The sequence below is a fragment of the Lathyrus oleraceus genome, chromosome 3 (genome assembly GCF_024323335.1).
Source record: "Lathyrus oleraceus cultivar Zhongwan6 chromosome 3, CAAS_Psat_ZW6_1.0, whole genome shotgun sequence".
Taxonomy (NCBI): Eukaryota; Viridiplantae; Streptophyta; class Magnoliopsida; order Fabales; family Fabaceae; genus Lathyrus; species Lathyrus oleraceus.
The window spans coordinates 335013553-335085641 of NC_066581.1; the positions used below are offsets into that span (position 1 = coordinate 335013553).

Here is a 72089-nt window from a genome sequence, read left to right on the forward strand (position 1 = left end):
ATCTAAATAAATAAATAAATAAAGCAATGAAAAAAAGAAAAGAAAGAAAAAAAGGATCGAGGACGCAGACGAACTCATTCGTCTTCCTCTCTGGTTCTCGCGTGCAAACTCTCTCTCGTCCTCTCCATCTCTCTCAATCGTTAAAACCCTCTCACTCAAGCTCTCATACCCAATCAAACATTCCCTATCAAATGCTCAAAGGAACCCAGACGAAAGAAAAACTCACCCTCGGTGGCGGTAACGACGAGCTCAGGTAAAGCTGGAATCTCCCCTTCACTTCTCCGAATACTGGTGCTCTCACAAGGAAATGGTTTTGTTTTTGATTGATTTTTTGATTCAGGGTTTTCTTCAGTTTGCCGTTAACTCCTCTCAATTTTTCTTTTCGTCTCTTCAAAAAATTGATTTCGCTTTGATTTTTGGGATTAGGTTTCTTTGGTACTTTGGCCGCCTCTGAGTATTAGGGTTTCCTTTTCCAAAAATCCTCTTTCTGATTAGGGTTTTTCCTCTTTTTATACTCACAGCTAGGGCTTTGATTTGATACTCAGAAGCTCAATGGGGAAAATTTTCAGAAATGCTTTTGGATGCTCAGAATTGGAGTGCCTTCTTTGATCATTGGACTTGGAAAGGTAATCTGAACCACACTTTCTCCAATTCTTTTGTCTGGATGCCAAATTGGGAATTTCCTGAGATTTACTGTTGCCAATGCCATGTTTTTTTTTTACCGCAGTGAAAATGACGAAGACATGAGGAGCTTTGGTTTTCATGTGGCTTTGGTTTCACGGTGCCGGCTAGTGAATAAACTGTTTTACAAGGCTAGCATTGGTCTAAGTTTTGACTTGCTTCAATTGCGTGAGTCCCTAATTTCCACTGGAAGAATTTCCGCCTTCATCTTGATGCATTGCTTAATGACACGATGAACTGTTTCAGGAAAATACTCAAGTACCAAATTACGGTATAGTTCATTCTTCTAACATCCTTTAGATGCTCAATATTTTGTTCAAGTTCCTTGTTTACTTCACTCATCCCTGTAATTTACACTGATTTTTTTGCTACAGTTCCAACAATAAGTTCTACTAACTCAGTTTTTATCAATCCTCCAGAAAAAACTTGGCTCGGGGGTCGGTGTCTTCTACTTGATACTTTTCAGCAGTTTGCACCTTGGAGCACGAGAATCTCCGCGGTTATTCCCTCCCAAATCAATGTTGTTTTTATTCAAACCTGCAACATCTTCCGGTAGTACCACATGATTTTGATCTCTTCTCTAAAACTTATTAGTGTACAAAGCCTGTTTAGTCATGGCTTGGTTGATGTTGCTGTGACTCTGTTATGGATTTGTTGCAGGGTCCTTGCGTATCAACTGAAAGCTTTCATGAAGCAGGTAATAGAAAATAGTTACCTATCATTTTGTAATAATGAACATCGTATTGTGCAGCCGTGCAAAGAAACTGGTGCAGAATTGCAGGATATTGATGTAGCCCTTAGAGTTGTTGGAGCTGCAGCGGTTAAATTACTGACATCACTAGGCGGTCTCGCATTTGACGGCAAAATTAACAACAGCAGCAAGGTATTCTTTCTCAATTCTCAATGCTTCAACGGTTGTCCACAAGAGGTCACCGGCAGTGCAAGCTTCGAAGACTTTCTACTGCGAAAGCTAAAGGTTCTTCAAGGCTAAATTCAAACGGCTCATCACTTAAAACAAAAGGTAATCCTCCTCTTCTTGTAACAAAACCCGAGTGCCAATTTCTTTGTATATACGGTATGCTTGGGACGAACTCATGACTTGCTTTCCACTGTTGTTGGCAGGAACATACATCCTAGGATAATTATGACACAACAAGAAAAATGCGGGAACATTCTTAAGATCACCAAATTGAAGCTCCTCTCCATGCTAACGGCGAAGAACAAGTGAATGAATCCGGAAAAAGAATTTTCATTTCAAAGAATTCATGAATTTTGTATACGTTGTATTGTGTAATTGAACAAAAAGCACTTAAATTACATGTCTAACATAAACTCAAAAGAGTGAATGAGAAACTGAATAATGGATATTGTAAATGTTCAAGAAGAAAAAGCTTCATGCGCCAATCACTTTCTTTGATATGCTCTAGGTTCAATTCCTGTTTATTTTCCAGTTGGGATGTTTTAGCAGCCACATCAATGACTGGATTGAAGTAATTATAGCAGCCACATCATAAATTGGACTCCACTGATTTTTTATAAAATATCCCAGCATATACTTTCATGAAACATCCGAGAAACAAAGCGCACAGTAGGTGGTTTGATCACATTCACGTGGAAACCAGCTTGTAGTAAATGCCGGCTTGCTTGCAGTGCTTTGTCTTTACTGCCAACTATTAGGGAAATAATGTGACTTGTAACAGGGATTCCCAATGTGACTTGTAACAGGATTCCCGTAAGCAAATGAAAATCTTTCATGGCAGCCGGCGGCTTTACTTAGGGCACCAATGCATATGTCCACATCATTCTCACAGTTGAACTCCTCATCAATACCACCGCCATGTGCCACAAACAAACGTTCCGTGAGCATCATCGATGACTAGTAAAAAGCCATACTTCTTGCGAAGTTTTGCAAATTCAACCATTGGTGCAAAGTCTCCATCCATGCTAAACAAGCTGTCAGTTACCACAATTTTCCTCTTCATATCGCAATGGGATAGGAGCATATTGAGGTGGTACATATCACAATGTCTATATATGTATACTCTTACACCTTTTTACCGACCCGCAAGACGAATACCATCAATTATTGATGCATGGTTTAATGCATCAGAAAATATGACAATCTTTTCATCTTCTGAAAGTATGCTATTCCCAACTAAGAGAGAACCAATACTTCTTATTGTTGTCATCAAGGCCATATTGGAATGGGGATGGTTTATGGTTTGGAAATGTAGCTGCCTTGAACGGTCTCATATGAACATGATTTGAATGGGAATGAATTGATGAATTTAAACATGAATCTTGAAGCTAGATAATGACCAATGTCTATCAGTAAACAAAATGGATTTGGGAATGAATGTATGCAAATGAATTTTAGGCCAAGTGCCAAATAAAAATAAAAAATTCAGGGTCAAAATCGGGGTATGACAGTTGCCCCTATTTAAGCGTCTTCAACTAGAGAATATGAAGCAAGACACTCTTCATATGATCATAGTGGGAGATGATTAAATACTGAGAAGACCCGGATTTTGATCCTGAATCCCTTTGACATGGTGTGATATGATATGATATGCCATGATATGCATGGATGCATGATTCTTTTTTTGTAATTTTTCATCTGCTAGGGATATGATGGACCCTTGACAGGAGATGCTACTTAGACAGACCAAACTGTGGGGAATGTTGATGATCCACAGGGAGACAGACAAATGGTAAGAAACAATCTTGTTGGGGAAACAGTCCTGCTGGAGAATCAGACACACACTGGGGAGTATTCAAAGTGAGATTTGATAAACGGCACTTAGAATACAACCGAACAAAGAAAAAGATGCTATGACAGGTTCATATAAGACCTGACAACGCTGGGGAATAATCAAGGAGAAAACTCTTCAGAACAGGTTCATGTATGACCTGACACCGGAATAAGGGTTCAATGACAGGTTCGTACATGACCTGAATAGGATTGAACAAAGAATCTTCAGAGTAGGTTCAAGCATGACCGGACCCCGGAATAAAAAGGTTCAATGACAGGTTCATATAAGACCTGAATAGGATTGAACAAAGAATCTTCAGAGTAGGTTCAAGGATGACCTGACCCCGGAATAAAAAGGTTCAATGACAGGTTCATATAAGACCTGAATAGGATTGAACAAAGAATCTTCAGAGCAGGTTCAAGGATGACCCGACCCCGGAATAAAAAGGTTCAATGACAGGTTCGTATAAGACCTGAATAGGTTTGAACAAAGAATCTTCAGAGCAGGTTCAAGGATGACCTGACCCCGGAATAAAAAGGTTCAATGACAGGTTCGTATAAGACCTGAATAGGATTGAACAAAGAATCTTCAGAGTAGGTTCAAGCATGACCGGACCCCGGAATAAAAGGTTCAATGACAGGTTCATATAAGACCTGAATAGGATTGAACAAAGAATCTTCAGAGTAGGTTCAAGCATGACCGGACCCCAGAATAAAAAGGTTCAATGACAGGTTCGTATAAGACCTGAATAGGATTGAACAAAGAATCTTCAGAGTAGGTTCAAGCATGACCGGACCCCGGAATAAAAACGGATGGACTCTGACCGTAAGCAATGGACTACAACCAGCTTTTAACGGATTTTGCCAACAACAATTGGATTTGAAAATGACCATGAAAACCAGATATTGGTTTAAGGATACCAAAGACAAATTGGAATTAGAGGTCAAAGGATATAGGATCGACAACAAGACCTGGGTCAATGCAAAATGAGCACGAAGTACATTTCGGCTATGCATGATTTGAATTTCCTTTTATGCATGATATATGAATGATCATGATTATGAGAATGCTGACACTTGGCAGACTGGGTGTTTGTAGAGATAGAGGTTCTGATTCATCAACACCAGTAACTCATACTCGTGCAATTAACAGGCACATCCAGGGGAGAAACTATCATGATTGACAGTTATAAATAACCAAAGGTCCATCCTCCTAGAGGATTCACAAGTTGTATTCCATGGGGACTTTTGTTGGTGACCCAGGAATATTTATGCAAACCTTGAGCCTTCCGGGGAAACAGATGATTTTCCTTCGATTTTCACATGTATCAAAGTAATTTTGTTCTAAGTTTTAAAATTCTTTTTCCAAGTTTCAAAACTTCATTATTAACAAATAAATGACATTTTGCATAACAAAGGAAGCATAGATGAACACAAATTAACAATGATTGGGAAAACTTGTATTTTATTCAAGAATGGTAGCACACAAATGGCGTAGCTCCATAGAGTGTTACACTTTTTGAAAATGGCAATAAGGAAAGGTTTACATTGAATTCAATGACCACTAACATCCTTAATAGATACGATTCCCCCAAAACCTTGCTTCTAAGGGGAGTCGCTGGATTAATCTTCCACCTTCAATTCTTCGGTGTTAATCAGTAACAACTGATGCAGTTTATGCCTTTATGCCCCTAACTTTTGCCTGGATCGCCCTTTCGGGTTTTCAATCCACCGGGACGCTCTTTTTTGCCTAAGTCGCCTTTTCAGGTTTTCAACTTAGCGAGCTACCAATTTTTATTCATCCCTAACTTTTGCCTGGACCGCCCTTTCGGGTTTTCAATCCACCGGGATACCCCTTTTTTGCCTAAATCGCCCTTTCAGGTTTTCGATTTAGCGGGTTTTTGTTAGGCATAGTATTTTTTAACTGCATCAGAGTTCACGGGGTGTGAGAGTTCTTCATCATCCATAGTTGTGAGAATCAAGGCTCCTCCGGAGAAAACTTTCTTTACAACATATGGGCCTTCATAATTGGGAGTCCACTTCCCACGTGAGTCTTTGTGTATTGGCAGGATCTTCTTAAGCACGAGGTCTCCTTCTCTGAATTCCCGAACACGTACTTTCTTGTCAAAAGCCCTTTTAAGCCGTTTCTGGTATAATTGTCCATGGCACAAAGAAGTCAATCGCTTCTCATCTATGAGGTTCAACTGATCAAATCTATTTTGAATCCACTCAGCCTCTTCTAGCTTGGTCTCCATCAAGATTCTCATTGAAGGTATCTCTACTTCAATTGGGAGAACTGCTTCCATCCCATATACCAAAGAGAATGGGGTTGCCCCTGTTGAAGTGCGGACGGAAGTCCGGTATCCATGCAGTGCGAAAGGTAGCATTTCGTGCCAATCCTTATAGGTTTTCACCATTTTCTGCAGGATCTTCTTGATGTTTTTGTTAGCGGCTTCAACAGCGCCATTCATCTTTGGACGATATGGTGAAGAGTTATGGTGCTCAATCTTGAAACTCTCGCATAATTCTTTCATGGTCTTATTGTTCAGATTCGTCCCATTATCTGTGATGATCCGGCTTGGAATTCCATAACGGCAAATGATCTCTTTCTTGAGAAACCGTGCAACCACTTGTTTTGTCACATTAGCATAAGAGGCGGCTTCTACCCATTTGGTAAAGTAATCAATTGCAACCAGGATGAAGCGGTGACCATTGGAAGCTTTAGGCTCGATGGCGCCAATCATGTCGATGCCCCACATTGAGAAAGGCCAAGGTGACGTCAAAACATTTAGTAGGGTCGGAGGCACGTGTACCTTGTCGGCATAGATTTGGCATTTATGACATTTTCTAGCATAATTGAAGCAGTCGGATTCCATGGTCAACCAGTAATAACCAACTCTCAAAATCTTCTTGGCCATGGCATGCCCATTGGCATGAGTTCCAAAGGATCCTTCATGAATCTCCTTGATCAACATGTCCGCTTCACGTCCATCCACGCATCTGAGCAGAATCATGTCGTGATTTCTCTTGTACAACACACCATTGCTTAAGAAGAATTTGGATGCTAACTTCCTCAATGTTTTCTTGTCCAGGGTTGTGGCATCTGTTGGATATTCTTGATTTTGCAAAAAGCATTTGATGTCGTGAAACCAGGGTTTACCATCGGCTTCCTCTTCAACTGACTGGCAGTAGGCAGGCTCAACTTTCCGCTCGATTTGAATGAGGGGTGCTTCATTATGGAATCTGACTTGGTACATTGAAGCCAACATAGCCAAAGCATCAGCAATTTGATTCTCAGTTCTCGGGATATGACGGAAAGTGATTTCGTCAAAGTATTTTATTAATTCCATGACATGGGCACGATATGGGATCAACTTGGTATCACGGGTTTCCCATTCGCCCTTGACTTGGTATATCACCAAGGCTGAATCTCCACATACTTCAAGGATTTTGATTCGGAGATCAATTGCTGCTTCAATGCCTAGGATGCACGCCTCATATTCTGCTATATTGTTCGTGCAATCAAAACACAACCTTGCCGTGAAAGGAGTGTATCCACCATTTGGATTTAACAGGACAGCTCCTACGCCATGCCCCATGTAGTTGGAGGAACCATCAAACATGAGCTTCCACCGAGATCCTGGTTCAGGTCCTTCATCAGGTCCTGGGATTTCACAGTCTTTCACTACCATGATGTCTTCATCCGGGAAGTCAAACTTCAACGACTGGTAATCTTCAACGGGCTGGTTTGCCAGGTAATCAGACAACACACTCCCTTTTATGGCTTTCTGAGACACATATTGGATGTCATACTCAGATAGTAACATCTGCCAACGGGCGAGTCTTCCAGTCAAAGCAGGCTTTTCAAAGATGTACTTTATTGGATCCATTTTGGAGATCAACAAAGTAGTGTGGCAAATCATGTATTGTCTTAGACGACGAGAGGCCCATGCTAAGGCACAACAAGTTTTCTCCAAGAGTGAGTATCGGGTTTCACAATCGGTAAATCTCTTACTTAGATAGTAGATAGCATGTTCCTTTCGACCGGTTTCGTCATGTTGTCCCAACACACATCCCATTGACTTTTCAAGCACCGTTAAGTACATAAAGAGTGGCCTCCCCTGAACAGGTGGAATTAGAATAGGGGGCTCTTGCAGGTACTGTCCGATTCTCTCAAAAGCCATTTGGCAATCAGAATTCCATTCTACTGCTTGATCTTTTCTGAGCAACTTGAATATAGGCTCGCATGTGGCCGTCATATGTGAGATAAACCTCGAGATATAATTCAAACGTCCCAGGAAGCCTCTGACCTCTCGCTCGGTGCGTGGAGCAGGCATCTCTTGTATAGCTCGGACTTTGTCAGGGTCCACCTCAATTCCTCGTTGGCTAACAATGAAACCAAGCAACTTTCCGGATCGGACACCGAAGGTGCATTTAGCAGGATTTAGTCGTAGTCGAAATTTCCGAAGACGCTCAAATAGCTTTTGCAAGTGGTCTATGTGATCCTCTTCACTTTGAGATTTTGCAATCATATCATCCACATAAACCTCAATTTCCTTATGCATCATATCATGGAAAAGGGTGACCATTGCTCTTTGGTAAGTTGCCCCAGCATTTTTGAGACCGAATGGCATTACCTTGTAGCAAAATGTTCCCCAAGGGGTGATGAATGTGGTCTTTTCCATGTCTTCTGGATCCATCTTGATTTGATTATAACCCGAGAATCCGTCCATAAAGGAGAAGACTGCGAACTTAGCAGTGTTGTCTACCAGAGTGTCAATATGTGGCAAGGGGAAATCGTCCTTTGGACTAGCTTTGTTTAGATCCCTATAATCAACACACATCCTGACCTTGCCATCCTTTTTGGGTACTGGCACAATGTTGGCTACCCATTGAGGGTACTTGGCAACTGCTAGAAAACCGGCATCAAATTGACGTTTCACCTCGTCACAAATCTTTAGAGCCATGTCAGGTCTTGCTCTTCGGAGCTTCTGCTTTATTGGCGGACAATCTGGCTGTAGTGGTAGCTTGTGGACAACAATGTCAGTATCTAAACCTGGCATATCCTGATACGACCAAGCAAATACATCTACATATTCATGTAGCAACTTGATCAATCTTTCCTTGATGCTTGCCTCAAGTGTAGTCCCGACTTTGACCTCTTTCTTGTCTTCCTCGGTGCCAAGGTTGATTGTTTCCACTGGTTCTTGATGTGGCTGAAGGGCCTTTGACTCGTGCTCGAGCATCCTTTCCAGTTCTTCTGGGAAATCACAATCTTCATCACTCTCCTCTTCCGCTTGGTAGATGGGGAGTTCAAAATTATAGGACGTAGCGGGGTCATCGAATTCAACTGGTTTATTGATTATTCTGCATGTTTTTTAATGATGGTTTTTTTAGAAAAATGGAAATAAAAATGCAAAAAGAAGTAAAAAATATTTTTGTAGTTTTTGAAAGGATTGCCATTTTAAGAAACACAACAGATAAATGAACGACAAGAATTTGAACAAAATGCTCTTTATTTGTCATAATGATTTTTTTGAAATTCAAAAGGGGCCCTACAAATGATCCATTAGCCTTGGGCAGAGCTAAGGATTTTCAAAAAACACACAAAGGAAAACAACAATTACTTTGACACAGGAAAAACTTCCGGAATCTCAACCGCTTCCCAGTTTGTCAAGGCTGCTTCACACCGGTATATCAGATTCGATGTTTCCTCATCTTCAGTGTCATCTTCCACTGCACCAACTTGTTCTCCATGGATAAATCCTTTGCTCAGGAAAACTTCTTGAATGCTCCGCACACGGTCCTTTGCAGGGACCAGGGCTCCTCCATTAGCAGAAGGCTTGTACCCCAAACCAAAACGGTCATTCTTCTCGTTGACGTTGATAACTTGCCCCCAACCTGCAGGGCCTCCACTTTCAACTGCTGATTTTGCACTCTTCAAAGAAGCGAATGACAAACTAGCTTTCTCAACAGGATCCTTAACCTCTTCAAGTGTAGCATTGGATATTTCAAGGGCTTGAAAAGAGGTTTCTAAGGCATCCTCATCAGCCTCAATATAACGGAAAGAGGAGAGTTGACTGATGATAAAGTCCTCTTCACCTGAGACAATAACAAGCTTGTTATCGACAACGAACTTCATCTTTTGATGTAGAGTAGAAGTTACTGCCCCAGCGGCATGTATCCATGGGCGTCCCAAAAGGCAGCTATAAGCTGGATTTATGTCCATGACTTGGAAATTGATGGGGAATACATGTGGTCCAATCTGTATTGGTAACTCTACCTCCCCAACTACTGTCCTTCGAGAGCCATCAAAGGCTTTCACCACAAGCGCACTAGGTTTCAACTCCGAACCTTGATAAGACAATTTAGCGAGTGCCCTCTTTGGTAGAACATTGAGGGATGATCCAGTGTCAACTAAAACTCTGGCAAGAGCATCTTCTTGGCACTTTATGGATACATGCAAAGCACGGTTGTGATTCTTCCCCTCTTTGGGCAGCTCTTCATTGCTGAAACTTAAAGTGTTGCAGGCTGTGATATTGGCGACCACTCCATCGAATTGGCCAACCGTTATATCCTGGGTAACATGAGCCTGAGCAAGCACCTTTAGTAGAGCATCCCTATGAGCTTCGGAATTCAGAAGCAAGGACAAGATAGATATCTTTGATGGTGTTTGATGTAATTGATCAACTATCTTGTAGTCAGATTTCTTTATTATCCTTAGGAACTCACTTGCTTCATCTGTTTGCACAGCCGGCTGTGCCCCTCCCTGTTCTGGGGTAGGATTTACATTTGCAGCTCCCCTTGCTGGCTCTTGAGGGTTCACATCAAAATTGGGAGTATAAATCCGACCACTACGGGTCATTCTGCTTGTTCCTGCGATATTGGTGATGTCGGCGTCAACATTCTCCACACCTTTCTTACTTTCAGTGGCCTCAGGTTTTCCATCCACCACTCCATCTACCACTGTTATGCCGTACTTCCAGGGTACTGCCTTGGTACTTTCAAAAGGAAATGGTGTAGGCATGCATACCACCACGGGTGACGGATGAACAACGTCTCTCCTGTGATAAGTCACCTCAAACGGTTCTGGTATGTTAAAAACAGGCTCAATGACCGAAATTTCCTCATTTATTGCTGGACCAGAGATTTGTAAAACACCTTGATTCATCAAACTCTGAATGTCATTTCGTACCACTTTACATCCTTTCGGCTGAATGGCACATTCCTCGCAGCTATCGTGACAAGTATCAATCAATCTAGCCCTCACCAATCCTGCATGAAGCGCTATCAACGGAGTTTTAACATCCTCCACATTCTTGATTATACATACATCAGAAGCATCTTCGACGGCATTGACATCACCATGTGCTGGCAACGGGTTGTTCTTGACATTGGGTCCGGCGTCTCGAAAAGACAGAATCTTCTTTTCAACCAGGTCTCGCACAATATGCTTTAAAGCATAACATCCTTCTAAATCATGTCCAGGGGCACCCCCATGGAAAGGACAATGAGCATCTGGATTGTACCATGGAGGTAAAGGATTTGGTGGAGGACCCAGAGATCTGGGCGTCACTAACCCTTTCTGTAGCAATGACGGGTACAATTCGGTGTATGTCATAGGGATTGCAGCAAACGGAACTCTACTTCTTGGCACCCTATTTTGATTTGGAGGATTTTGTGGTCGAGGAGCCTGTGCCCTCGGCTGTTGATAAGCAGGTGGCGCGGGCGCTTGCTGGTATATCGGCGCTTGTTGAGCAGGAACAGGTTGATAAACTGAAGCTTGTGGTTGGTTAAAATTCGGTGTGACAGCTGCCACATACGGTTGTTGAACGTATTGTACTGGATAAATTGGTTGTTGTTGAGAAAATTGGTGTGGTTTCTTCCATGACTGACTCCTTCTTTGGCTGGTTGACACTGCATTCGTATCCCCCTCCTTCTTTCTTTGAAATCCTCCAGGAAACTTTTTGGCATTACCACCAGATGTTTCAGAGGTAGTCGTCATCTTTCCATTCTTTAATCCAAGTTCGACCTTTATGCCTACAGCGACCAGGTCAGAGAAACTTGCAGATACGCTACTTACCATTCTTTCATAGAACACAGGTTTAACTGTATCCATGAACCAATCCGCTAATTCCTTCTCAGCCAGAGGTGGTTCGACTTGCGAGGCCACTTCCCTCCATCTTTGCGCGTATTCCTTAAAAGACTCCTTGTCTTTCTGGGACATACTGAGTAGTTGTCTCCTATCCGGGGCCATATCCATGTTATACTTGTAGTGTTGGATGAAGGCATCAGATAAGTCCTGGAAACACCGAATCCTACTCTGATCCAGGCTTAGGTACCACTTGGAGGGAGCACCCCTCAGGCTATCCTGGAAGCAATGTATCATGAGCTTGTCATCCTCTACATGCGCAGCCATTTTTCGATAGTACATAATGAGGTGACTCTTAGGACACGAGTGGCCCTCATACTTATCGAAATCTGGGGTCCTGAACTTTGCTGGGATCACAAGACCGGACACCAGGCACATCTCCTTAGCTGTAGCACCAAAAACTTGGTCACCTTCCATAGCCCTCAATCTCTTCTCAAGCAGCTGGTAGTTCTCCTTCATCCCTCTTAGGTCCTCCTGCCTTTCCTCATCTTCATCTGAAAAGTCTGGGGCGTGTTGTTGGTCCTCAAAGTAGGGTTGCACGTGTGCACGAACGAGAGGAGGTGCGAACGTGTGAACCACCGGATGGTTTTCATTGATGGTCGGTAAAGGAGCTGTCTGCTGAGCAGATGGTGCAAAACCAGGGGCACCTTCAACTGCAGGAGTGAAACCAGGAGGTAAACCATAGGTGGGCCAGGTTGTTGGTACCGCCCGCGCAGGTTGGGGTTCAATCGTTGGACCTGCGATTTCAGAAACAACCGTGGTTTGGGTGTCTAGCTTTGCCCTGATGACCTGTAATATCTCCATGACCTGCCCCATGTTTCCACGCAGGTCTTCGAGCTCTGAGCTCACTCGCTCCAATTCATGCTCTTGATCTGCCATCCTTTGACGAGCTCGGGCACGAGTATTATATTGGTGTTGAAAATTCAGCGTGAAACTGGAGGAAGGAAGGACAGAATGAGACTCTGTTTTGAAAATGCATGAATGCATGTATGGATGCATTTGGTTTGCAAAACTCTTGGTTAGTTTCAATCATTCATTTCAAAAATGTCACAACACTTGTTTGCAAATATTCAAAATAATAAGGAAATGAAGCACAATAGAATGAATCTCAAAAGCAAATTTTCATTAATCTCATATTCAAGTTCAAATACAAACAACGTGCTCATGGTTTATGGGCTTTCCGAACCGTAGCAAGGTCGGTAGTTAACCCTTCTAACATTGCCTTACAAAACTTAATGAAATTATAGACTTGATGCGGTGTGTTCTCTGGACACATGCACCAATCAGCTTCTTGCAGCTTCTCAGGTAGCTCACGCATGATGGAACTCGCAAATCCGGACAGCTTCAAAAATTTGCCCTTCCACTCAGTGTACAGCCCTTGGAGATCTTGGATAATGCGCACGTCTTCAGCCTTGGTCACCTCTATGTCCCTATAGAGGTTCCTCCAATATCTGCATTCATTCAGTAACACCATATAGGCAGCATCTTGATCCCCACCTTCAAGTGCCTGGATTCTAGCATCGGCTCGATCCAAATGATGTTTCAATCGTGTGCACACTCTCTCTGACTCTTCGGTCTTCAGCTTCTCACGTTCCAGAGCATCCTTGTACTTCTGAATTGTATTCTCCAATTCATGAGTACGAATCTCAGAAATCAACCGTGCTTCCCTTTTCATCTCAAGGGTCAGCTCCAAAGTCTTGTTGAGCTTTTGAATCCGGAGTAAAGCTCTATCCAACTCCTCTTCCTTTGATTTGAACACAGATTTAGTGCTAAAGAGCGCTTGTCCAAACTTTTCTCTCCTGGCTTCAGACTCTCTAGCTCTTTTGTTGGAGACTTCAAGCTCTTTGTCCTTCTTTTGTTGATCGTCTTTCAAGTTCCCATTCTCCACCGAGACTCGGCCAAGCCTGATTCTCAAATCAGCATTTTCCAATTCCAACTCCTTGATACGATTGTTGAGCTTCTCCACATCTTCAGGTAATATGGGCTCTGGCTCAGGAATCACTGGATAGATAGAAGGATCAAATGGATACGGGAGTTTAATCATCTGAACCCTCTCTCTAACCCAACAAGTGTAAGGCTCTTGGGCAATGACATTTCTCCTACCCAACTCCTTACCTTTTCTGATAACTGCTTGCCAAGACCTCTTGATCTTCTTCACCATGGGATGATCCATTTCAACACCATGTAGGATGAAAGGCTCTAGAGCTTCAACTTTTGGAGGGCCATTCATAGGGTACCCATGCTGCCTCAGAGATAACATGGGGTTATAGTTAATGCAACCCTTGGTTCCTATTAACGGCACGTTAGGGAAGTCTCCAATGCTGACAATCACATTCTCGGTTTCCCAATCTCGGATATACCACTTAACGTGACTGGAGGTGAGGGAAGCCAACTTCTGGAAAGGCTTAAGTTCTTTGGAGACAAAAGGACCTTCTTCAGGCATGTGGGATCTGAACCAAGCATGTAACAACTGTGCACAACACAAGATGATTCCTCCCTTCCTCTCATGACGATCATGGAGAGTGTAGTAGAGATCTGCCAAGAGGAACGGTACAGGGTTACCAGAGAAGAAAATTCTCACCGCCAGGTGGTCCACAAAATGGTCAATATTTGGGAAGAGGACTATCCCATATACCAACACGGCTAACACAGCATAAAAGGCTTCCCAATTCCCTTCTTTTTCCATCTTCTTGGCCTGATCTTCCAAGAACTTCCTAGAGAAACCACTGAAAGGTCCTTTCACATCCCAATTATCCACTACTTCGGAAACTTTCAGACCCAACGCTGAAGCTATTCTCTCGGGAGGGATATCTTCATCGAGCTTAGGAAATGGGTTATGGTCCTTCAAGTTCCGGCCTATGATCCTCTCAACTTCCTCCAAGGTAGGAGCCAACTGGAAGTCAGAAAATGTGAAACAACGGAGAGGTGGATCATAGAACTGAGCGATAGTCACTGCGGTCATCATGTCCATCTTCTCATTTAGGATGTCAAGAATTCTTCCATAGTTTTGTACGAAGCTGTTGAGTTTGAGGGGTGTTACTTTAGCACTCAACTTCTGTAGGCTGGTAAGGTCCACGTTCTTGTATTTGAACTGAAAAGTAACCCTTCTCTCAGGATTCATCTTGCTAACAAGTCTTGGATTCCTGAAATAATGCGAAACAACTAAGAGTTTTGCTTTTTATGCATATGCAATGAATGAATGGATGCAATGCCCTTTTTTATTTTTTTATTTTTTTGGATAGGTTCAACGGTTCGAGGTATGGATAAATTTGATTGCTTTCCAAAACGGGGTTCTCACCGGGTATGATCTAGGGCTTTGTTACAAAGGATCCCCAGAGTCATTGATTCACAAGACTGTTTAACGCTTACGGGAAATACTTCCCGGTCGTCAACTCCATCAAGGGAATCTATTCTGGGTGAGGTTCTCGTACCGACCCTTACGAAGTATACACCTCGCGAGTCCGTACTACGCAACCATCGACTGGGTTCTAGACAGGGTACTCAGAGTCATGGATTCAAAAGACTGTTTGACGCTTACGGAAAATACTTTCCGGTCATCAACTCCATCTAGGGAATCTATTCTGAGCGAGGTTCTCGTATCGATCCTTACGAAGTATACACCTCGGGAATCCATACTACGCAACCATCATTTCTAGTCGGCCAAAGGTTTAATGTTCTAAAAGGTCCTTAGAGTCATGGACCCCTTTGAAACATCGGCGCTTACGAGGTATACACCTCGGGCGACAATGTTTGCAAAAGGATCTACTCTAAGTGAGGTTCTCGTACCGACTCTTACGAAGTATACACCTCGGGAGTCCGTACTACTCAACCATCGTCCTATCTTATGTTTTTTCACTCTAGACTCGGGTGTAGAGTCTTTCCCACATGGTTTGCAATCAAATACCCAAGTACCAACAATCACAATAGAACCAATATACAACAGATATCAATATAACAATAAAGATATTAAAAAGCAACAAATAAGGGAAAAGCCAAAAAAATTAAACAAACAAAGGCACACAAACGTCCTAACTAGGCTTGACTCACTTAGGGATTTTATCGATTCCCCAGCAGAGTCGCCATCTGTCGCACCTCGAAAAAATGTGGATACGACTTCAAAGCGAAGCGCGACCGCACGCTCGCAATGATGGACTGAACAGAGTCGCCACCGAACTTTATTTATTCCTAAAAAGGAAAGGGGAAATATCGATAAAACCCAAGACAAATGAAAGGATAAGATATGGTCATCGCAACCAATATCAGGGTTCGGGAGTCGATTACGCAAGGGGAAGGTATTAGCACCCCTCACGTCCGTTGTACTCAACGGGAACCATTAGGCCAATTGTGTGCGTTAGGGTTAGTTAAAATGTTAGGCTTTTCAGTTATTAGGTGGGAAAGAAAGAAAGGATGAGAAGATAAATGTTTTTGGATTTTTTAACGAAAGACTAAACCTAAGTTTTTTATTAGTGGGCCTGACAAGATTTACAAATCCTGCTCCTACGTATCTCAAAAGAGAAATCAAGGCTTACGTAGTTCTGGGTAGAAAAATGTTTGTTTGTTGGTCGATTTTAGCGAAAGCTATATTGTATTAATCGACAAAAACATCGTTTTACCCAAAACAGATGAGGAGTGGACGCATACCACACATCGAACGGATTTATAAATCTACATTCGGAAAAGCGTCATTTATCTCTACTCAACAATCGTGGCCGAAACATTGTTTTGAATCATCTAAGACAATATATCTTTCATTTATGAAAAAGGTTTTTGATTAATCGCACGGCGGCGAGAAAAAGAGTTTGATTGGTTTGATGTATTTTGAGTGATGGCGAGAACTTGGATGAGCGAGATATACATCTCGAATCCTAGCCTCAGGAGTGCATGGTATACACCATGTTCCATTTCCATCTTATTTGCAAAGATGTTTAATAAAGATTAGGTATTTTAGAATTTGATTGAGAAAGGGTTTGACGAAACCGCATTAATAATTTTTAGACGATGGCGAGAGTTGAGATTGGCGAGGCATACGTCTCGAATCTTAACCTCAGGAGTGCATGGTATACACCATGTTCCATTTCCACCTTTATTGAAAGAGTCTTAAATAAGATTTAAGTATCTTAGATTTGATTGAGAAAAAGGTTTGACGAAACCACATTGACGATTTTTAGATGATGGCGAGAGTTAAGATTGGCGAGGCATACGTCTCGAATCTTAACCTCAGGAGTGCATGGTATACACCATGTTCCATTTCCACCTTTATTGAAAAGTGTTTAGATAGGGATTAATATTTTTTGAGTTTTGTTGTGAAAATGACTTGACCTAGATCAAGTATTGATGGATGTTGGAGAAAAGATTTGATTGAGTGTTTGGGAGAACAAAGTGGGTAAATTGGATGATGGCGAGAACTAGGATTGGCGAGATATACATCTCGAATCCTAATCTCAGGAGTGCACGGCATACGCCATGTTCCATTTCCATCTTTATTGAAAAGGTCTTGAATATGAATTAATATTTTTGAGTTTTTATTATGAAAATGGCTTGACGTTGAATCAAGCGTTTGATGAAAATTCGAAAGAAATGGAATAGAATAGGAGGGAGAAATGGATTGATTTGTTTATTGAGAAAAATACTCGACGTTGGATCGAGTCATATTTTTTGTATTTTTGAAATTGTTGATTTTATTCTTGTGTTAGTAGCTAATTAAACAACCAAACAATAAAAGAAATAAAAAGTACAAAATTGTTACACATTGGGGGAGTGGGGTACATTTGTCAAATGGGGATTAAACAATCATGAAATAAATAAAATCGGAACCAAACGAATAATGCATGAGTGTAAGTGCAAGAGAACCGGCTCATTGTAAGAAAGCCCAAGAGTAAGCTATGTGAGGTTGGCGGCGATGCTTAAAAAAGCAATCGACTTACAAGGGTTTGAAAAAGGGGGCTCGATATTAAATCGAGAAAATATGATTTTTATAAGTTAAAAAAATGGTTTCGAATGCATGATGCAATTAAAAAAAAAACAAATCATATTATTAAACAATAAATAAAAAAAAGAAATATAAATAATAAAGCATAAAAAAAAATATTAAAAGAATGAAAAACTACGCCTACGAGTATTGAACCCACTACACTAAAGACCTAAACACCACTCCTCTCCACCAGGCCACTTAACAACTAATTGATATTTTAGTACTAATTTAAATATATAAACTAAGGTAAAGAATAAAAATAAAATAAAAAAAAACTAATAATAATAAAAAAAAAAACTAGTGGACTACCCTAATTAAACCTAACAAAATAAAAAAAACCTAATTAATTAGTATTTTACTCTAAACCTAAATCTAATTTAAAAATTCTAACTATATCCTACAAGATCTAAACTAATATTATTTTAAAAATCTAAACTAAAATTATTTTAAAAAATCTAAACTAAAATTATTTGAAAAAATCTAAACTAACATTATTTTAAAAAATCTAAACTAAAATTATTTTTTAAAAAAAGGTCTAAACTAAAATGAATTTAAAAAAAATCTAAACTAACATTATTTTAAAAATCTAAACTAAAATTATTTAAAAAAAAATCTAAACTAAAATTATTTTAAAAAATCTAAACTAAAATTATTTTAAAAAAATCTAAACTAAAATTATTTTTAAATCTCTAATCTAAATAAATATCCTACAAAATCTAAACTAATATTATTTTAAAAAATCTAAACTAATATTATTTTAAATTTCTAAATCTAAACTAGTATTAAATCTAAATAAATAAATAAATAAAGCAATGAAAAAAAGAAAAGAAAGAAAAAAAAGGATCGAGGACGCAGACGAACTCATTCGTCTTCCTCTCTGGTTCTCGCGTGCAAACTCTCTCTCGTCCTCTCCATCTCTCTCAATCGTTAAAACCCTCTCACTCAAGCTCTCATACCCAATCAAACATTCCCTATCAAATGCTCAAAGGAACCCAGACGAAAGAAAAACTCACCCTCGGTGGCGGTAACGACGAGCTCAGGTAAAGCTGGAATCTCCCCTTCACTTCTCCGAATACTGGTGCTCTCACAAGGAAATGGTTTTGTTTTTGATTGATTTTTTGATTCAGGGTTTTCTTCAGTTTGCCGTTAACTCCTCTCAATTTTTCTTTTCGTCTCTTCAAAAAATTGATTTCGCTTTGATTTTTGGGATTAGGTTTCTTTGGTACTTTGGCCGCCTCTGAGTATTAGGGTTTCCTTTTCCAAAAATCCTCTTTCTGATTAGGGTTTTTCCTCTTTTTATACTCACAGCTAGGGCTTTGATTTGATACTCAGAAGCTCAATGGGGAAAATTTTCAGAAATGCTTTTGGATGCTCAGAATTGGAGTGCCTTCTTTGATCATTGGACTTGGAAAGGTAATCTGAACCACACTTTCTCCAATTCTTTTGTCTGGATGCCAAATTGGGAATTTCCTGAGATTTACTGTTGCCAATGCCATGTTTTTTTTTTACCGCAGTGAAAATGACGAAGACATGAGGAGCTTTGGTTTTCATGTGGCTTTGGTTTCACGGTGCCGGCTAGTGAATAAACTGTTTTACAAGGCTAGCATTGGTCTAAGTTTTGACTTGCTTCAATTGCGTGAGTCCCTAATTTCCACTGGAAGAATTTCCGCCTTCATCTTGATGCATTGCTTAATGACACGATGAACTGTTTCAGGAAAATACTCAAGTACCAAATTACGGTATAGTTCATTCTTCTAACATCCTTTAGATGCTCAATATTTTGTTCAAGTTCCTTGTTTACTTCACTCATCCCTGTAATTTACACTGATTTTTTTGCTACAGTTCCAACAATAAGTTCTACTAACTCAGTTTTTATCAATCCTCCAGAAAAAACTTGGCTCGGGGGTCGGTGTCTTCTACTTGATACTTTTCAGCAGTTTGCACCTTGGAGCACGAGAATCTCCGCGGTTATTCCCTCCCAAATCAATGTTGTTTTTATTCAAACCTGCAACATCTTCCGGTAGTACCACATGATTTTGATCTCTTCTCTAAAACTTATTAGTGTACAAAGCCTGTTTAGTCATGGCTTGGTTGATGTTGCTGTGACTCTGTTATGGATTTGTTGCAGGGTCCTTGCGTATCAACTGAAAGCTTTCATGAAGCAGGTAATAGAAAATAGTTACCTATCATTTTGTAATAATGAACATCGTATTGTGCAGCCGTGCAAAGAAACTGGTGCAGAATTGCAGGATATTGATGTAGCCCTTAGAGTTGTTGGAGCTGCAGCGGTTAAATTACTGACATCACTAGGCGGTCTCGCATTTGACGGCAAAATTAACAACAGCAGCAAGGTATTCTTTCTCAATTCTCAATGCTTCAACGGTTGTCCACAAGAGGTCACCGGCAGTGCAAGCTTCGAAGACTTTCTACTGCGAAAGCTAAAGGTTCTTCAAGGCTAAATTCAAACGGCTCATCACTTAAAACAAAAGGTAATCCTCCTCTTCTTGTAACAAAACCCGAGTGCCAATTTCTTTGTATATACGGTATGCTTGGGACGAACTCATGACTTGCTTTCCACTGTTGTTGGCAGGAACATACATCCTAGGATAATTATGACACAACAAGAAAAATGCGGGAACATTCTTAAGATCACCAAATTGAAGCTCCTCTCCATGCTAACGGCGAAGAACAAGTGAATGAATCCGGAAAAAGAATTTTCATTTCAAAGAATTCATGAATTTTGTATACGTTGTATTGTGTAATTGAACAAAAAGCACTTAAATTACATGTCTAACATAAACTCAAAAGAGTGAATGAGAAACTGAATAATGGATATTGTAAATGTTCAAGAAGAAAAAGCTTCATGCGCCAATCACTTTCTTTGATATGCTCTAGGTTCAATTCCTGTTTATTTTCCAGTTGGGATGTTTTAGCAGCCACATCAATGACTGGATTGAAGTAATTATAGCAGCCACATCATAAATTGGACTCCACTGATTTTTTATAAAATATCCCAGCATATACTTTCATGAAACATCCGAGAAACAAAGCGCACAGTAGGTGGTTTGATCACATTCACGTGGAAACCAGCTTGTAGTAAATGCCGGCTTGCTTGCAGTGCTTTGTCTTTACTGCCAACTATTAGGGAAATAATGTGACTTGTAACAGGGATTCCCAATGTGACTTGTAACAGGATTCCCGTAAGCAAATGAAAATCTTTCATGGCAGCCGGCGGCTTTACTTAGGGCACCAATGCATATGTCCACATCATTCTCACAGTTGAACTCCTCATCAATACCACCGCCATGTGCCACAAACAAACGTTCCGTGAGCATCATCGATGACTAGTAAAAAGCCATACTTCTTGCGAAGTTTTGCAAATTCAACCATTGGTGCAAAGTCTCCATCCATGCTAAACAAGCTGTCAGTTACCACAATTTTCCTCTTCATATCGCAATGGGATAGGAGCATATTGAGGTGGTACATATCACAATGTCTATATATGTATACTCTTACACCTTTTTACCGACCCGCAAGACGAATACCATCAATTATTGATGCATGGTTTAATGCATCAGAAAATATGACAATCTTTTCATCTTCTGAAAGTATGCTATTCCCAACTAAGAGAGAACCAATACTTCTTATTGTTGTCATCAAGGCCATATTGGAATGGGGATGGTTTATGGTTTGGAAATGTAGCTGCCTTGAACGGTCTCATATGAACATGATTTGAATGGGAATGAATTGATGAATTTAAACATGAATCTTGAAGCTAGATAATGACCAATGTCTATCAGTAAACAAAATGGATTTGGGAATGAATGTATGCAAATGAATTTTAGGCCAAGTGCCAAATAAAAATAAAAAATTCAGGGTCAAAATCGGGGTATGACAAGGTGCAAACCATAATCCGCCAAAATGGATGGTTGATATTAAGGATGATTGAGCCGGTTCACGTACCGTTAATATCAATGGAACTTGGGTGTTGATATGGTGAAAACCTAAATCCACCAAAATGGATGATTGATATTAGGGATACAATGAGCTTTCCCATGACCTTTGTTTGGTGTGACTTGCTTGATCCTTGAGTGTGATTGTTTCATTCATGCATTCATGCATTCATCTACATTCATATCATCAGAAAATAAGAAAATTTTCAAGGAACTCAAAGGAGTTTATTTGCAAAAAATTTCAAACATGGAAAAAACCGGAAAAAAAATTTCACCTGATATATCTGATAAGATATTATCATATATGATCAAAATGTTAATATTTCAAAGTTTGCAAATAAAACCCCCGAGTTTCTTTGAAATAAAAACAAGCATATGCACAAACACTTCATGCATCATTTGCATAAGCGGGTGTTTTGTTCCGGTCTCCCGTCCCGTGGTCTGACCCTGCGATCTTCATTTATTTTGAAGACGCGCTTCGCCGGTACTACACTAGAGCCGATTCTGCCAGACTGATGGATCATTTTGAGTCGGATAGCTGTGAACTCGAGGAATTTGCCAGACTAAGTGCTTTTGATGGGTTTATTCCTGGTTAGCCACTTGTCTTCTTTCTCGTATATTGACGCTGAGGATGAAGTTGGAACTCCTTTCCAAGCTTTATCTATTGATGAACCAATTGAGAAGAAGTCTCCTTCATTTTCTTCCTACAAAGATGCGAAACTGGCCATTGAATGTGGTGCAGTTGCTGGTTTAGGGAAGGTGATTGAGCTTGAAGACAATAGATCCCGGGCTGGCATTGGCTATTCGTCTGGGGCGTATAATGAGCAAGGTTTGTTCAAGAGTGGAGGTTTCATCCATGCTGATCAACCTGAAGAGGCTGCTGCTATCTTGGAAGAGGATGCAGAGGACCTGAACAATTTCATCATTCCTGGTGGTGTCTGCCACAATTGGGTCGCTGTAGATGTTCCTACAGTCATCCATAGATCAGAGTAATTGTTCGCTTTGTTTAAAACCCTTCTCCTATGCCAAAAGGAGAAGTGATGACATTGTTGGCAGCATTTAATACAATGATGTTTTCATTCAATTAATGCATTGTTAAACATTTGTTTTTCCATTTGTTTTCACTTTTTGCTTTTGCATGAAATCAGTGATCACAAAAAACCCTGAAAAACAAGAAAACAACTTTTTCATTTGCATAAATGATTTGCTTGTTTAAATTCAAAAGCTTTTCATTATCCAGAATCATTATGCAGGGATTTCAAAACCCATTGAACATAATGATCCAATGCCATCTCCCAATCTTGAATTCCTTGTATTCGAAGCAGAAGAAGATGATGTTGAAGGGGATTCCTGACGAGATTACCCGCCTTCTTGAGCACCAAAGAAGCTCATTCAGCTGTATCACGAGAATCAGCAAAACAGTCAAATTGGGGCATTACAAAAAAAAAAAGGGGGGGGGGGGAAGAAGAGGGTGAAGAATGGAAAAATCAAAAATCAGGAAAAAAATTTCAAAATCTTTTTTTCAAAAAAAAAATAAAAAAAAGAGTATACCCTTAAGTCCCTAGTTGACTGATGCTGAATGCATTCAGAGTCGTTATGACCAGTTGAATTTGATCGAAGAGAAGCGATTGACTGCCATGTGTCATGGTCAGTTGTATCAGCAGAGAATGAAGAAAGCATTCGATAAGAAGGTCAAGCCTCGTGTGTTCCGAGAAGGTGACCTCGTGCTCAAGAAAGTCTTGTCTTTCGCGCCCGATTCCAGGGGCAAGTGGACTCCAAACTACGAGGGTCCATATGTTGTTAAGAGAGCCTTTTCAGGCGGTGCTTTGATGCTTACAACAATGGATGGGGAGGATTTCACTCGTCCTGTGAATTCAGATGCAGTCAAGAAATACTTTGCCTAAGAAAGAAAAAAGTATATGCAAATGAAAAACAGAATAGCTCGCTAAGTTGAAAACCCGAAAGGGCGGCTTAGGCAAAAATGAGCGTCTCGGTGGAGAACCCGTAAGGGTGATCCAGGCAAAAATTAGAGACTTGAAAAAAGGAGATATTTGCATCCCGCTAGATTGAGTACCTCACCTTGGGGCAATCTAGGCAAAAATTAGGGATTTGGCAAGTAACTGCATCCTGACAAGACTTTCTGTTCCACAGCCGTCTGTTCGTCAGAGATTCTCGATTCGTCGTCAACTGAAGCTTCGAATACATCGAGATTCAAATTGGTAGAGAAAGGATCATTATGTTCAATGTAGCCCTCTTCCAATATACATCATTGATTTCAAATTTGTACAGATCTATGGAGTCTTGCCATTTGCAGGCTACCATTCCATCAAATCAATTTGAGCTTTTTATCCAATTATTTGCACTCTTATTTGTTCAATTCAACAAATGTTTTGCATGTTTTAATTGATAAAATGTCATTGTTTAAACAAATAAATTTTTCAAATGTTTGTTTTAAACAAAGTGAACATTCACAATGACAAAAGGATACCTAAGAATTTCTCAGTGCTCTCCCGAGGGTGGCATGATTTCCAACAGGTAAGACATTTGGTCATATTCCTGGCATTGGTTGTATCCTCTTTATCCTGCTTTATTGTTGGGGTTATTCCCTAAGCAGAGCTTTTGTTAGGGTTGTTCCCTAAGCAGAGTGTTGTTGAAGACTTCGTTTTCTTCTCCAGCAGTATTCTCTCCCAGCATGGGTGTTTCCCGTTTGGAAGCTTCGGTAGTGGGTAGTTCGAGACCCCGGTACCCTGTCACTCTCCCCAGTGCAATCGCCAACGGAGTTGTGGTTTTTTCTCCTCAGCAGAGATGCATTCCATTTGAAGATTCAATGGTTGGTGGATTGATATCCCGGTACTTTACCGCTTTTTCAGCATTGTCGCATGCAGGATTGTTGCCATCTTTCCTCAGCACAGTCGATAGTGGGATCTGTGATATATCCCTAGAGCAGAGTGTTGTGGAAGACTTTGTTTGCTCCAGTAGTACTCTCTTCCCCGGCCACGTTGCCAGCAGAATTGCTATATCTCCCCATCAGTGAGCTTATTCCTTCAGCAGGGCAGTGATTGTGTTCCTCCTCAGCAGTTGTGGATTTTCTCCTCAGAAGAGTCAGCATTTGGTGGTTGATCCCCAGCTCTCTTCCGTATCCCTCAGTGGATTCTTCAACGGATCTCCCCAGGAGACGCCTGTAAATTTGTGGTTTGGTGGATCGTGTATATGCAAAATCCCCTATAGAATGGGTTTTCCTCAATAGAGTCAGGATTGCATCAGTGATATCCCCCTCAGAGTCTCCGCCGGAGTTGAAACCTCTGTTTTCCCCAGTAGGGTTGGTTGGTGATCTATCATCCAGAGATTGGGTTGATCTTCTGTTGCTTTTGATCCCTAGTAGAGTGGCTTGTTGCAGAATCTACTTGCGTGATCTTTTCTTCCTCCTTAGTGGGTTGTTCCCCAATGGAATGGATATTTGTGTTCTCCCCAGGTAGAGTTGCTTGGGCAGCCAGATTCTATGTGGATGATCTGTTCTCCCTCAGTGGGTTGTTCCCCAGTGGAGTTATGTAGAGTTGCTTTCATAGCAGTGAGCTCTTGTTCCCCTGCAGATATTTTGGGATTTATCCCATTCCCCCAACAGATTTGTCTTTGTGGCCGTTATGCCTGTTGTGACTTTCTGTGCTCCAGTTGGGTTGATTGTTGATCCATCACTCAGAGATTTGGTGATATCTCCGATCTTTTGCCTCCTCGCAGATCTTTGCTTTTCAGCTTGAAGATCTTCTGCAGATTGGCTTTCCAGTTGGACCTCATTGGTTTTCCCTGGAAGTATAGTACCGGACATTTGATTCCTGGACCTGTTTGTGTTAGAATTGTCAGTTTTGTCAGCATTCATCAAACATAAATCACGCATATTCATGCATACTCATAAACATTCAAATATTCATGTTGCATTTTTGCCATATATCTTTTGTTTTTGTTTCCTGCTAGGGCGATATAGATCTCTTTATAGATCTCCCAAAGCAGATGTCGGGTGGTTAATCTCTCAAAATAGAGTCATCCCTTAAGCAGAAAGTGTCTATCCTTTCCTGCCATTTCCCCACTGAGATACATCCTCGTGGATGACGGTTGTTTCTGTTCCCTCCCAACACACATTGGGACGGGTTTTCCTTTTGAGTTACATCCTCATTAGGACAAGTCTTGATTCAGTCCGCCTTTTTGGTTCGATCCTAAATTGGCCTTTTTTCAACTGTCTCTTGCGCTTCACTGTGGCATAAATGAATAGTTGCTTACAAACCGGCACTCATTCATCTTATCCTCAGTGGAATGTTTGGCCTCTGCCTACAAAACAGCAGTTGTAAGTCCTACCTTTGCGGTCTTCTACCTACTACCCGGTAGTTGTAAATCCTTTTTCTCACTCTGTTCCTCAGTGGAATGTTTTTGGCCTTCTGCCTACAAACCAGCAGTTGTAAGTCCTACCTTTGTGGTCTTCTACCTACTACCCGGTAGTTGTAAATCCTTTTTCTCACTCTGTTCCTCAGCAGAATTTGAGGGCCTCTGCCTACAAACCAGCAGTTGTAAGTCCTATCTTTGCGGTTTTCTACCTACTACCCGGTAGTTTAAACCCTGTTTTCTCCCCTAACGGAGTCAACTTTGTTGTTCATCCCAACCGATGACAATTCCGCTTCTATGGTTTTCTATCCAATCTTTGGTAGATGTAATCCCCTCTTTGTGGTTATCTTCATGTAGTATTCGATGTTGATTTTCCTTCGCTTGGATGAGTCGCTTGAATAAGCACTTATATCCCCAGCAAATCTTTTGTGGATAATTTCCGTATGCTAGCAATTTTATCCCCAGCGGGTCCCTTCACCGTTTGTCAGTGATTGTGTTCCCCGGATCATTGATTCTCATCAATGTATCTCCGGCGAGTCTTCTTTCATTTACCCTCTTGTTGGTAATGTTGTGGCTCCTTGTTGATTGGTCATCATTATATACCCAGTTTGGTATCCCGATGCCTTTCTTTTCGGATTTTTATCCTATAAACAACCTACAACCCGGTTAAGGATAATCTTCCTCTCGAGGTTATTATTCACGTTTTGACGGCTATGAATAATATATCTCATGCACTCTTCAGTTGAAACCTTTTGTGTTTCCCTAGTCGAGTAAGATTCGTTATTTCCCTTTGCGGAATCGAATATTTGTTGTTGGATAATTGCCGGATGCTTGCAATTTATCCCTTTGAGTTGTCTTTCGTTTACCCGGATGCTTGGTATCGATTGTCTCTCTTTTCGGTTAGTCACCTATTATATACTTCGGTATCTCTGGTGTCTTTTCCTTTCGAGTATATTATTCACGGTCTGTCGGTAATGAATAATATGTCTCTTGCGCTCTTTGGTTGGAATCCTTTGTTGATCTTCCCCAGTCGAGTAAGATTCGTATTCCTTGTGGAATCGAATGTTCATCCTATAAACAAGTCTGCTTTTCTAGCTTTCTTCAGGGTGGTGAGTGTTTTGGAACACAAACCAATTCACATTTCCGGATTTTTATCCTATAAACAACCTACAACCCGGTTCAGGATAATCTTCCTTTTGAGTATACTATCCACGTTCTGACGGTAATGGATATTATGTCTCTTTCACTCTTGGGTCAATCTTTTGATTGTTTTCTCCGCAGAGTAAGATTCGTATTCCTTGTGGAATCGAATGTCCATCCTTTAAACAAGACTGTTGTTCTAGCTTTCTTCAGGATGATGAGTGTTTTGGAACACAAACCAATTCACATTTTCGGATTTTATCCTATAAACAACCTACAACCCGGTTCAGGATAATTTTCCATGCGAGTATATTATCTACGTTTTGACGGCTATAGATAATATGTCTCATGCACTCTTTTGTCGAATCCTTTGTTTGTTTCCCCAATTGAGTAAGATTTGCATTCTTTACAGAATCAAATGTCCATCCTATAAACAAGTCTGCTTTTCTAGCTTTCTTCAGGATGATGAGTGTTTTGGCATATGTACCAATTCACGTTTCGGTCGGTCACCTGTTACATACCTACAACCCGGTATCCTTGGTGTTTCCTTCATGTCTGCTCCCTATTATGACCTTGGTCCCCTGTGGAGTCAGACGTTCCTGAGTTGATGTACCTTTTTCAGGTCTTTCTCAGATGTTTGGTTGATTGACATCTATCACCCGTATACCGGTCTTAGATATTCATTCTTCCTGAGTTTGTTACTCACTAACCGGTAACATCTCATCCTTTGGTTTCCCCTGGAAAGTCTTTTCTAGATTTCCCCAGCGGATTTGTGTTCCTATTCGTGTTGCTGTATTTGTGTTATCCCCAGTACATGCATTTTGTGAGTCAGCTTGAGTCTTTCCAATAGATGTGTCTTCCTTTGGAATTTCTTTCTCTCCCCAGTTTGAGTCCTTTACTTCCCCAGTGAAGTCTCTAGTCTGTTTTGTTTTTCCCCAAATCAAAGTTGTGTCCTGCTCACGCATTCTTTTTTTTCCTTATCCCCAATAAGAATCCCAATAAGAGTCCTGTTAGAGTCTCTGTGCCTGGTGAGTGTATTACTCCGATGGATCGTCTTTTCTTCTGTGTGAATCATATTCCCCACAGAGTTTGTGTCTTTTTACATGCATACATCTGCATCATGAGGTCTCTTAGGGACCAAAATTTGTCTCATTACTATTATTTAAGCCCATTCTACCGCTTCGAGATGAAGATTTCTAAACTTCACTTCTCCGGCTAGAATGACCTTAAATAGGGGCATCTGTAAGACCCCAATTTTGGCCCTACGATCCCTCATGGCATCATATCATATCATATCATTGCCTCAAGGATCATTGTGCACCTTTGCTTGCTTCCTAGTGGGTGGGCATCTTGTGAGTGTGATTCTTGATCACCAAGCATGTATAGCATTTGTATATCATTGCTTTTCATTTGTTTACTAACCAAAAGTACAAAAATATTGTCATCTAACCTTGTTACTTACAGATGAAGCAACCATTAGGTCAAGACAGTCAAATCATTCATTGAGCAATGGATGGTGGCCATTCTTGAAGAATTTGGGCACCATGATCATTCATAAGAGATTCATATGAGTTGTGACATCATTTGGTATCAAGATCTCAAGTGGTAGCGGCCTGAAATTCATCAAAGCATGGCTCAGTCAACCAAAACCCTAGCAAAGTCAATTGTGGTCAACTGTGCATTTAATCAGGGATTTGAAGGTGGGAAATGGTTTGAGAGGTCTCATTCATGTCCATACAAGCCTCATATAACATGTCAAACATCATCATTGAGGAATTGGAGGTCAGACAAAAAGTTTCCCAAAATAGTAAGGACCTGTAATTTTCAACTGCCAAAAATGGAAAGGTCTTCTCCTCAACTTTATATCATCAAGAAAGCTTCAAATCAAAATTTGTCCAACATGAAAGTTGAAGATCTTGCTCTTACCTTTCCAAAAAGTCCAAGAACACTCATTTCTCATTTATGGTTGGCAAGTTATGATCAAATCATTTTCAAGAAAAGTTGAACTTCAAGGAGGCATAACTCTTGAACCATTTGGCCAATTCATGTGATTCTTTTTTTGAGAAAATCCCATTTGACATGCTTTATCATAATCCATCATTACATTGCATCAAAAATTATCACATAAAAAGTCCATTTTTCAAGTGAACCAATTTAAATTTTGGTGGGAAAAAAGGTGATTTTGAAAAATACACATGATTTTCACTCCAAACCAATGTCAATCACTTCAAAACAGAAATTTGGACTTGCTTCAACTGGTTTTGCACTGTTCCATTGGTTCCATTTGAAAAAGGGCATTTTTGCCAAATTGCATAACATGTGCAATTCACTAATCCATTTCATTTGTTGCTAATCATGTTTACTAACTGGATTAACAGGTACTATATAGTCTTAATTGTAACAGAATTTCGAGATCTACAATCACAATCTCAAATCCAAACTGAAAATTTCTCAAATTCTCTCAAATCTTCTCAAAACTTTTTCTCATTTTTCATCGAATTTCACTATTCTTCTTGCTTTCTTTTGTGCTAATCATCATTTGCAGATGTTGTTGAAGAACTGTTGAAGCAATCGTGGCCAAATTCGTGCTGGATCTTAACTGTTGAACATTGAAGTTTCACATGGCAGTTGAAGATTTCTGTGCATTCAAGCTTTGTTGAGCTGTTTCCTTGCCTTCGTTCATCTTCCCTAGCATCATTGAAGATCTGTTTTCATCTTCCAAGCCTTGAAACAAGCAGAATCAAGATCTGCATCTTCAAGAGGTAGGAATTCGAATTCTTCAATTCTTGCAATCTTGATATGGCTTTTGTAGATCTTAGTTCATAGAGCATGCTGCAACTTGAATCGTGCGATTTCATTGAGATTTGATGAAGATATCTTGATTTTAAGTTTGAACACCAAAACTTGTTTCTATCGAATCTCTTGCCATGCTTAAAATTAGGATAAATCATGATTAGATTGTTGATGTACGTTGAATGCTGGTTCGATCCATATAATTTTTATGAATTTCTGTGAGAGTTGGATCTTGGTGATGAAGAACAGTATGAACGCGTATGAGTTTCTAAGTTTTTGTTTCCAGAAATCGCTTCGATCTTCATGAGTCGTTGCCTGCATGAAATCCGTGTTTTTCCGCCATGCCGCGAATGAAAATGCGCCACCTCACTTAATGAAACGCAGCGTTTCATTAAGTGAGCGCCTGAATTACAAAAATGCCACGCGCTCATTTAATTTCATTTTTATTTCCAAATGTTTATTTCATTTCATAATCAATCTTCAAAAAATCATAAAAACTTCATGGATAATCCAAATTGAGTGGGAATTTTTGCATTGATCCCCATTTTTCCTCTAGTTTTTTATAGGCATGGTAGCAAAAGTTGTGCACGGCCTGTTTTTGTTTTGGTCTATTGGTTTTGATCATGTATGTTTTTTGCCTATGTTTTACCATTTTGATTGTGAAATCTTGATACTTGCTCCAAAATGCTTGAAATTTTATATGCATGATCTAGACTCACTCCTGGTCATTTTGGTATATGGTTTGCTAATTTTGCATTTCTGGATTAGGAGATATGATGTGATCTTTGGAGGTGTGACAATGTATGTCACACCATGTCTTGTTCATGTTCTTGATTTTATTTTCCATGCTTATGCTATGCCAATTGCTCTTGATTTTTGCATGCTAATACTTATGGATGTCTTGTTTGCTTGTGATTTTTCCTGGGATTTTTGAATGCATTTTCTATTTGTTTGAGAATTTTCTCCCCTGTTTGACTAATTGTGAATATTTTGGGAGTCATGATTTTATTTGATTTGTGAAATCCTTGTGGTTTATTGGATGAACTTGAAATTTGGCATGTGTATTCTAGACATCTTGAAGATTGCCATGGCTTTGATTTCATTCATTTATCATGTTTGGTCACTGTTTTATGCTTTCTTGAAGTTGATGTATGATTTGTGGCATTGTATGAGCTTGTATGAATATGCTTTGACTTGTTGATTTTAATTGACTTGCTTCCCTTTATCCAAATGCCATGAAATTTGGTGTGTTGCTCATTCAATGTGTTCTGTTTAAGCATGATTTTTCCTGGAATTTATTGAGCCATTTTGGTATTGATATGCTTGTGTTCATTCTGTTTACATCATTGAGTTCTTAACTTGCCTAGTTTGACATGATTTTCTTATGAAATGCAATTGGTGTATAGTTTTGATATGAGACCAACTGGAATTTGTTCTTATTTGATAAATCTTGATTTTGATCAAGTTTCATGTTCTGTTTTAAATATTTTCTCCTCCTTTGACCCTAGGCTTTGGCCTAAGGGTTCACTTCTCACATTTGAGTTTGATTTTCAGGTTTAAGAAGCAATTGCTTTAAGGAGATTAATTCAAGTTGATTGAGTTTGGTTTAGTTGATTGTGATGAACTAACTTGTTTTTTTTGTAGGATGCTAACTCATTTGATTTGATTTTGTGCTTTGCACATGTGATTGATTGTGTTGACTGTTGGTTCATATCTTGTCTGTTTTGACTTTGTGATTGGTATACTGATTATATTTGATTGATTTCAGGTACCATAGTTGCTTTAGTTCCTTTGTGAACTTGCTATTTCTTTGCTTTGCTTAAGCATTGAGGTAGAATCTCTTGTCTCCATGTAGTCTGGAAGACCTGGCTTGTTACTTAGCCAGGCACCTGTCTGAAGTCCTCCTTAAGAGGCAATGTTTGTGATTGTTCAACTTTGTTCCCAAGCAGGTAAAGACCTCATATGAGGCAATTGGTAGACAAAAGAGATATGTAGCCTATCTCCTACTATTCTGTGTGTCACTCACCTTGCTCACACCACATGTGTTGATGCATAGTGAGTAAAAGCCCAAGATCTATTGAGTCATTAACTTGTGGAGAGAGTTCCAACTTTCTGAACTCCCACACCTTCTGATATTCAATGCTCTCCCTGACCAGGGATAAGAGCAATGAGGCACACCCCTCATATCCTTTCATCTGCTTCACCTTGGCTCTCAATGTCAAGGTTAAGAGCACCATTTACCCTGTTCCAGTTGACTTTAAAGTCTAACCCTTGTTTGAGCCTAATTGCTTGGTTATAGTGTGTGCTAAATGACTCTGTTTGATTGATTGCTTACTTCATATGTACATGTTTGCTTGCATACCATTGTGCATTTATCATCATTAATTGCTCATTATTGCATGATCATCATTTCACATCTTTGTGATCCATCTTTGGTTTACCCATTGAGGACAACTGTAAGTCCATTAATTGGCCATTGTTCCTATGATTTGGAAGGGATAGAGTGTAAGACCATTTCATTTGGTTACTTATGTCCATTGCCTAGTGCTTGTTTGTTTGTTGTATGTGAGGATGCAATTGTAAGACCATGTTGTTGGCATTTGTTATTCCCATGATCATCCTTTGGAGGTTGGTATAAGTCCAGATAGATTGGCATCTGACATCCATGTTTTGTTTTGTTTTAGGAGATTGGTGTAAATCCATTTATTGGTATCCGGTATCCGCTTTTGTTTTGTGAGATTGGAGTAAGTCCATTTATTGGCTTCCGGTATCATTGTTTTGTTTTAGGAGATTGGTGTAAATCCATTTATTGGTATCCGATATTCGCTTTTGTTTGTGAGATTGGTATAAGTCCATTGATGGCATCCGGTATCACCTTGCTTTTATTTGCTTACTTGCTCATTGCCTATTCCTAAGGACACACTTGAATCATCTCCTATATGATCTCAAGAGGTGAACCTTTCTAGGAAGTTTTACACTCCTTCATCCACATCCTTTTTGTTTCAAAACCCCTTTTCACTTGTTGACTTTTAAAACTTGTAAATACATGTTGTGCAAACATTCTCATCTCTTTTCAAATTAGAAACCTGGACCCTAAGTCCTTGACTTTTCAAACTCCATTTCATAACACTTCTTTGAATCAATCCTAATCATACCTTAACCATATTTTGTGAATACTCATAATCAATTAACTTCACCCATTCAATTGTTTTGTGGCTTTGTCCATTGTTAATATGCTTTCATGCATTAGCCATAGGTTTCAATTACCATAGTGGTTGATGTAAATCTTACCTTGTCCTTAGTGAGTTGATTGTAAGACTTCCGTACTGAAAACAGGGTTAACCCCTCTAGTACGTCGAAGCCGTCCTCGCATGGTGGATTGTTGATTCAGGTTGAGTTTTCTCCCATTGGTAATGAAAAGCCTTAATGCTTGTGTTTTAAAATGAACTCACTAACTTTTGGAAATCTTTTAGCCGAACTACGGTGTTTTGATCCTTACCTTTGATGGAAGGTACGTAGGCAACGGGTTCATCCATTCAAACACAAAAATAATAAAATTGTACATTCTTTTCTCATCATCCCATTCATGTTTGCACAATATGTCACAAACAAATAAACATTTTTATACAACAAGTGTGAAAAGGGCTCCCTAGGAGTACCTAGGACGTGATGGGTGCCTAACACCTTCCCATTGCGTAATTTACCCCTTACCCAGACTCTCTGATCTTTTCATTAGTTTTCTATGTGTAAAACTTCTTAGGCTTTTGTTCGCTTTTTAGCCAGTCCTTTGGATAAATAAAAGTGCGGTGGCGACTCGATTCATTGTATGCTTTGCTTATGGTTTAATCAATAAATCATATAGCGACGAATACACCGCTACACTCACACCATGTGTTAATGCACTTTGAATAAAAACCAAAAATCTTGTACATAGAGTCAGTCATTTGTGGAATAGAGTTCCCCATTCTGGACTCCCACACATTCTATTGATTCAAGCTCACCCAGGCCCGGGTTAAGAGCTATGATTCATAACCCTCATCTCCATTTCATCTACTCACCCTAACTCTTAATATTAGAGGTTAAGAGCCTGACTACCCATTCCAGTATTTGGCTTGTTTGTCAAGGTCGATATGACCCCTTGACTAAAGCCCAACCTTGATTGAGCCTATTGATTGTGTATAGTGTGTGATAACTGATTGCTTGTTTGCTTACCTGTTCATTTGTGCATATTTGTTTGTGTGTGCCTCTGTGCATTGTTTTCATCTTTGAGCATTAATTGTATATCATTTCATGATCATTGTTCATACTTTGTGACATTTTGTTTTGTCCATTGAGGAGTCAATTGTAAGTCCAGCTATTGGCAGTTGTTTCCTGTGATCTGGTAGGATTTGGAACTAAGACCATTAATTGGCATTCCTTTTCCTTGGAGTCGAGTGTAAGACCATTTATTGGCAACTTGTTTCCTCTTGCTTATTGCATTTGTTTTTCTTTGTTTTGTGAGGCTAGTATAAGTCCATTGATTGGCATCTGGTATCCATTTTTGTTTTATGAGACTAGTATAAGTCCATAGATTGGCATCTGGTATCCATCTTTGTTTGGTGGGGCTAGTATAAGTCCATTGATTGGCATCTGGTTTCCTTTTATTTTGGTTATCTTTGATACATGCTTTACCTTGTTTTGCCCTTGTGTTGCCTAATTCCAAAGGAACTTCCTTGGATCATTTCTATGATCTTGAGAAAGCAACTCCTATCCTGTGGCTTTGTCCCTTAACCTTAACCCTCACCCTTTTTTGTGCTTATCTTTGAACCTTGTTTTCATCTTTAACTCAAAACCAGAAAACTTTTGTGCAAACATTCTCACTTCTTTTCAAACTAGAAACCTAGGCCTTAGGCCTTTGATTTTCAAACTTCATTTTCACAATACTTTTTCTGAATTGAATTTAATGTCAACTTTGACTTCATTTTTGTGAATAATTCCAAATGGTTAATTTCACTCACTCAATTGCTTTTGTGGCCTTTGTCCACTTGTTAATCAATGTTTTCATGCATTAGCCATAGATCTGAATTATCATAGTGGTTGATGTAAATCTCACCACATCCTTAGTGATTGAATTGTAAGACTTCCATGCTTATTATAGGGTTAACCCCCTCACTAGCGTGTTGAAGCTGTTCTCACATGGTGGATTGTTGGTTCAGGTTGAGTTTTCTCCCGTTGATAATGAAAGACCTTAAAGGCTTTTGTTTAAAATCAATCCACTCACTGTTTGAAAAAAATTTAGCCGAACTACGGCGTTTTGATCCTTATCTTTCATGAAAAGGTACGTAGGCAATGGGTTTCATCCATCCAAACACAAAAATAATAAAAATTGTATATTCTTCTCTCATCCCTTCAATCAATGTTTGCACAAAAGTCTTTCATAAACAAATAATTGATACAACAAGTTGTGAAAAGAGGTTCCCTTAGAGTACTAAGGATGTTGTGGGTGCCTAACACCTTCCCACAACATAATTACCCCCTTACCCAGATCTCTGACCTTTTATTAGTTTTCTATGCGTAAAACTTCTTAGGCTTTTGTTCGCTTTCTAGCCATTCCTTTGGATAAATAGAAGTGCGGTGGCGACTCTATATTTGTATGTTTTGCTTTTGATTTAATCAATAAATCATAAAGTGACGAATACACCACTACAGAAAAGTGGCGACTCTGCTGGGGAGAATGCTTCCTAGTGGGTTTGCCTACTTTTCACCCTTTGTTATATCATATTTGTCTATTTGTTTATGACATATTTTTGTACAATTTGGGATTACTGTATTGTTTGTAATGCTTGAATTGCTTGATATATCAATTGCTTGCTTGTTTGGTGTTCTCTGTGAGATGAGTTCTATACCCGAACTCGAGTGCACCTTATGATAGGAGAATGGCATAGTCTCGTCGACTTGTGTGGAGTTATTCCTTAGCAAGTTGACTTGCGAGTCCATTCACTTGGTGGAGGTCATGTTGGATTAATAATGTCACACAAGTTATTTGTGGTTAGGCATTATTCTTTTAACATGTGCCTTAGAAGCCAAGGACCTTAGTTTACCAAGCCCATCTTGGACTATTTTTAGGACGTAGTGCGGAAGTCGTTCAGATGTAAGATCTGATGCGATTGTTACGCGATACTACACTCATAAGAGTCTCTCTTGAGAATATTTTTGGAATACGAGTATTCGTTCCTCCGATAATATTCGAAAGATGGGACGATGACTATGGGAACCTCTAGTAGAACATGTTCGGCAGGTTTAAACCATAGTACACTCCCTTTGGGTGGTTTTTAACCGAGACTCCATGCTCGTGACTCACAACAAACCCGTGATTCATGGTTGATCCGTTCAAACTATCGTTAATATCAATGGAACTTGGGTGTTGATAAGGTGAAAACCATAATCCACCAAAATGGATGATTGATATTAAGGATGGTTGAACAGTTCATATATCATTAATATCAATGGAACTTGGGTGTTGATAAGGTGAAAACCATAATCCACCAAAATGGATGATTGATATTAGGGATAATATGAACCATCCTATGACATTTGTCTGGTGTGCTTTGCTTGATCCTTGAGTGTGATTGTTGCATTCATGCATTCATGCATTCATCCGCATCCATATCATCAGATAAAAAGAAAATTTTTAAGGAACTTAAAGGGGTTTATTTGCAAAAATTTTAGATATGGAAAGACAAAAAAGGCATACAAAGAAGTACAGCTTTCGACAACCCAATCTGAAAGAGTTAAGGAATCTGACATCTTATGTATTAGATCCCTTGGGTTTCAAAGCTCGTTATGGGAAACTTCTGCCTCTTCTGACTACTCAGGTTGATGAAGGGTTGATGAGTACTTTGGTGCAGTTTTATGATCCTCTGTATCACTGCTTCACTTTTCCAGACTTTCAGCTATTGCCTACCCTTGAGGAGTATGCTCATCTTGTGGGTATTCCTATTCTGGATCAGTTGTCGTTCAGTGGCTTGGAGAGTATTCCTACTTCTCAAGAGATAGCTTACATGTTGCACATAGATGAATCCTTGGTTAAAGCTCATATGACTACCAAAGGTGGAATTCAAGGTCTTCCTTCTGATTTCCTTATTGCTCAAGCTACCGTTTATGGGAAGGCCATGAGTGAGGATGCCTTTGAGGCCATATTTGTGCTTCTCATCTATGGATTGGTATTGTTCCCCAACATCGAAAAATTTGTGGATGTGAACGCCATTAGGATCTTTTCTGCTCTTAATCCCGTTCCGACTCTGTTGGGTGATACCTATGTCTCTTTGCACCTGAGGAATGCAAAGGGTGGTGGCACTATTGTGTGCTGTTTGCCTCTGTTGTATAAGTGGTTTATTTCTCACTTACCTCAGACGGTCGCTTTTAAGGAGAACAAGGGATGTCTACGGTGGTCTACGAGACTCATGTCTCTCACTAATGATGATATCTCTTTGTATGATCGTGTCCAGATCATTGACTCTTGTGGTGAATTCTCCAATGTGCCTCTTCTTGGTACATGTGGGGGGATTAGCTACAACCCTATCTTAGCACGTCGTCAGCTTGGGTTCCCCCTAAAGGATAAACCTAATAACATTCTGTTAGAAGGTGTGTTCTTTCAGGAGGGTAAAAATCCCCAAGGCCTGAAAGCCAGGATGGTCCGCGCTTGGCGCAAAATTCACAAGAAGGGTAGAAGTGAGTTGGGTCTGAAGAACTGCATTGCTTTGGAGCCGTATACGACTTGGGTAAGGAAGAGAGCATCTGAGTATCTCATGCCTTATGACTATCCGAGACCTACACCTTTGGTTGTGGCTAGGCCTTCAACCCTCCCTAACCAAGGCGTAGAGGAGTTGAGAGAAGAAGACCTTTCACGTGCCTGGATCCGTGAAAGAGAAGAGTTGCTTCAACAGCTTAAGGAGAAGGATGCTCTGATTGAGTTCCTCGAACATCAGGTGATTGACGATCCGAACGATGCATGGACTTCTCTACTTCCTCAGTCTTCCAAGTTCTGGAAAAGGAGGTATGACATGCTCACCAAAGATAAGGCGGATATGGAAGCAGCATATGAGAGAGAGATTAAGAGGCTTCGTGCAGCTTATCTTCCAGCATCCCGAGCTTCTAGGGATCCATAGGATGTTTATTTTCCTTTTCTCTTGTAATAATTGACAATGCTGTACTTCTTTGTCCAAATATATTTGATGAGATATTTTCCATATGCGATTAAAATGTTTAATATTCAAAAATTTGCAAATAATACCCTAAAGTTCCTTTGAAAAAACAAAGCATATGCACGAGCATTACATGCATCATTTGCATAAGCAGGTGTTGTTCTGGTCTTCTTGTCTGTGGCCTAACTCTGTGCTCTTCATTTATTTTGAAGACAAGCTGACTCATCGGTACTACACCAGAGCCAACTCTTCTAGACTGATGGATCATCTCAAGCAAGAGAATCATGAGCTGAAGGATGAAGTTGCAAGACTCACTGCTTTGATGGAGCAATTCTTAGCTGCTCAGAATCAGCCATCTCCGCCGCCTGTAACTCCTCCCTAGAGGACTGTTATATCAGAGATTGTTTCGTCAACAATGCCAGCTTCCAGTGCCCATTTTGTGCCAACAGCCATGCCGCCTGGGTTTCCGTGGGGGATGCCTCCTGGTTATATGCCTGATATTCCAGCACCAACATTTGCTTCCATGCCGGCATCTAGCCCGGTCATTGCTATGCCTCCTCCTGTCGTGCATACCATTCCTAGGGTAGACGACACCATCTATCATTCTGAGCCGTTTGAGGGCCCAGATGTTCATGAGAAGATGGACGCAATGAATGACCAATTTCTTGAACTCCGCAAGGAATTGAAGACCCTTCGAGGAAAGGATTTGTTCGGCAAATCTGCAGCCGAGCTGTGTTTGGTTCCCGGTGTGAAAATTCCTGTCAAATTCAAGGTCCCAGACTTTGAGAAGTATAAGGGGAACACCTGCCCTCTCAGCCACCTGGTCATGTATGCCAGGAAAATGTCTACTCAAACGGATAATGATCAACTGCTGATTCATTATTTCCAAGACAGTCTGTCCAGTGCTGCACTGCGATGGTATATGAGTTTGGACAGTGCAAACATCCGTTCCTTCAATGATCTTGGCAAAGCCTTCGTCAAGCAGTACAAATACAACGTGGATATGGCTCCCGATCAGGATCAGCTCAGAGCCATGTCCCAGAAGGACAAAGAGACATTTAAAGAGTACGCCCAGAGGTGGCGAGAGTTGGTAGCTCAGATTACTCCTCCGCTGGAAGAGAAGGAAATGACCAAAATCTTTCTGAAAACTTTGAGTTCATTTTATTATGAGCGGATGATCGCTAGTGCCCCCTCTGATTTCACCGAAATGGTGAACATGGGGATGCGATTGGAGGAAGGAGTCCGGGAAGGACGGTTATCCAAAGATGAAGGCTCTTCTAGCAAGCGATATGAGGCGTTTGCTAAGAAGAAAGATGGGGAGGCACATGCTGTGCAATCCCATGTTAAATCCAGAAGACCCTCTGCGAAGAGGAAGCCTGTGCGTCATGCCAGCAGCCAACACCAGGTGGCTCATATGGCACCTGTCTTCCGTGATAATCAGCAATATCAGCATCAGCAGCATAATCAACAGCAATCTCAACAGTATCAGCAACATCATCGCCCTCAGCAACATGCTTACCAGCCTCGCAATAGTAATCCAGCTGGTCCGAGTTATGAAAGGAAGAAGATCACTTTCGATCCAATTCTTGTATCATATGCAGAGTTGTATCCCTCTTTGATAGAGCGGAAATTGATTACTCCAAGGGATCCTCCGGCTATACCTGCTAACCCTCAGTGGTGGTATAAGCCTGATCAACATTGTGTTTATCACTCCGGTGCTCCCGGTCATAATGTGGAAAACTGCTTTCCGTTGAAGACTAAGGTTCAAGACCTTATGAGATGCGGCATTCTGAGCTTTGAGGACTCAGGCCCCAATGTTACGAAGAACCCATTGCCCGAGCATGGGAAGTCGGTTAACATGGTCCAGGGTTGCCCTGGCAAATACAAGGTCAAATATGTAAGCCATATTCGACAATCATTGGTTGAGTTGCATCGTCTACTGTGTGATTACAGTCATCTGGAGCACGACCATGACAAATGTCGTATCTGCTCCGTCAATCGTTTGGGTTGTCGCCAAGTGCGTAAAGATCTGCAAGAATTGCTAGATGATGGGACTATTGAGATTCTTCAAAACAGAAATGTTGATGAAGATGAGCCAGAGGTGAATGTGATTTCTCCTGTGTTCAAGATACCTGAGCCTGTTGTCATTCGATATGATGGTAGCAAGCAGATGGTTTCTCCTTCCTTGATTATCAAGCCTGTAGGTCCTGTGCCTTATTCGTCTGATAAAGCAGTTCCGTTCCGCTACAGTCCTGTTGTTGTAGAAGATGGGAAAGAAGTGCCTTTGCCTTCATCCTCTGTTGTGAATATAGCTGATGTGAGTGGGTTGACCCGAAGCGGTCGTGTGTTTTCTGCACCCCCGAAGCCTCAGGCTAAGGCTGATTGTGTTGAGCGTCCGGTTGGGAATGCTGTGAATCCCCCGAACCCGACACCTGTTGTTAAACCCTCCTCTGTATAAAAGACTCCTGCTTCTTCTGTTGGCCCTAGTGGCACTGTGAATGAAGACTGTGATGAGATGCTGAGGCTCATCAAGAAGAGTGAGTACAACGTTGTAGACCAGCTTCTACAAACGCCGTCCAAGATATCCGTGCTATCGTTGCTTTTGAATTCAGAACCCCATAGGGAGGCTCTGCAGAAAGTCTTGGATCTGGCTTATGTTGATCATGATGTTACCGTTGAATAATTTAACAGTATTATTGCAAACATCACTGCTTGCAACACTTTGAGTTTCTGTGACGCTGATCTCCCTGAGGAGGGAAGAGACCACAACATGGCTTTACATATATCCATGAATTGCAAGAACTACGCCATGTCCAACGTGCTGGTGGACACTGGGTCATCTTTGAATGTATTGCCGAAGACCACTCTCTCTAGATTGTCGTATCAAGGTCCTCCCATTAGGCAGAGTGGTGTTGTTGTGAAAGCTTTCGATGGGTCGCGTAAGACCGTGATTGGGGAAGTTGATCTCCCAATCAAGATTGGACCAAGTGATTTCCAGATCACCTTTCAGGTTATGGATATCCACCCATCTTATAGTTGTCTCCTTGGTAGACCATGGATTCACGAGGCTGGCGCCGTGACATCCACCCTACACCAGAAGCTGAAATTCGTTAAGAATAAGAAACTCGTTGTGGTAGGGGGAGAAAAGGCTCTCCTGGTTATCCATTTTTCTTCTTTCTCATACATTGATGTCGAGGATGAAGTTGGAACGCCTTTCCAAGCTTTATCTATAGCCGAGCCGATCGAGAAGAAGTCTCCTTCATTTGCTTCCTATCGTGATGCGAAACTGACCATTGAATGTGGTGCAGTTGCTGGTCTAGGAAAGATGATTGAGCTTGAAGATAACAAGTCTCGGGCTGGCATTGGCTATTCTTCTGGGGTCTTCAATGAGAAAGGGCTGTTCAAGAGTGGAGGTTTCATCCACGCCGGCCAAGCTGAGGAAACTGCTGCTATTCTGGAAGAGGATGCAGAGGATACTGACAATTTTGTCATCCCTGGCGGGATCTGCCACAATTGGGTCGCTGTAGATGTTCCTACAGTCATTCATAGATCAGAGTAATATGTTCACTTTGTTCAAAAACCCTTCTATCATGCCAAAAGGAGAAGTGATGACATTGTTGGCATCATATATACAATGATATTTCATTCAATAAATTCATGTTAAACTTTTGTTTTTCCTTTGTTTTCACTTTTTGCTTTTTGCATGAAATCGGTGATCACAAAAAAAAACCCCTAAAAACAAGAATAAAAGCAATTTTTTTCATCTGCATAATGATTTGCTTGTTTAAATTCTAAAGTTTTTCATTAACCAAAATCATTATGCAGGTTGATTCTAAAACCCATTGAACATAATGATCCAACGACATCTCCCAATTTTGAATTCCCTGTATTTGAAGCAGAGGAAGATGATGTTGAAGGGATTCCTGATGAGATTACCCGTCTTCTTGAGCACGAAAAGAAGATCATTCAGCCGCACCTTGAGAATCTGGAAACAGTCAACTTGGGGTCTGAAGATTGTGTTCGGATAGTGAAGATTGGGGCACTCCTTGAAGAGTCTGTCAAGAAGGGGTTGATCAGTTTGCTACGAGAATATTCCGATATCTTTTCTTGGTCGTATGAAGACATGCCAGGTCTAGATACAGATATTGTGCAACATTTCCTGCCTCTGAAGTCTGAGTGCATGCCTGTGAAGCAGAAGCTCAGAAGAACTCATCCAGATATGGCAGTGAAGATCAAAGAGGAAGTTCAGAAGCAAATTGATGCGGGGTTTCTGGTGACTTCCACGTATCCTCAATGGGTGACCAATATTGTGATTGTGCCTAAGAAAGAAGGAAAAGTCTGTATGTGTGTTGATTATAGAGATTTGAATAAAGCTAGTCCGAAAGATGATTTCCCTCTATCACACATTGACATGTTGGTAGACAATACAGCTAAATTCAAAGTCTTCTCGTTTATGGACGGATTTTCCGGATATAATCAAATCAAGATGGCACCCGAGGATATGGAGAAGACAACATTCATCACACCTTGGGGAACATTCTGTTATCGAGTGATGCCCTTCGGTCTGAAGAACGCCGGAGCCACGTATCAACGAGCTATGACTACCTTGTTTCATGACATGATGCACAAGGAGATAGAGGTCTATGTCGATGACATGATTGCTAAGTCACGAACGGAAGTTGAACATATTGAGCATTTGTTGAAGCTTTTTCAGCGTTTGAGGAAGTTCAGGCTTCGTCTGAATCCGAACAAATGTACATTTGGAGTCCGTTCTGGCAAGTTATTGGGTTTTGTTGTCAGCGAGAGAGGTATTGAGGTTGATCCTGCAAAGGTCAAAGCAATACAAGAGATGCCTGCGTCCAAAACTGAAAAGCAAGTCTGAGGTTTTCTTGGCCGCTTGAACTATATTTCCAGATTTATATCCCACATGACTGCCACATGTGCGCCGATATTCAAGCTCCTCCGGAAAGATCAGCCTCTTGATTGGACCGAGGATTGCCAGAAAGCTTTCGACAGTATCAAAGTCTGAACCTCCGATCTTGTCTCCGCCTGTAGAAGGAAGACCTCTGATCATGTATCTGACTGTTCTTGAAGACTCAATGGGTTGTGTTCTTGGTCAGCAAGACGAATTGGGAAAGAAAGAATCTGCTATCTACTACCCGAGTAAGAAGTTCACTGATTGTGAGTCTCGATACTCAATGCTTGAGAAGACGTGTTGTGCTTTGGCTTGGGCCGCTAAGCATTTACGCCAGTACATGATAAATCATACAACTTGGTTGATATCCAGAATGGATCCGATCAAGTATATCTTCGAGAAGCCTGCTTTAACTGGGAGGATTGCCCGTTGGCAGATGTTGTTATCTGAGTATGATATCGAGTATCGAGCTCAGAAAGCTATCAAAGGTAGTATCTTGGCTGACCATTTAGCACATCAGCCGATTGAAGATCATCAGTCTGTTCAGTACGACTTCCCTGATGAGGAGATTCTGTATTTGAAAATGAAAGATTGCGATGATCCTACACTTCATGAAGGTCCAGAACCTGGTTCCAGATGGACGATGGTGTTTGATGGCGCCGTAAATCAGTACGGAAATGGAATTGGGGCAGTAATCATTACTCCTCAGAGCACACTGTTGCATTACGCGAAAAAACCGGCGGGAAAACGAAACAACAGAGCCGCCACCGTGCGTTATTTATCCCAAAAGCGGGAAAGGAAACGCTCAAAGTAAACTTGGAAAGGAATGGTCTCGCGACCAGAGAAAGATGGGAACGGGAGTCGGTTATGCGAAGGGAAGGTATTAGCACCCCTACGCATCCGTCGTACTCGACGGGATCCACGCACAAAAGAATAGAAGAAAGGTTGCTAGAAACTGCTCAAACACTGCACACACGCTGGAAACAAACACAGAAAGACGGAAGAAACGGGACTCGGCAGGATATCGCATCCTGGGCCTACGTAGTCTGTCAAGCACAGACATCAGAGTCGATGTAGTTCGGGACAGGGGGAAACGTGCTCGCTAGGATGTCGCATCCTATGCATACGTATCTTCTCTAACCAAAGAAGAATCAGAGCACTCGTAGCTCGGCTAACGCACGCCAAACAAAACCCACACAGGAAACCGACTGCCAATCACTGGACTTACGTCAGACTCAACACAAACAGGCAAACATGGAAACCGAATTCCAATCGCTGGACTTACATCAGACTCCGAACCAACAAACACACACAGGAAACCAACTGCCAATCGTTGGACTTACGTCAGACTCCAACAAGCAAACAAGACACAGGAAACCAACTGCCAATCGATGGACTTACGTCAGATTCCAAACACACACAAAAGGGTTGAAAAAGAAAAAGGGCGCCCGGAGAGATCAGCTCATCTCCTACCTACGTACCTCATCTGGTATGAGGATCAAGGAAACATAGTTCCCCTAAACAGGGAAAGAACTTCTAACCTAACCAGAGACTAGGAAATGACAAACTAGAAGGGAGACCGACTCGAGCCTAATAGTTATCATGTAATCCACAATGGTCCTAGGTTGAGGTTTCTATCCTAACTTGCACAGGAAGCAAGCTATCCTAAACACAGCACAATAGCAAACGCAAGCACAAAAGAGCAAGCACACACACTATATGCAAACAAGTGGCTCACACAAGGCTAGGCTGTAGAAACAAGCCAACTGGAATGGGGTGTTTTTAGCTCTTAACCCTAACATTGAGAGTTAAGGTGAAGCAGATGAAATGGAGATGAGGGTTATGCCTCATAGCTCTTATCCCTGGCCTGGGAGAGCATGAATCAAATAGAGAGTGTGGGAGTTCAGAATAAGGGAACTCTTCTCCACATGACTGACACAACAAGATCTTGGATTCTTATTCACAATGCATCAACACATGGTGTGTGAGCAAAGTGAATGACACAACTGAATAGCAGGGGATGGATTGCACATCCCTTTTATCTTCCAATTGCCTCTTAAGAGGTCTTTACCTGCTTGGCACAAAATTAAACATCCACAAACATTGCCTCTTAAGGAGGGCTTCAGACAGGTGCCTACCAATAACAGTAGGTCTTCCAGACTACATGAAGAACAAGCAATTATACCTCAGTGGTATGCAAACCACAAGCAATGCCAAGCAAGTTCAAATGAACTTAAAGTAACTTAGGTACATGTGGAAACAGCTAAACCAATCAGTACACAGTTCAGACCAATAATCAATAGTCAGAATCAGACAGACAGACAAAACCAGTCAAACAACAATGAGCAAGCCATAAACACAAATAAATTGTCCTCAAAGCCTACAAAACAAACCAATGTTAGCCAATAACAACATATGATCAAGCTCAAATGAAGGAGCAACCTCAACCATGGAAATGTATACTTGAACCTGAAATCACAACTCAAATGGTAAGTAACAAACCACTAGGTCAAAGCCTAGGGTCAAAAGAGGATCAAAAATCCAAAACAGAACCTCAAACTTAACACAAAGCATGTTTATCCACTCAAGAACAAGTCCTAAAGAGGACCAAAGCAAAATCATTATGCAAGTTCATGTAATAGGCATGTGAAGTCAAAGACCAATTCAAGGCACCCAAATGATCATCATGAATGAAAATTCTCAATCAAAACAGAAATGATTCAAATAATTCTGGAAACATTCATGAGCAATCAAGACATCCACAACATCCATCACACAAAAAATCAGAACCATTGGAGATGATTTGGCATGGAAATCACATTGTACAAGTTAGACAACCAAATGTGTGACACAAATTGTCACACCATGTTAACAGAAGCATAAAACAGAAATGGTGAATGATAAAATTGTCAAACCAAAACCAAAACATCCATCAATGTGTCTAGAATCAGCATGTAAAATTTCAAGTTCATTGGATTAAAATCAAGTATTTCATGATAGGTTGAACAAAGCAAGGTCATGAATGTACATGTGTTCAATCATCCTAGAGAAAATTAATTTTCCAACCATGCACAACGTTCCAATTCATGATCATAAAAAACTAGACAAAACAAGGAGCATTTTGCAAAAAATTGGGATTAAATTGGATGAGTTTTCGATTTGTTATGCATTTTATAAGTTGGAAAAAAAAAGAAAACAAAAGAAATCACATAGCATGGCAAAGGAGGGAAAAGCAAAAAATGAAATGAACATTTGAAATATGGAGCCAAGCCAGAATCGAACACGGTTGATTTTCAAAATGTGGCGCGCGCCAGGTGCTAAAATGCACCGTTTCATTTAATAGGTGGCAGTCAATTGCTTGCATGGCCATGTCAACGCGCTGTAAACCAATGGAAATGCAATGTGGCAAAGGCGTGGACCAATGATGAGGAAGCCCTAGTACAGCATGGCAAATAAACCAGAAACCGTTGTTAACTGGAAAACCGTGGCCTAAGGATGATCTTCATCTTCTTCGTGAAGAAGAAGATGAACAGTGTGCAAGCTTCAACAAATTTCCAGAAAAATTTCCAGAAATCAAAAACAATTACATCAACATGTAGCATTTTTCATGGAGATCATGGATCAATGAATAACTAAGCATGAATCATCATAATCAAGTGGAATCGAGCAAAAGAAGATTTATGCACAAAACTTGAATCAACCATGACTAGCTCAATAATGCACCATTTCAATTGATTTTTCTACCAGAATGATCACCAAACAAAGATCTACACAAATATCATAATGAATTTGAGAATAAATGAGATCGAAACTTGACCTCTTGAAGAACAGCAAGTTGGAATCGCGTGTTACAAGGCTCAGCAATGATCCAAAGCTCCTCTACAATGCTTGTTGAGGTGATTGATCGAGAGATTGAAGCTCAAGCGCATGTGAATCCAATAGATTTTGAAATTTCCATTAATGCTTCAAGCTTCATGTATGGTCAACTATGGCACGAATTCCTCCAAATCCACGTCCAATCTTCCTCAGAAACACTTCATGATCATGATTCCAACAAGAGAAATGGTCTTTGTGTGAGAAAATTGAAAGTTCTTGTTGAGAGAAATTTTTGATCAATTTTCAAAATCTAGATCTGAAAGTGTGTTAATGGCAAATGCAGTTGTGATTATGATTATATATGTCTTGTTAATCAATCTGAAATCACACTTAAGCCATGGTTAATTGAGATTAAGAGAACACAAGGTGTGTGCACCAATTGGCATTTTCACTCCATGCATGAGATGCATGTGTGAACAGTGCACCACCAAGGCCCAAATTCATCCAAAATAAGCCCATGCACCAATCAGAATTGGAATTTCATGCATGTGATCAACCAACATGATTTTAGCAATTTTCCTTCAAAAAACTTCATGAATAAGCAAGTGATCATACAAAGGAATTTTATGCCATGTAATGAGATATTTGGAAAGTGCATGTCATGAGGAACAAAATGCAAAAAGAACCACCAAATTTGGAGTCTTGGTTCAAAAGATATGGCTATTTGAATTTTTAAGCACACTTTGCCATGATTGGATCATAAATCCTCAACCACACATCATAAATCCATGACCTTGGACTTTTTGGAAATGGTAGAGAAAGTTCTTCAACTTTCATGTTGGACAAAATTTCATTTGAAGCTTCTTTGATGTTGGAAAGTTGAGTTGAAGTTGGTCCAAAACTTGCCATATTTGGAAACTTTCAAATTACAGGTCATTTTCAATGTGAGTGTTTGAAATGTCAAATGAGACTTGTTTGAACATGAATGAAGTATCTCTAATCACTTCCCACCTCCAAATCCACAGTTGACTTTGCAGTTGACTTTTATGGGCCTCAGATAACTTGGGCATGCACTGATGAATCTAAGCCTTCAACACTTGGCCAAGCTGCTTCAAAATGATCCTTGGGTCATGTAAGCTCATTGGAACAACCATAGGGCCTTTATCTCATGGAAAAACCCTAGCTCTCTTGCACAGATGGATTCTCCTGATCAGTTTTGCCTGATGATATGCAGTGGTCTATGCAATATGAATGCAATGTTAATGACCTAAAAATGAAATGAATGTACAAATGGGAGGTGCAAATTTGAGGTGCTACAGCTGCCCCTATTCAATCAACTAGGAACCTGAACGGATGAGAGCAACGACTGTCAGACCTTAAAGGTAAACAGGGATTGAATACCAAAGAACCGAAAAATTTGCAATCTGTGGGGGATAAGGCAAAGGAAAGCAAGGCCATTTACCGATGGCGGCCTTACTGGAAGCTTGATATTTACCGATATCAACGTCAGCGAGGCCATTTATCGATGGCGGCTGGGAAACAACATCCAAAGGAAGCGGGACCATTTACCGATGGTGGCTTCAACTGGGATCTGATACTTACAGGGAGCAAGACCATTTACCGATGGTGGCTTCAAAACAACCTTTGATATTTACCGATATCGAAGTCAGCAAGACCATTTACCGATGGCTGCTGGAAAACAGATGTCACATAAAGCGAGGCCGTTTACCGATGGCGGTTGAACTGGGCATTCGATATTTACCGATATCGAAGAAAGCGAGGCCATTTACCGATGGCGGACAAGCTGGGGATTCGATATTTACCGATATCGAAGAAAGCGAGGCCATTTACCGATGGCGGACAAGCTAGGGATACGATATTTACCGATATCGAAGAAAGCGAGGCCATTTACCGATGGTGGCTTGGGAATAGTCGACTTGATATACAACTGATATCAAGGAACACGGCACCATTTACCGATGGCAAACTCCAACTGGGGAGGAAAAAGATATTTACAACTGGAAACAGACAACACGCTTACCGACGACTCTACTGGGGATTTGATAGAGAAATACTTCACAACCAGGCATTTACCGATGACTGGGAAAAACTCGATGTTTACCGACATCGAAAGATGATGTTCAGAAATGAAACAAGACCAGACATTTACCGATGACTGGGATGAGACTCGATGTTTACCGACATCGAAAGCTGATGTTCAGAAATGAAACAAGACCAGACATTTACCGATGACTGGGATGAGACACGATGTTTACCGACATCGAAAGCTGATGTTCAGAAATGAAACAAGACCAAACATTTACCGATGACTGGGATGAGACTCGATGTTTACCGACATCGAAAAAAGAACACACATGGGTGTTGATGAGACACTTACCGGTATCACAATGACGACATCTTCATTTGTCAAGATAGGGCAGACACCTGCCAGGGACTACTCTGAGGGAGTCAATCAAAACTTTCCCTTCCCGGATGAGTGAGGAAATAAACCTCTCTGGGGATTATCAGTCTTGAATGCTGTCAGGAACAACTGTTTCAAATGTTCCATACAGATGTTGAAATATGATCCGCCTCTGCTGGGGATACGATCCAATCTGGTGTAACATATGCATGCATATGTTTGAGTTTTTTATGGCGTAATGCTCCATATTGAATGGAAATGCTACGCAATTTGAAGATGCAAATGATGATTACTACATGCAAAATGCAAATGGAGGAGAACTCCTGCTGGGAAAGCACACGACCGCTTCCGAGCGAACAACTCTGATTTGATCTTCCAACTCTGTGGGGAGACGCACTGCTGGGAGTGCTTTGCTGATCTGACACTCTGGGAACGACAGAGAAACTAAAAAAACTGGGGAGTCATCCATTGGGAAAACACCAACCTCTCAATCATGCTGGGGAATAGCACTGCTGTTGGGGAACAAACAATCCTTATCGGGGATGACCTCTACTGAACCCGATCCGCTTGGGGATTCCGCTGAGGAAATAAACAAACAATTCCTACCTCCGCTGGGGAAATAACACTGCAGACTTCCACTAGGGAAACTGTCAACTCAACCCTGATGGGGATTACAACACTTCAAACCTGGCTGCTGAGGAACTATCCATGGATACCTCCGCTGGGGAACAATAATCTTTCGGCTCGCTGGGGAACTACCAGTCCTCAGACCTGCTGGGGAAATACTCTTCACGACCCTACTGGGGATTTGCAATCAACTTCAGGCCTGCCTGCGACAACCCAACCTCTCACACTACTGGACAGTGCTGAAATTCCTTTTGAACAAACTGTGGCTCACCTGCTTTAGCCAACAATCAAAAGATAGTGATCTGCAAAACAACAAGACATACATGCCCCAGAGGATTGTACAGACAAAATACACCCAAGTGTAATCAACATTCAAAATGATTTTCAAATGTTTATCTTTTTGCACGTTATTGTCTAGCCTTCATGTTCTTATATGCAATGTTTTATCAAAAATTCGGACGTTTTTTGCAAACAAAACAGTAAAATAAAAACGAGAGAGCAATTTATCTGAATAACAACTTTTATTGATTGAAAATGAGCCTATAAAGGCAAATACATCAGGAAGCAATTCCTAGGAAGAGGTAATTGCGCGCAAAAGGAAATAAACTATCCTATTGGCAATGTGAACACGGCATCCACTATTTCCCAATTCTGTTATGACTCACAGATCATCAATTTCTTCCCAAATTCCTTGCTTTCTGAGAAGAATGATTGGACCTATCATATCCTTTGAGATGGTAGACACTGAAGCGTGGTGAAGTACAGATAACTCAGACTGTAGTCTTCGCTTTAATCCCTCTTTTGCCTGGATCGCCTTTTCAGATTTTCAATCCACCGGGATACCCATTTTTGCCTAAGCCGCCCTTGCGGGTTTTCGACTTACCGGATGTACATATTCTTTTTATTCTTTATCCCTAACTTTTGCCCGAACCTTTTTTCTTTTTTTTTTCGGTTCGCCGGGATGCCCTTTTTTGCCTGGACTCTTTTATTCTTTTTGTCCAGCGGGTCAATTTATGCGAAGTATTTTTTGACTACATCTGAGTTAACAGGGGACGGAAAATATTCACCATCCATAGTTGTAAGCATCAAGGCTCCACCAGAGAAAACCTTTTTAACAACATATGGACCTTCATAATTAGGAGTCCACTTGCCCCTGTTATCTGTACCGGGAGGAAGGATTCTCTTCAAAACTAAATCACCAGTCTGATAGCTTCGAGGATGCACTTTCTGATCAAAGGCTTTCTTCATCCTTCTCTGATACAACTGCCCATGGCACACGGCTGCTAGCCGCCTCTCTTCGATAAGGCTCAGCTCATTAAACCTCGTTCGAATCCATTTAGCTTCGTCAAGCTTGACATCCAGTAAGACTCTCAGAGAAGGGATCTCCACTTCAACTGGTAGGATTGCTTCCATACCATACACAAGGGAGTAAGGGGTTGCCCCGGTCGACGTACGCACTGATGTACGGTACCCATGCAAAGCGAAAGGCAGCATCTCATGCCAATCCTTGTACGTCACGACCATCTTCTGCACAATCTTCTTGATGTTCTTGTTTGCCGCCTCTACAACACCATTCATCTTTGGCCTGTAAGGAGAAGAATTGTGATGTTCAATCTTGAAATCTTTACAAAGTTCTTTCATCATCTTGTTATTGAGATTCGAACCATTGTCAGTGATGATTCTCTCGGGAACCCCATAACGACAGATAATCTCCTTCTTGATGAATCGGGCAACCACTTGCTTGGTAACATTGGCATAGGAAGCTGCTTCCACCCATTTGGTGAAGTAATCAATCGCAACCAAGATGAAGCGATGTCCATTAGAAGCATTAGGTTCTATCTTCCCAATCATATCGATGCCCCACATCGCGAATGGCCAAGGCGAATTCATAACATTCAGAGGGCTTGGTGGCACATGCACCTTATCTGCATAGATCTGACATTTATGGCCCTTCCGAGCGTACTTGAAACAATCGGATTCCATAGTCATCCAGTAATAACCGGCTCTCAACAATTTCTTGGACATTGCATGACCACCAGCATGGGTACCAAAAGATCCTTCATGCACTTCTTGCATCAACATGTCTGCCTCGTGTCTATCCACGCATCTGAGCAGAACCATGTCGAAGTTCCTCTTGTATAACACATCATCCTGATTCAAATAAAAGCTTCCAGCTAGCCTTCTCAGGGCCTTCTTATCATTCTTTGACGCACCTTCAGGATATTCCTGGCTCTTGAGGAAATTCTTAATGTCAAAGTACCACGGCTTCTTATCAACAACAGACTCGGCTGCAAACACATATGCAGGCCTCTCGAGTCGATTCACAGCAACATGTGGCACATGATTCCACCAATGAACTTTGATCATAGAAGACAAAGTAGCCAAGGCATCAGCCATCTGATTCTCATCTCGGGGGACATGATACAACTTCACCTTTTTGAAGAAAGTCAGGATCCTTCTGGTATAGTCTCGATAAGGAATCAAATGCGGCTGGTGAGTATTCCAATCTCCATTGACCTGGTTAATCACTAGAGCGGAATCTCCATAAATGTCCAGAGTTTTGATCCTTAGATCAATGGCTTCTTCTATCCCCATGATACAAGCCTCATACTCAGCCTCGTTGTTGGTTACATCAAAAGTCAGTCTGGCAGAAAAAGGTATATGAGCACCTTTAGGATTAATCAACACTGCCCCAACACCATTGCCATTCATATTCATAGCCCCATCAAACATCAATGTCCACTTGTCATCAGGATCCGGTCCTTCCTCAACAAGAGGCTCTTCACAATCTTTCATCTTCAGATACATGATGTTTTCATCAGGGAATTCAAACATCATTGGCTGATAATCATCAATTGGTTGCTCGACAAGGTAGTCTGACAGAATACTACCTTTGATGGCCTTCTGCGACGTGTACTGGATATCATACTCTGTTAGAATCATCTGCCAACGAGCAACACGTCCGGTGAGAGCTGGCTTCTCAAAGATGTACTTCACTGGATCCATCTTAGAAATCAATAAGGTAGTATGGTTCAACATATACTGCCTCAGTCGGCGAGCAGCCCAGGCCAAAGCACAACAAGTTTTCTCGAGCTGCGAATATCTTATTTCACATTCGGTAAACTTTTTGCTAAGGTAGTATATGGCATGCTCTTTTCGACCAGACTCGCCATGCTGTCCCAATACACACCCCATCGAGTTCTCAGTCACTGACAGGTACATTATCAGAGGCCTCCCAGGAACCGGAGGTATGAGGATTGGAGGTTTCAGCAAATACTCTTTTATCTTGTCAAAAGCTTTCTGACAGTCATCATTCCACCTGATTGCTTGATTTTTCCTTAACAATTTGAATATCGGTTCACACGTGGCAGTTAGGTGAGATACAAACCGTGCAATGTAGTTCAATCTCCCTAAAAACCCACGAACCTGCTTTTCAGTTTTCGGTTCAGGCATTTCTTGAATAGCTTTGACTTTCGCTGGATCAACCTCAATCCCTTTCTCACTGACAATGAAACCTAACAGCTTATCGGATCTCACACCAAACGTACACTTGTTTGGATTCAGCCTCAGTTTGAATTTTCTCAGCCTTTCAAACAATTTCTGCAAATTCACCAGGTGCTCCTCTTCCGTCTGCGACTTCACAATCATATCATCCACGTACACTTCAATCTCTTTTGTGCATCATGTCATGAAAGAGAGTCGTCATAGCCCTCTGATAGGTAGCACCGGCATTCTTCAGCCCAAATGGCATCACCTTATAGCAGAACGTGCCCTAAGGTGTAATGAATGTCGTCTTTTCTATGTCCTTTGGCGCCATCTTGATCTGATTATAACCAGAGAAACCGTCCATGAAAGAGAAAACCGAGGATTGAGCAGTGTTATCAACCAATACATCAATGTGAGGTAATGGGAAATCATCTTTTGGACTGGCTCTATTTAAATCCCGGTAATCGACACACATCCTGACTTTGCCATCCTTCTTCGGCACGGGAACGATGTTGGCCACCCAAGGGGGATAATTGGTCACTGCCAAAAAACCCGCATCCAACTGCTTCTGAACCTCTTCCTTGATCTTGACAGCCATGTCAGGACTAGTTCTGCGAAGCTTCTGCTTTACCGAAGGACAATCTTCTCTGAGAGGTAGCCTATGTACCACAATATCTGTATCCAGCCCAGGCATATCTTGATACGACCAGGCGAATATCTCTACATATTCTCTCAGCATCTCAATCAACCTTCTCTTGACATTTTCTTTCAAAGCAGCCCCGATCTTGATCTCTCTTCTGGCGTCCTCAATACCAAGGTTAATAATTTCCAACTCCTCCTGATGAGGTTGGATGACCCTTTCCTCTTGCTTCAATAATCTGACCAGTTCTTTGGGGAGTTCACAATCTTCCTCACTCTCCTCTTCAGCTTGGTAGATGGGATTATTGAAATCATACTGAGCCATAACAGAACTGTTTATAGTGGAGTCCGTAAGATCGATTCTGCATGTTTAATGCTTTATTTTAGAAAAAAGAGTTCAAAAAAAGTCACAAAAAACAAAAAACATTGCCATTTTTATTGTTTTGAAAAATGAAAAACAAAAACAGAAAGACAGGGATCACAATTTTTTTTACAAAACGTCCTTTATTAATGATATCATTGAAAAACATGTTGAGGCCCTACAATGAACCACTACGCTTGGGCAGAACGTAGGGTTTTGTGCAAAATGAAAAACAAAAGAAAATTACTCTGTTTGAAGAGTAACTTGGACCACTTCTTCTGTTGTCCAATTGTTGATCGACTCCCCTGGTGCACACGGTCGAACCCAGTTGTTCAAATCACAATCACTGTCACCGTCTTCACTACTGGCTGCAAAGACGTCTCCACGATTCATCAGCCCAGCGCTGGTGAAGGTACTCGACCCTTTCTGCTCACCCTGCTCTGCATGCAGAGGTTGATAACCAATACCGAATTTGTCTTCTTTGACGGGCAGGTCAACCATCTTGCCCCAGCCTTCTGCATTGCCTGAGTTGACAACCTCCATAGCCTGCTTGTAGGATGCAATCGAGGCACTTGGCTTCTTCTGCTCAGCGAAAGCCACCTTCTCAAGAGCAACGGTCTCAAATGCCTGGCACAGAGTTTCATGGATCTCACCATCCACCTCCACATACTTGAAAGAGGATAAATGACTCACCAGAATGTCCTCTTCGCCGCACACAGTCACGATCTGACCGTTCCAAACGTACTTCAGCTTTTGATGGAGAGTTGATGAAACTGCCCCAGCCCCATGTATCCAGGGACGCCCCAAAAGACAACTATATGCTGGTTGGATATCCATCACATAGAAGACAATACTGAACACCTCCGAGCCAATCTTCACAGGCAATGTGACTTCACCAAAAACAGACCGTTTGGATCCATCAAAAGCACGAACAATGAGATCGCTGGGAGTGAGGACAACCCCTTCAACATCTATCTTGCTCAAAGTCTTCTTGGGCAACACATTCAAAGACGAGCCAGTATCTACCAATACATGTGACAACACGGCGCCTTTGCACTCCATGGTGATATGCAGAGCTTTGTTGTGGTTACGACCCTCAGGTGTCAGATCCAAGTCTGTGAACCCCAAGCCATGCCTCGTGCTCACATTAGCAATAACACCCTCCAACTGATTGACAGAGATCTCCTGAGGCACGTAAGCCAGATTCAACATCTTCAACAAGGCGTTACGGTGTGCCTCAGAGCACAACAACAGGGACAGAATAGAGATTTTGGACGGAGTTTGATTCAGCTGATCTACAATCTTGTAGTCACTCTTCTTAATTATCTTCATGAACTCCTCCACGTCCTTCTCAAATGAGCCCTCAGGCGCCCCCTTCTGTACAGGTTCTTCTTCAACCACAGCTTGCTTCCCCTTTGCTTTGGCAAGAGCCTCAGCATTGTTGTCTCTCAAAGGCTGCGGTGCAAACAAAAACGACCGCTCCTCGTGAAACCTCCTGGTCCCCCTACATTGTCCACAACTGGACCCACAGTCACCGGAGCTCTACTTGGTAACCCAATGGTCACTCGAACCTGACTCACAGGTCAGATCTGACTTTCTGCCCTTCGGTTGCTGCGGTAGGCATTATCATACTTCCACGGCACGACCCTACTGTTCTCAACAGCCCTTCTACCAGAAGCAACAATAGTAATGGGAGCACTGACAGTTACTGGAGCAGAAATGGTAACAGGAGTACCAACAGTTGTAGAAGCACTAACAGCTCTCTGACCACGTCCCTCAGATGGTTTGAAATAAATGGTGACAGTTGACATCATCCCACGATCTTTCACGGCCTTAGCAAACTGTAAACAACCCTCATCCATCAAACCATGTATACCAGTCTTCAACTGCATACAACCATTCTCTGAATCCTCACAGTCTGAACAACCCTTATCACAACCCGGGAACACTCCCCCATCCATTAGACGCTCTTTCACAACCAACAGCGACGTCTGAATATCTTCAACATCAACCACCAAATCCAAGGCCTCCTCACCTTCCACATTATTCACCCTGGGCCCACCATGTTAAGGCATAGGGTTGTTCACAACATTCGGCACAGGAGCAAAATTGATTGTTTTGGCATCAATCAAGTCCTGGACCTTATGATGGAAAGCCCGGCAGTTCTCAATATGGTGCCCCGGTGCACCGGAGTGGAAATCACAACGAACGTTGGCATCATACCCAGCAGGTATCTTCGTCAACGGAGCCATCGTACGCAACTCAACAAACCCTAATCTGAGCAATTCGGGCAGCAACTCAGCATATGTCATAGGTAACGGGTCGAAACGATGATCCGGCATTCTCTGTCTCGGCTGAAACTGGCGTTGTTGTTGTTGTTGTTGTGGTGGTGCTCTTTGTTGTTGAGGTTGACGTTGTTGAGGTGCTGGGATAGTTACAGCAGCAACCTGACGGTAATGTCCGCTAGTCATATTTCTTCTGTGTTGCACAACATTGGTCTCTCCCCCCCTTCTTCTGGGTGCCCCAGAAAATGGCTTCTTTGAAGATGAGGAACCAACATCCTGAATCTTTCTGGCTTTAATAAGGCTCTCTGTTCTCTCTCCACAAATCACCACATCAGAAAAACTACCGAACGGGCAGCTTCCCATCCGGTCCATAAATACCCCTTGTAAAGTTCCAATAAACATATCGGTCAACTCCTTCTCCAGCATCGGAGGTTGCACCCTTGCAGCTAATTCCCGCCATCTCTGGGCGTACTCTTTGAAACTTTCTCCTGACTTCTGACATAAGCTTTGCAACTGAGTTCGGATGGGAGCCATATCCACATTGTGCTTGTATTGCCTCAAAAAGGCTTCCCCCAGATCTCTCCAACTTCTGATGGATTCTCTTTTCAACTCCATGTACCAGTCCAAGGAAGCTCCAGACAAACTATCCTGGAAGAAGTACATCCACATCTTCTCATCATCTATGTAGGCAGAGATATTTCGATAGTAGGCCTGCACATGAGTGTGAGGACAAGAAGTGCCATTGTATTTATCAAAAGATGGCGCCTTGAACTTATAGGGAATCCTCAATCCATCAACCAAGCCCATATTTGTAACATCAAACCCCAAAGAGTTCTGACACTCCATGGCTCTGATCTTCTCAGCTAGGGCATCAACCCTCCTATCCCTTTCGTCAGTTCTTCCCACAACTTCATCATCCTCACTGAGGAGAGTAAACATATCCTCCTGCCTATCAACCAATGGAGCAGGATTACGGACTGGAGCACGAGTCACTCTGGCATTAACTGTCTCTGGAGAAATAGGTTGACCATTGATTCTGATACCCCTCAACTCATCACCCACGGCATAGTTGTTGATGGGAACAGCAGCAGTAGCAGGGTCATTGATTGGGCCTCCCTCTGGCAAAGCATGGTTGACCGGTGGAATTGCAGCTTCTTGTCTCTGGACTAGAGCTCGAAGTTCTTCTTGACCTTGCGCAACCCCTTGCATCATATGCATGAACTGGGCCATGTTAGCCCTCATCTCTGCTAACTCAGCTTGCACTTGATCCATATTCCTCTGTTGATTCAACCTCGTAGAGTAGCGGTGCGGACGTTGATCAGCAATCCTGCCTGAAACAGGAACCAGAATGAGAAGTCTTGTTCAAGAACACCTGCAATGCAAGAATGATATGTGTATGATGCTAATGATGCGTATGGTGCACATGATATGTTCATTTCTCAGGCATTCAAAAGCCTAATTCATCTTTCAAAATATGGCAACCTGCAACAATGAACAACACAGAAGCAGACTACACAGGATAATAAGCACAAGGTGAAACATCAACAACCTCATATATAGGTGTGAGCACAAGGATCATACAACAATATTCAAGCAAAGATCCAAATGATAAGAGTACAAGGAATCCCATCCAACAACCCTGAAGGTGATTCTCAATATAAACAACAGATACAAGCTAAGAAAGATGTCTTCCAGGAATGAGAGTCTTCAGATACTGGCACTGGTCTATCAACAGGTTGCATTCTTAACACTCAGGCAGAGGAGTGATCTTCTCCTTCAGTTGTGTTCTGAGCTCTACAACTTCTCCTCCAAGCTGGTTCTCTGATGCATTCCTCAGGTCTACTTCCTTCTTCAATTGGATGTCTTTGTCTTTGAGCTGCTTTTCCAGGTCTCTTATCTTCTTCTGATAATTGGCTTCCGCTCTTTGCAACCTTAGACGCTCACGGTGTTCTCCATCCAACATTGCTTCTATCTCCTCATAAGACCTCTTCTTGCTTCTCAATCTGCTAGCATCTTCACCTTGCACTCCTTTGAGCTTGTGAGCCAAGTTCAACTTATCAGCTTTGGCTTTGTAAAGCTCCATCTGGGTATCTTGTTCCTTCTCTTTCAACCGACGATTCTCCATCAAGGCTTGTTTGTAGTGCTCAGCAGGCACACTCTCAGAAAGGATCAAAGGTGGTTGCTCTTGCAATGACTCCATCCTATCATAGGGTAACAACAAAGTCTCAACTCTCTTCTTGACCCAATCAATGTAATCAGGCATAGCAATGGCAAACTTCTTTCCCAAGACAGATCCATCTTTGACACCAATATTCTTCCAAGCTCTTCCTACTTGCTCCAACCTAACTGGGTCGCTTCGCTTCTCAAAACACACTCTCTGCTATCTCAGCATCTAGTGGTCTTCCGTTCATAACAAACCCCAACTGCAAAGAACCGGATTGTAATTGATGCAACCCTTAGTCCCTACAAGTGGCACATTACGAAATTCTCCACAACTCATGATGACATTACGCACATTCAACCTGTAAGCTTGCCACCTGATATCATAGGAAGTGAGAGACATAATCCTCTGAGTCCACTTATGAGTGTTCTGAGCATCCACAAAAGGTCCACTGGTTGGCAACAAGGACAAGAACCATCTGAGTAGCAACGGGAGACAGCACCTGATAGCTCCACCCTTACCATGCCTACTATGGATAGCATAATAAGTGTCAGCTAACAAGGTAGGAACCGGATTTCCTCTGATGAAGATAGTGATAGCAGCAAAGTCCACAAAATTAGGCATGCTAGGAAACAACACCACTCCATAGATTATGGCAGCCAACTGAGCGTTGAAAGCTTCCCAATTCCCTTTCTTCGCTTCTTCCTTAGCCATGCTCACCAAGTACTTCAAAGACAAACCCACAACATCACCACTTGATTTCCAATTATCACTCACCTCCTTAATACTCAAATAAAGAGATCTGGCAACAACCCTGAAATCCACCTCCTTTGGAACATCCAAGAAAGGCACCTAGTACTTGATCGGGACATTCATCAGAATGGAATACTCTTCAAGAGTGGGCGCTAACTGATAATCCTGGAAAGTGAAGCAACGGAGCTCTGGATCATAAAACTGTAGGAGAGTCTGCAACGGTACTGGATCTACCACCGTCTTCAACAGCAACAGAATATCCCCATACTGGTCATCAAACCCCTTCTGATTACAACCAGTCACCAGATTGCTCAACTCTATCAAGGATGTCAATGGATCACGGTGAAAACTGTAGGTGCAAGTCTTCCTCTTCAACCCTGGAATGGTTGCCATCTCTCACAGTGAACAGACTCCTGAATGAACTTGAGAAATGATATGCATGAGGAGATTAGCTTTTTTCTTTTCTTTTTTTTTATCATCATTTTTTATTGCATTATTTTTTTGAAAATAAACATGCTATGATGCAAATGATGCAATTATGACTGGTTGGCTGTGTGTCTAGGAGCACAGGTTCAAAGTTTCGGCTTGAATTCGGAACCACAAAGTCATCTGAAACCCATATCTCTGAACCAAGTCACCAACGGGAACCAATAGTCACCAACAGATCAAGTCACCAACGGATCAATAGTCACCAACGGTACCTGTAATGATTCAATTCCCTCCCTATTCACGGGTGTCATCTAGGCCAGGGTAAAGTCGAGAGAAACGCAGGATAAACAACCCTTTCAAGAATATCATCTTGTACACACCAGATGTATGTACCGATAATACCCCATCAGGATCTGAATTGCTCGTGATATCATGTTCCGCTAAGTGGCGCAATACCACCCGCTTCCCATGAATCACTCTATTCCTAGGTGTCCTAGAGTTCACTCATAGCCTGGGTATTGGGCCTTTTACCTCTTGTAACTCCCACCCCACAGAGAGACAGACACACAGCTAGCACAGATGAAAATATGATGCATGCAAACATAAATGCAAACATAAATGCAAACATAAATGTAAACATAAACAATCACATCATAATCATAAATGCAATAAATAAAGCAGTAAAAGCAACCAAACCCTATCCTACAGAGCGCTAGGAGTGACTCGCTTAGGGAAGATGGACCAGCAAGAGGTCAACTTCTCTCGGGTCCCTAGCAGAGTCGCCAGCTGTCGCATTACGCGAAAAAACCGGCGGGAAAACGAAACAACAGTGTCGCCACCGTGCGTTATTTATCCCAAAAGCGGGAAAGGAAACGCTCGAAGTAAACCTGGAAAGGAATGGTCTCCCGACCAGAGAAAGATGGGATCGGGAGTCGGTTATGCGAAGGGAAGGTATTAGCACGCCTACGCATCTGTCGTACTCGACGGGATCCACGCACAAAAGAATAGAAGAAAGGTTGCTAGAAATTGCTCAAACACTGCACACACGCTGGAAACAAACACAGAAAGACGGAAGAAACGGGACTCGGCAGGATATCGCATCCTGGGCCTACGTAGTCTGTCAAGCACAGACATCAGAGTCGACGTAGTTCGGGACAGGGGGAAACGTGCTCGCTAGGATGTCGCATCCTATGCATACGTATCTTCTCTAACCAAAGAAGAATCAGAGCACTCGTAGCTCGGCTAGCGCACGCCAAACAAAACCCACACAGGAAACCGACTGCCAATTGCTGGACTTACGTCAGACTCCACACAAACAGGCAAACATGGAAACCGAATGCCAATCGCTGGACTTACATCAGACTCCGAACCAACAAACACACACAGGAAACCAACTGCCAATCGCTGGACTTACGTCAGACTCCAACAAGCAAACAAGACACAGGAAACCAACTGCCAATCGCTGGACTTACGTCAGACTCCAAACACACACAAAGGGGTTGAAAAAGAAAAAGGGCGCCCGGAGAGATCAGCTCATCTCCTGCCTACGTACCTCATCTGGTATGAGGATCAGGGCAACGTAGTTCCCCTAAACAGGGAAAGAACTTCTAACCTAACCAGAGACTAGGAAATGACAAACTAGAAGGGAGACCGACTCGAGCCTAATAGTTATCATGTAATCCACAATGGTCCTAGGTTGAGGTTTCTATCCTAACTTGCACAGGAAGCAAGCTATCCTAAACACAGCACAATAGCAAACGCAAGCACAAGAGAGCAAGCACACACATTATATGCAAACAAGTGGCTCACACAAGGCTAGGATGTAGAAACAAGCCAACTGGAATGGGGTGTTTTTAGCTCTTAACCCTAACATTGAGAGTTAGGGTGAAGTAGATGAAATGGAGATGAGGGTTATGCCTCATAGCTCTTATCCCTGGCCTTGGAGAGCATGAATCAAATAGAGAGTGTGGGAGTTCAGAATAAGGGAACTCTTCTCCACATGACTGACACAACAAGATCTTGGGTTCTTATTCACAATGCATCAACACATGGTGTGTGAGCAAAGTGAATGACACAACTGAATAGCAGGGGATGGATTGCACATCCCTTTTATCTGCCAATTGCCTCTTAAGAGGTCTTTACCTGCTTGGCACAAAATTAAACATCCACAAACATTGCCTCTTAAGGAGGGCTTCAGACAGGTGCCTACCAATAACAGTAGGTCTTCCAGACTACATGAAGATCAAGGAATTATACCTCAGTGGTATGCAAACCACAAGCAATGCCAAGCAAGTTCAAATGAACTTAAAGCAACTTAGGTACCTGTGGAAACAGCTAAACCAATCAGTACACAGTTCAGACTAATAATCAACAGTCAGAATCAGACAGACAGACAAAACCAATCAAACAACAATGAGCAAGCCATAAACACAAGTAAATTGTCCTCAAAGCCTACAAAACAAACGAATGTTAGCCAATAACAACATATGATCAAGCTCAAATGAAGGAGCAACCTCAACCATGGAAATGTATACTTGAACCTGAAATCACAACTCAAATGGTAAGTAACAAACCACTAGGTCAAAGCCTAGGGTCAAAAGAGGATCAAAAATCCAAAACAGAACCTCAAACTTAACACAAAGCATGTTTATCCACTCAAGAACAAGTCCTAAAGAGGACCAAAGCAAAATCATTATGCAAGTTCATGTAATAGGCATGTGAAGTCAAAGACCAATTCAAGGCACCCAAATGATCATCATGAATGAAAATTCTCAATCAAAACAGAAATGATTCAAATAATTCTGGAAAATTTCATGAGCAATCAAGACATCCACAACATCCATCACACACAAAATTAGAACCATTGGAGATGATTTGGCATGGAAATCACATTGTACAAGTTAGACAACCAAATGTGTGACACAAATTGTCACACCATGTTAACAGAAACATAAAACAGAAATGGTGAATGATAAAAATGTCAAACCAAAACCAAAACATCCATCAATGTGTCTAGAATCAGCATGTAAAATTTCAAGTTCATTGGATTAAAATCAAGTATTTCATGATAGGTTGAACAAAGCAAGGTCATGAATGTACATGTGTTCAATCATCCTAAAGCAAATTAACTTTCCAGCCATGCACAACTTTCCAATTCATGATCATAAAAAACTAGACAAAACAAGGAGCATTTTGCAAAAAATTGGGATTAAATTGGATGAGTTTTCGATTTGTTATGCATTTTATAAGTTGGAAAAAAAAAGAAAACAAAAGAAATCACATAGCATGGCAAAGGAGGGAAAAGCAAAAAATGAAATGAACATTTGAAATATGGAGCCAAGCCAGAATCGAACACGGTTGATTTTCAAAATGTGGCGCGCGCCAGGTGCTAAAACGCACCGTTTCATTTAATAGGTGGCAGTCAATTGCTTGCATGGCCAAGTCAACGCGCTGTAAACCAATGGAAATGCAATGTGGCAAAGGCGTGGACCAATGATGAGGAAGCCCTAGTACAGCATGGCAAATAAACCAGAAACCGTTGCTAACTGGAAAACCGTGGCCTAAGGATGATCTTCATCTTCTTCGTGAAGAAGAAGATGAACAGTGTGCAAGCTTCAACAAATTTCCAGAAAAATTTCCAGAAATCAAAAACAATTACATCAACATGTAGCATTTTTCATGGAGATCATGGATCAATGAATAACTAAGCATGAATCATCATAATCAAGTGGAATCGAGCAAAAGAAGATTTATGCACAAAACTTGAATCAACCATAACTAGCTCAATAATGCACAATTTCAATTGATTTTTCTATCAGAATGATCACCAAACAAAGATCTACACAAATATCATAATGAATTTGAGAATAAATGAGATCGAAACTTGACCTCTTGAAGAACAGCAAGTTGGAATCGCGTGTTACAAGGCTCAGCAATGATCCAAAGCTCCTCTACAATGCTTGTTGAGGTGATTGATGGAGAGATTGAAGCTCAAGCGCATGTGAATCCAGTAGATTTTGAAATTTCCATTAATGCTTCAAGCTTCATGTATGGTCAAGTATGGCACGAATTCCTCCAAATCCACGTCCAATCTTCCTCAGAAACACTTCATGATCATGATTCCAACAAGAGAAATGGTCTTTGTGTGAGAAAATTGAAAGTTCTTGTTGAGAGAAATTTTTGATCAATTTTCAAAATCTAGATCTGGAAGTGTGTTAATGGCAAATGCAGTTGTGATTATGATTATATATGTCTTGTTAATCAATCTGAAATCACACTTAAGCCATGGTTAATTGAGATTAAGAGAATACAAGGTGTGTGCACCAATTGGCATTTTCACTCCATGCATGAGATGCATGCGTGAACAGTGCACCACCAAGGCCCAAATTCATCCAAAATAAGCCCATGCACCAATCAGAATTGGAATTTCATGCATGTGATCAACCAATATGATTTTAGCAATTTTCCTTCAAAAAACTTCATGAATAAGCAAGTGATCATACAAAGGAATTTTATGCCATGTAATGAGATATTTGGAAAGTGCATGTCATGAGGAACAAAATGCAAAAAGAACCACCAAATTTGGAGTCTTGGTTCAAAAGATATGGCTATTTGAATTTTTAAGCACACTTTGCCATGATTGGATCATAACTCCTCAACCACACATCATAAATCCATGATCTTGGACTTTTTGGAAATAGGAGAGAAAGATCTTCAACTTTCATGTTGGACAAAATTTCATTTGAAGCTTCTTTGATGTTGGAAAGTTGAGTTGAAGTTGGTCCAAAACTTGCCATTTTTGGAAACTTTCAAATTACAGGTCATTTTCCATTTTGGGAAATTCTTGACTTGACTTCAAATTCTTCAATGTGAGTGTTTGAAATGTCAAATGAGACTTGTTTGAACATGAATGAAGTATCTCTAATCACTTCCCACCTCCAAATCCACAGTTGACTTTGCAGTTGACTTTTATGGGCCTCAGATAACTTGGGCATGCACTGATGAATCTAAGCCTTCAACACTTGGCCAAGCTGCTTCAAAATGATCCTTGGGTCATGTAAGCTCATTGGAACAACCATAGGGCCTTTATCTCATGGAAAAACCCTAGCTCTCTTGTACAGATGGATTCTCCTGATCAGTTTTGCCTGATGATATGCAGTGGTCTATGCAATATGAATGCAATGTTAATGACCTAAAAATGAAATGAATGTACAAATGGGAGGTGCAAATGTGAGGTGCTACACACACATATTCCTTTTACAGCAAGGCTAACTTTCAAATGCACGAATAATATGGCTGAGTACGAAGCCTGTATTATGGGATTGGAAGAATGCATCAATCTGAGGATCAAGCACCTCGATGTGTATGGTGATTCGGCCCTAGTTGTCAATCAGATCAAGGGAGGGTGGGAGACGAATCAGCCAAGTCTCATTCCATACAGAGATTATGCGAGGAGAATTTCAACATTCTTTACAGAAGTTGACTTTCATCATATTCCTCGAGAAGATAATCGGATGGCAGATGCGCTTGCTACGCTTGCTTCCATGATTGTGGTGAGGTATTGGAATGAAGTTCCCAATATTGCCGTGATGCGCTTGGATAGACCAGCTCACGTGTTCGCAGTTGAAGAAGTCAATGATGACAAGCCTTGGTATTTTGATATCAAGAATTTCCTTCAGAACCAGGTCTACCCGCCTGGGGCATCTGTGAAAGATAGGAAAACCCTGAGAAGGTTGTCAGGCAGTTTCTACCTCAATGGCGAAGTGCTTTATAAGAGAAATTTTGTCATGGTTCTGCTCAGATGCGTGGATAGACACGAAGCAGACCTGTTGATGACTGAGGCCCATGAGGGTTCATTTGGAACTCATTCCAATGGACATGCCATGGCTAGAAAGATGCTGAGAGCAGGCTACTATTGGCTGACAATGGAGTCTGACTGCTGCAAATATGTGAAGAAATGCCACAAGTGTCAGATTTACGCGGACAAGATTCATATCCCTCCGACACTTCTGAATGTGATTTCATCACCATGGCCTTTCTCCATGTGGGGAATTGACATGATTGGCATGATTGAACCGAAAGCGTCCAACGGACACAGGTTTATTCTCGTAACAATTGATTACTTCACCAAATGGGTTGAATCCGCATCATATGCGAATGTGACCAGGAAGGTGGTCGTAAAGTTTATCAAGAATCAGCTGATATGCCGTTATGGTGTGCCAGATAAGATCATTACTGATAATGGGTCTAACTTGAACAACAAGATGATGGAAGAGTTATGCGCTGAGTTCAAAATTGCACACCATAATTCCTCTCCCTACAGACCCAAGATGAATGGGGCTGTTGAAGCTGCTAACAAGAATATCAAGAAGATTATCCAGAAGATGGTTGTCACGTACAAAGATAGGCATGAGATGCTGCCATTTGCTTTGCATGGATATCGTACATCTGTCCGCACTTCAACAGGGGCAACCCCTTTCTCTCTTGTTTACGGCATGGAGGTTGTTCTCCCAGTAGAGGTGGAGATCCCATCAATGAGAGTCTTGATGGAAGCCAAGTTGACTGATGCTGAATGGATTCAGAGTCGTTATGACCAATTGAATCTGATTGAAGAGAAGCGATTGACTGCCATGTGTCATGGTCAGTTATATCAGCAGAGAATGAAGAAAGCATTCGATAAGAAGGTCAAGCCTCGTGTGTTCCGAGAAGGTGACCTCGTGCTCAAGAAAGTCTTGTCTTTCGCGCCCGATTCCAGGGGCAAGTGGACTCCAAATTACGAAGGTCCATATGTTGTCAAGAGAGCCTTTTCAGGCGGTGCTTTGATGCTCACAACTATGGATGGGGAGGATTTCACTCGTCCTGTGAATTCAGATGCAGTCAAGAAATACTTTGCCTAAAAAAAATATAAAATAAATAAATAAATAAATTCAAACAGAATAGCTCGCTAAGTTGAAAACCCGAAAGGGCGACTTAGGCAAAAATGAGCGTCTCGGTGGAAAACCCGAAAGGGCGATCCAGGAAAAAATTAGAGACATGAAAAAGAGAGTATATTTGCATCCCGCTAGATTGAGTACCTCACCCTGGGGCAATCTAGGCAAAAATTAGGGATTTGGCAAGTAACTGCATCCTGACAAGACTTTCTGTTTCACAACTGTCTTTTCGTCAAAGATTCTCGATTCGTCGCCAACTGAAGCTTCGAATACATCGGATTCAAATTGGTAGAGAAATGGTCATTATGTTCAATGTAGCCCTCTTCCAATATATATCATCGATTTCAAATTTGTACAGATCTATGGAGTCTTGTCATTTGCAGACTACCATTCCATCAAATAAATTTGAGCTTTTATCCAATTATTTGCACTCTTATTTGTTTCACTTCAACAAATGTTTTGCATGTTTTTAATTGATAAAATGTCATTGTTTTAAACAAACAAATTTTTCAAAATTGTTTTTAAACAAAGTGAATATTCACAATGATAAAAGGATACTTAAGAATTTCTCAGTGCTCTCCCAAGGGTGGCATGATTTCCAACAGGGTAAGACTTTTGGTCATATTCCTGGCATGGCTGTATCCTCTTTCTCCAGATTGTTGTTGGGGTTTCTCCCCAAGCAGAGCTTCTGTTGAGATTTTTTCCCCTGAGCAGGGTGTTTGTTGGGATTTCTCCCGAACAGATTTCGTTGAGCAGAGCCTTTGTTAGGACTCTCCCCGTTCAGAGTGCTTGTTGAGGTTTTCACCTCCTCTCCCTTCAGCAGAGCAGTGATTCTGTCCTCCTCAGCAGTTGTGGTTTTCCTTTGGAAGGTTCAATATTTAGTGGTTGATCCCCAGTTCTCCTTCTTTTCCTCAGATAAATCCCCAGATAGATTGATGGCATGGTGGATTGTATCTGTGATTATCTTCCCCTGCAGAGATTTGGTGATTTCTTGATATCCTTGATCCCCAGTAGAGTTGCTTGTGTGGCAGAGTCTATTTGTGTGATCTTTTCTCCCTCAGTGGGTTTTCCCCCCAGTGGAGTTGTTTGGAGTTGCTTTGGTGGCAGTTTTTGCCTGTGCAGTGAGCTCCTCTTTCCCAGTTGAGACTGTTGATTCATCCCTTGCAGATGATCCTTGTTGTCTTTGATCCCGGCAGATTTGGTTATTCTCTGGTGATCCTGGTTTTCTCTCCTGTGGTGTAGTACCGGGCGTTTGATCCCTGGACCCTGTTTGTGTTAGATATGTCTGTTTTGTCAACATTCATCAAACATAAATCACGCATATTCATGCATACTTTCAACATTCAGATATTCATGTTGCATTTTTGCCATATATCTTTTGTTTGTTGTCTCCTGCTAAGTGGTGATGTAGATCTCCCCAGTAGATCTCCCAAAGCAGATGTCGGGTGTCTAATCTCTCAATATAGAGTCAGCCCCATAAGCAGAAAGTGTCTGTCATTCCTTCTGCAGTTCCCCACTGAGATATTTCCTCGTGGATGACGGTTGTTTCCGTTTCCTCCCAACACATATATTGGGATGGGTTTTCCCTATTGAGTTATATCCTCATTAGGATGAGTCTTGATTCAGTTTGCCTTTTTGGTTTGATCCTAAATTGGCCTTTGTTTAGACTGTCTCTTGTACTTCCCTGTGGTATGAACAGTTGCTCAGTAACCGGCAATCATTCATCTTATCCTCAGCGGAATTTTTGGCCTCTACCCAGTAACAGGTAGTTGTAAGTCCTATCTTTGTGGTTTTCTACCCAGTATCCGGTAGTTGTAAATCCTATATACCTTTTCCCTCTTTGTGGAATATGTTGTTGTTTACCCAGAGATTGGTATTCATGAACTTTTTGTTCCTCAGCAAGAGTCGGTGGTTTTCTACCCAGTATTCGGTAGTTGTAAATCCTATTTTCTTGCTCTCCAGCAGATGTTTGTGGTTTTCTACCCAGTAACTGGTAGTTATAAACCCTATTTGTTTTTCCCCGTGCAGAGTTGTGATCCTTTCGCTCCCCACGCGGAGGTTTTGGTTTTCTACCCCGTATTCGGTAGTTGTAAGCCCTACTTTTGTATCCTCATCAGAGTTGTGGCCTCTACCCAGTAACCGGTAGTTATAAGTCCTATCTCTATTCCCCTAGCAGAGGTAACCTTTGTGGTTCATCCTGGTTGATGGCGGATTTTGTGGTCTTCTACCCAGTATTCGGTAGTTGTAAATCCTATGAATTTTGTTGTCTCCCCAACGGAGTTTGTGCTTCCCTGTGGGATGGATGGATAATTGCTCAGTAATCAGCAATTATTTCGGCTTATTCCTCAGCTGAGTCTTTGGTTTTCTACCCAGTATTCGGTAGTTGTAAATCCTTTGTTCTCCCTTGTGCAGAGTTAACCTTGTTCATCCTAACCGATGACGGTTACTCGTCCGTGGTTTTCTACCCAGTATTCGGTAGATGTAATCCCCTCCTTATGGTTATCTTCATCAGTATTCGATGTTGATATTCCCTCTTTCTTCTGGGTGATTGCTCTGAGTAAGCAATTGTATCCCCAACAGTTTTTTTCCTTCTTGTGGATAATTGTCGTATGCTAGCAATTTTATCCCCAGCGGGTCCTTTCACCGTATGCCAGTGATTTGTTCCCCGGATCATTTATTTTTATCAATGCATCCCCAGTGAGTCATCTTTCATTTACCCTTCTGTTGGTAATGTTTGTTGCTCCCTTTTGATTGGTCATCATTATATACCTAGTTTTGGTATCCCGATGCCTTTCTTTTCGGATGATTTATCCTTTATTAACCCAGTAATCGGTTGTGGATAATCTTCCATGCGAGTATATTATCTATGTTCTGACGGTAATAGATAATATACCTCATGCACTCTTCAGTCGAAGCCTGTTGTGTTTCCCCAGTCGAGTAAGATTCATGTTCCTTTGTGGAATCGAACATTCATTGTTTCTCCCCTTGTTGAGCGTATCTCCCAGTAACCGGTGATATGTCTCCTGGATAATTTTCGTATGCTTGCAATTTATCCCCAGTGAGTTATCTTTCATCTACCCTGTTGTTGTTGGTAACGATTGTTTCTCTTTTTGGTTGGTCACCTATTATATGCCCAGTAACCGGTATCCCTGGTGTTCCTTCCATGCGAGTATATTATCTACGTTCTGACGGTAATAGATAATATATCTCATGCACTCCTTGGTCGAAATCTTTTGATTGTTTCTCCAGCGGAGTAAGATTCGTATTCTTTGTAGAATCGAATATCCATCCTTTGATAAGTTTGCGTTTTGCTCTCTTTAGGATGATGAGTGTCTTGGCAGTAAAAACCAATTCACGCCTTCGGGCGGTCACCTATTATATACCCAGTAACCGGTATCCCTGGTGTTCCTTCCATGCGAGTATACTATCCACGTTCTGACGGTAATGGATAGTATATCTCATGCGCTCTTTGGTTGAAGCCTTCTGTCCTTCCCCAATTGAGTAAGATTTGTTTTCCCTTTGCGGAGTCGAATGTCCATCCTATAAGTCGATTTGCTTTTTCAAGCCCTCCTTTTAGATGATGAGTGTTTTGGCAGTAAAAACCAATTCACGCCTTTGGTTGGTCACCTATTATATACCCAGTAACCGGTATCCCTGGTGTTCCTTCCTTTCTGCTCCCTATTATGACCTTGGTCCCCTGTGGGGTCAGATTTTCCTGAGTTGATGTACCTTTTTCAGGTCTTTCTCAGATGTTTGGCTGATTGATATCTCTCACCCTTATATCGGTCTTAGATATTCATTCTTCCTGAGCATGTTGTTCTTTCACCCAGTAACCGGTGTTCAGATCACATGTCTCTTTGAGTTTGTTTCCCAGTAACCGGTAACATCTCACCCCTCTGCTTCCCCTGGAGAGTCTTTGTTAGACATTCCCCAGCGGAGTTTCTGTTGTGATTTTCACCCTTGTGCTATATTGACGTTTTCCCCAATACATGCATTTTTGAGTCAGCTTGAGTCTTTCCATCGGATTTGTTCCCATTGGAAATTTCTTTTCCCCAGTTTGAGTCCTTTATTCCTCAGTAAGTCTCCAGTTTCGAGTCGTGTCCTGCTCACGCATTCTTTTTTCTTCTTATCCCCATGAGAGTCCCGTCAGAGTCTCTGTTTTCCTAGTGAGTGCACTACTCCTATGGATGTATCTTTTCTCCTGATTTTCTTTTCTTCTTTGTGGACCCATATCCCCCACAGAGTTTGTTTGTTTTGCATTCATACATTTGCATCATGAGGTCTCTTAGGGACCAAAATTTGTCTCATTATTGTTATTTAAGCCCATTCTACCGCGTCGAGATGAAGATTTTAACCTTCACTTCTCCGGCTAGAATGACCTTAAATAGGGGCATCTGTAAGACCCTAATTTTGTCCCTAAGATCCCTCATGGCATCATATCATATCATTGCATAGCCTCAAGGATCATTGGACACCTTGCTTCCTTCCCTGTGGGTAGGATCTTTTTGAGAATGGCTCTTGATCACCAAGCATTGCTTGCATTTGTATATCATTGCTTTTCTTTTAATCACTAACCAAAAAAGTACAAAAATATGTCATCTAACATTTGTTTTGTAGCTTAAGCAATCAACAGGTCAAGGCAATTCAAGTGAATCCTTTGTGCAAGGAATGAGATTTTCATTGAGATATGGATCATGTGATAATTATTTGGAGCTTATATGAGCTATATGTTCATTTTGGAGCAAATTCCCCAAGTGGTTGAAGCTCAAATTCATCAGAACATTTTCAGGTCAACTGAGGCCAATACAGTCAACTGTAAAGTCAACAGAAGGCTTTGAAGTGTGGAATTGAGTTTCTTCATCTCATTCATGTCCAAACAAGGCTTATCCATCATGTCAAATGTCAATATTGAAGAATTTGAAGTCAGTGCAAAAGTTTCCAAAAATGGAAAGTGACCTATAATTACAAGTTTCCAAAAATGGAAAGTTTTTGATCCAACTTCAACTCAACTTTCCAACATCAAAGAAGCTTCAAATGAATTTTTGTCCAACATGAAAGTTGAAGATCTCTCTCTCCCATTTCCAAAAAGTCCAAGATCATGAATTTATGATGAATGGTTGAGGAGATATGGTCCAATCATTGCCAAGTGTGCATGGAACTTCAAAAGGCCATAACTTTTGATTCATAACTCCAAATTTGGTGCCTCTTTTTCTAAAATGCTTCTCATGACATGAACTTTTCAAAACATTCATCACATTGCATGAGTTTCT

At 41.3% G+C, this 72089-nt stretch overlaps 1 protein-coding gene and 2 pseudogenes across 1 annotated transcript; all 3 read right to left on the bottom strand.

Annotated features, from left to right (window-relative positions):
• Positions 1 to 2214: 2214 nt before the first annotated feature.
• On the bottom strand, positions 2215 to 2879 carry LOC127131146 (8-amino-7-oxononanoate synthase-like; annotated as a pseudogene).
• Positions 2880 to 5349: 2470 nt separating this feature from the next.
• On the bottom strand, positions 5350 to 14028 carry LOC127131147 (uncharacterized; the record flags this gene model as incomplete). Its single annotated transcript, XM_051060085.1, has 9 exons — positions 12813 to 14028; positions 11663 to 12322; positions 10166 to 10873; positions 9290 to 9466; positions 9078 to 9169; positions 7048 to 8541; positions 6324 to 6972; positions 5861 to 6206; positions 5350 to 5752 (listed from the first exon to the last, which is right to left on the bottom strand). Coding segments are annotated over exons 1-9 (5745 nt in total), but the record flags the coding sequence as incomplete, so codon positions are not given.
• A 6529-nt stretch (positions 14029 to 20557) lies between these two features.
• LOC127131148 (8-amino-7-oxononanoate synthase-like) lies at positions 20558 to 21222 on the bottom strand (annotated as a pseudogene).
• Between the last annotated feature and the right edge of the window lie 50867 nt (positions 21223 to 72089).